Raw genomic sequence first — 72,089 nt, forward strand, 5'->3', positions numbered from 1 at the left:
CAAAATACAACCCAAACCTTCCTGTGAGGCATTACAATATACTAAATAACCCAAATCCCCTTCCGGAATAATCAAAACTGGAGTAGTGGTGAGTCTAACCTTAAGTTCCTGGAATGACTTCTCACAAGTCCCATCCCATACAAATTTGACTCCTTTCCTCGTTAGCCAGTTAAAGGTGAAGCTAGTCTAGAGAAATCCTTCACAAACCTCCGATAATACCCGGCCAACTCCAGAAAACTGCAGATCTCAAAGCATTCTTAGGTTGTGCCTAATCTTGCACTGCCTCTATCTTGGATGAATCTACGATCAACCTTTTCCCGGATACCACATGGCCTAAGAACTTAACATCTTTCAGCTAGAATTCGCACTTCCCAAACTTAGAATATAGTTTATGGGCTCTAAGCAACTTAAGCACTACACGTAAGTGTTCCTTGTGTTCCTTCTCAAAGGGTGAATAAATCAAAGTGTTGTCCACGAAGACGACCATAAAGCGGTTTAGAAACTCACGGAAGATCCGATTCATAAAATCCATGAACACGGCTGGTGCATTGATTAGCCTAAAAGGCATCACTAGAAACTCATAATGGCCATACCGCGTATGGAATGTCGTCTTCGGGATATCCTCCTCCCTTACCCTCAATTGATGGTAACCCGATCTCAAGTCTATCTTAGAAAAACAACAAGATCCCTTCAACTGATCAAACAGATCATCTATACGAGGCATTGGGTACTTGTTCTTAATAGTAACCCGGTTCAACTTTCGGTAATCGATACAAAGTCGCAAGGCTCTATCTTTCTTTTTAGCAAATAGAGTCGGTGCTCCCCAAGGAAAAGTACTAGGGTAGATAAAACCCTTATCTAACAACTCTTGGAGTTGAATCTTTAACTCACTCAACTCAATACGTGCAAACCGATATGGTGCCATAGAAATCGGTGCCGTACCAGGCACTAAATCAATAGAGAACTCAATCTCTCGGTGAGGTGGCAAACTAGTAAGATCCTCAGAAAAGACATCTGGGTATTCACAAACCATCCTTGGCAACTCAACTTGGACTTCATCACACTCACTACTCAAAAAGCTAGCAAGAAGACAACTAAGTTCATTCCGTCCACGTGGATCATATACCGGTGATAAGACTCTATCCACCCGGTCCCCAAGAAATAAAAGCAGTCACCACTCAAGGTACATACAGTAACCCTCTGACGGTAGCAATCTATAAAAGCCCGGTATTACGATAACCAGTCCATACCCAAAATAACATCAAAACTAGACATGTTAAGCAATACAAATGCAAAAGGTAATCGATGACCGGTAACCTTGATGTCACAACCTTGACATCCCTGTTTCAAGATGACCTTACCACCAATAGGTGACTCTACACAAATGGGAGATGTTAACTGTGCCAACTCCAACCCCAAAATCGATGCAAATGCAAACGAGATAAAAGAATAGGATGCACCCGTATCAATCAACACATTAGCAACCGAATTGTACCTCTCACTTAGGGTTGCAAACGAACCGAGCCGAACCGAGCTTTGCTGAGCTCGAGCTCGGCTCGATAAGAAACTAGGCTTGAGCTTGGCTCGGCTTGATAAATTTTTTTAATATTATTTAAATAAAATTATTTAAGTAAAAAATATTATTTATATTATTTAATATATAAATAATATATTTATTATATAATTTAAATAAAAGTAAACGAGCCGAGCTTATGTGAGCTCGAGCTCAGCTCGTTTACTAAATAAACCGAATCGAGCCGAGCCGAGCTGAGCCGAGCCCTTAACGAGCCGAGCCGAGGTTGTTTATGAACAGCTTGGTTCATTTGCAGCCCTACTCTCACTACAGATGGAGCCGGTACAAGATCTGGCACGGTAACAGCATACACACGCCCTGTTGGCCTCTGATCTACTTGCTCACCTCTTGGAGCATAAGCCTGTTGTACGAATTGAGCTGAAGAGGCTCCTTGATTGGCCCTCGAGGCCTGTGCTGACTGTGCTGCCTCAAACCAGACGTACCAGATGTGCCACCAAACTGTGGGCAAAATCTCTTCTGGTGCCCCGCCTGATCACATTGATAGCAAGTGGACGGTTACCATTTACCCTAACTCTGGTCCTAAGAAGGAGTCGAAGACAATACCGCTCGCTGCCATCCTCCTCTCTGCGGGTAAACTTGGACTTGTCGCCCAACTGACCACATTTAAAACAAGTCACATCCCCTTGGCCACCCCTTCCAGAACCCGAACTCGGCACTAGAAATGTGGACCTCGACTGAGCTCTCTGGGACGACTGGGGATTAGAACCCTTCTGCCTCTTACCGTCCCCTTGACTGCCCTGACTCCTCCTAGAGCCCCTCATCCTCTCTTCCTCTGCCTACATAATGGTCTCAAGATGGGCCGCCGCCTCCACAAGGCGCCCATAGTCTCTAATCATGGACCCAACAACTCTAAACATGAGCCCGATCCTCAGCCTCTTCTCAAACTCCAAACAACGGTGCTCCTCAGTCGCCACCAACTTAGGTGCAAACCTAGACAAGCTAGTAAAAGTGGCCTCAAACTCAGCCACTGGTGTGTTCAACTGCTTGAGCTGGGAAAACTGATCTCTCAACTTCTCCTTAATAGTGGGAGGCAAAAACTTGTCCTGGAAGGCGTCAACGAAGGCCTCTCAAGTCCCTCTAATGCATCCCCGTGCGTACTTCCACCACTGACTGGCGTTTCCCTTCAACTGGAAGGATGCCAAGGCCACCCTCAAACCTCCATCTTCGATGCCTAGCATCTCAAAAGTCTTCACCATCTGCTCCAACCACTCATCCGCTTTCAAAGGCTCCTTGGGATCACCCAAAAACTCATCCAGATTCGAATGTCCATAGATTCCCTCAATGCTCCGGCCATTTCGCTGGCTAAGGCGTCCATGGCCTGTTGACTAACTGGCTGGGGTATGTTGGCTTGACCAACTCCCTCCTCCTGTGCTGGAATTTCATCCGGTATAGGCATTCCGTGCCTTCTAAGCCTACCACACCTACCGCCACAACCACGTCTTGACATCCTAATGAAGGTAACAAAGAGATTAGCACATTTACAAATGTGCCGAAGCTACTCACTCGCGTCCTAATACATTGGACAATAGTTATTCACCCCACATAAGCACATAATCACGTAAACGCATACGAATATCTTTCCCAGATATTGACCGTCCCGCGGCAATGCTAGAGTTCCAATTAGAAACAACAGTGATCAGGTGCTCGTCTAACAAGACTTCCAGGAACCTGTAGAACCAACCAATATCTTAGGAACTAAATCCCATACCCATATAATCATATACGCATGTTGTCACATAAGCACACAATGCATACAACCCTCTTAACCAAGCGAGACACACCCATTGTGGTACTAACCACGTCCTACGTACCCAAAGTATTCAAACCCGGTACGCTCTGATACCAAGTTGTAACGTCCCCAAAATAATACAATAAATATAACCCAAAGCATAGATAATGACTACATAAATCCGAGCGTGGAGTCCTTTCATTTCATAACAATAATAGCACAAAAGAGTTTAACAGGAATTAATGCCCTTAAGGCTTACACTTTTCCAAGCTTTGGCTTGGTTCCAACAAAAGTGAGACTAGGTCATACAATTTTAGCCCTAGGCTATACAAAAATAAAACTAAACAAAGAAGCTCTTGCTTCCCAAAAGTCCCTCTAATGCTATTGCCTTGGTGGAGGCATGCCATCAATACTTGAAAATGTTTTTCTCAAATAGGGTGAGTCACCGCCCAGCAGGAATATTCAAACACAATATATGAGATTTAACAAAGGTATACGTACAATATGCATAAACAATGCCCGTGGTAAAACATCCACATTCTATACAGTCATAAGATACTAAATCCAAATCTTAATCCATTTCCATTTTATTTATTTCATTACATAAGCCAGCTTCATCATTTCTCAATAACCCAAATGAGACTACAACTCAATGGTCCTGTAATCACATCATCAATATATACACACTTCAAACTTCCATTTTACAGATATTTTGTCCGCGGGATCGACACCCATGTATAATTTCAATTTGCCATTTTACAGATATTTCGTCTACAGGATCGGCACCCATGTATAATTTCGGGATTTTCACCCAGGACACTCCGGCCAACTTAATTATAATGGAGTCCATCCCCTTTCTCCTCCCAAACAATGGAGTCCATCCTCTTTCTCCTCCCAAATAATCATTCATACATATGCAATGTATTTAAACACATAATCAAATAATGGAGTACATCCCCTTTCTCCTCCCAAGCAATCACACATATACAATGTATTTAAACATAGACATATTCAATGACAACCCACAAGAGATCAGTTTCAATTTACCTAATCCTCATGCAATTTCTACAACAATCATAGCTATCCTCCACCGATAGCCCAATGCAGTTATTTCTAAACAGATATACAATCTCAAGACAGATAGTTTATTCAAAATTTCCAAAGAGTGAGATAATACAAAACCAATCCCACCATTCATATCAATAACTCCCTAATCTCACATTTTCAATGTAAATTTCAATTATTTATACAAAATAATAGTTTGATCCAATTAGGGCAAATTCTCCTATTTTTCTCACACATTAACCAAGTGCCAAAATCATCAAGTTGGACACAATATAACATCATTTTCAAACCCCACAATCATTTTATACCCAAACCCTAGGTTTGTTCACATTTCCCCCAAATCCCATCATTGTTACACAATCGACAAATAACCAAGTTAAAAATCATAACAAGTGTAGAAAATCCCTACCTCAAGAAGAAGACAAACCATGCAAGGGTGAAACTCCAAAGACACTGAAATTCAAGTTTGTTCGGATCAAAATGAAGATCTTGAAGCACTCTACCTTTTTCTCAAAGGCACTAGGGTGAAGAGATCAATGGATCTAGACGAAATACAAGAGAGAAAGTGAGTTTTAGAGAGAGAATGTGTAGATCTAGGTTTTTGGAAAGTTTTAGAGAGAGAGAAGCGAAAAAGTGAGCAAAAACATCATCTTCACGGACTGTTATACATGCAGTCTACTCAAGCGTGGAAAGTGACACTCGAGCGTCAGACACAAAGTTTTGCTCGAGCGTGAGAAGTTATGCTCGAGCGTGGACTACACACTTCCAGAAGTTTTGCAGACGAAGGACCCCGCTCGAGCGTAAGACTGGACGCTCGAGCATCCAATGCACTCTTCTAGTATTTGCAGACCTGCGAAAATACTGAGCGTTGACAAATCCCGCTCGAGCGCAAGAATGGCCGCTCGAGCGGAGAAGAAAAATTTGTGAAGCCCGTTCGAGCGGAAGAGCCAAAATCTGGGCATCATAGGTTTGGAAAAACAAGCAACCAAGCTGTTCCAAACGCACAATTCAACCCGATAACCAAAATAGAGGGGAGACAAGGGAAACAAGATATGAATAACCATTCAAAACCATACGGTCCTGATTCCGAAATACGACAAGTGACGGGTCAAAACCGGAATCGCTATACCAATTCTCCAAAAACCTATCTTTCGATCCATTTCCTTGTGATTTTATTGGAAATAATTGAACCCTATTTTGGTTTTCCTCAAGGAAATGTGGGCAATGACAAGAAGTAGTAGAAACTTGTGCGACTCAATCACCGGTTTCTTTAGCAGCGGAGACCACATGCCTTGGTGCGATCCCAACACCATTGTCATAAGCATCTATCTATCTATCTATCAATCTATCTATCTTCTTTTTCATTTTAATTGCCCCTCGTTTAATTCTTGAGAAAAATGTGGCATGTAAGAAAGTGTATATTATTATATATTGCTTTGAGGTTTTTGGGTTTTGTTGACTTTATAATTTTTCTTCAAATCAACAACTGTTTTGTGACTAGTTTTGATGGACAATATTCTTGTGCATATGCTATTGCTAGTGGTGAGTGCAAATGCATGTGTTTGCAATTTTAAATATAAAATTTTGGATGGTTAGATGATTGAGGGGCAATTTGATGAATGAGAAAAACCGTTTTTTAGTAGTTTTTAGGCAATTTGATAAATGAAAAAATTGTTTGGAAGTTATTGATAGTTGAAGGGCATTCTTGGAAAAGAATAAAAATATGACAGCCTTTACACCAAATGTAATAGAATAGCTTACCTTTTACACTTTAATGGGAGTGGTACTAACTGGCAACTGCCGCTTATTATTTATGGATGAATTCTTTCTTCTCTCTATTTCTATGTGCTTTATAAATTTGTGGGGTTACTATTGGAGAAAAATTATTTAGATTTTGGGTATGTGCTGATTTGTTAACTTGTTTGTAGTTGTTGGGTTACATTTGCCACTTGATGAATCGGGGTCAGAAGATTTTTTTAGAATCAAAAAGAAAAATGGAAAGTGTTTGATTAGAACATGAAAACATGACTAGATTGGTGCAAGTTACTCTTCGAGGCAGAGGGGAAGAAAGGAGATTCTTTTAATTTTTTGAATGTTTGTATTTTGAGAATTATAAGTTGTTTTGTGCCTGTTGAATATGATATGTTGAGTAATATGAGCTTGGGGTGGATGATGGTAAATTTAAATTTGTTATCTTCTATAAAATTCACTGGGGTTGTGGTTGGAATTTCTGTCCGAAAATTAGTTTTTTCTTTATTTTCTTTTATTTCTCTTCTCAATGCAAACTTAGTGGCAATCAAGCAATGAAAATGTGTTATGTCTACAATATTTGGTTTTCCATCTTTTGAGCAACATTCTCTACAGTCCTTGGTTGAATGGTTCTGCCTATGTCAAGCCTTGTCATGATTTTCTATTTGTAGGTATTATGTTATTTCATTTGGAGGCTGACCACTATACAGGGGAATATATGCTCAATAAGTTTCTTGTTGATTGGAGTGCAACAGCATTACTGGAAGATATTGTTGATCTCATCTGTGCTTAGAGATATTTTGTTATCCTTATTGTTGATACCAAAAAAAAGAAAAAAAGAAAAAAGGATGATTGGAATAAGCACTGAAAATGAGTCTAAGTCGATGTGATTGTTTTGCCAAGTAGTTTTTTAAATCTTCAGAACCATATCAGATTCTATTGTTAGCATTAACTCTTGTTTGTGATTGAACTACGTTTTTTCCTGCTTCAGAAAAGATGTATGGATATACCAAAAATAAAACTAGGTAGAAATCCACAGCACTTTGCTATTATTAATATTTTATTTCATGACTATAAAGACATAACCCCGAAGGCATCAAATGCTGCTATGGCAGTGGCACTATCCATGTATATGAAATTTTCTCTGGTTCTTCCACACTTTTGTCTATGCTTTGAAGTCTTTCTTGTGTAGGGCTGTGAGAGAGAAGTTACAGAGGCTGCAAATGGTGTCTCAGATGAACTAAAGAGAGAGAATTATGCGGTTATCATGGGCTCTTGTTCATTCCAAACAACTAGAAGACGTGCAGCGTGGGATAGCTATGCTTGAAGGTCAGAACCAATAAATTCAGTACTAAATAATTTTTCTTTACAACAAGGAGTTCATAGTTCTCATACGATAGTGATTGCAGTCTTGTATAATTTTTCCACTCATTCTGTTTAACATCCTACTGTTGTTTACACTTTTATTTTACTCTCTTTGCCACCAATCTTCACTGTAACTATCACCTCACCCTGATCTTGTGTGTGCACGCATGTGCATTTTTGTGTCTGTTTTTGTATTTTTAACTTGATTTGTTTCTTTATTCATGAAAAAATGGAGAAAAAAAGCAACTTAACAGCCAGTACACTTACTAAAAGTTGCATGTTGTATACACATTTTTGGATGATTAGTTTAGGGGCCATCAAAGTTTACTGCATTTTGTGCTCCATTCTTGTTTATGCTTGAGAAATTCAAATTATTAGCTCAACATAGCAAACCTCAAAGTTGTGGACTTGGTGTTGATCCCTTCTGTAAAGAGTTTGTAAACGATAACTTTTGTACCTGAAGTAATTACCTTCATTCCTTTTGGAGTCATGATTAGCTTTGTTTATGCTTTGTGTTCTTTGAGGACTCATTGGTGTCGCCAGACTTGGCTCCTGCATTCATTATGGAACTTCAGAACGCATTACGGATGTAGGGCTGTGGGGCTGTGGATGTGGCTGTGGGGTCTGATGGGTTTCAATTACAACACTCAGTTGCACATTGTGCTAGTCGGCAATGGCCATGGGTCGGTCGTGGCTACTGCTCCCTCCACCTGATTCTTCTCCTTGGACTATACTCATCCTCGTTGAAGATATCTCATCATTCAAAGTAACTTTGTCGGAAGCCTGATCGGACATTGCTAGCTCGTAAGAATCAGATACACAAACTAGCAAGAGGAGGTGTAATCTGTATCTTATGATCCTTATATCTGCTTAACAATTCCAGTTTTAAGAAATTATCTTGTATTGTATTAGATCGAGATCGACACCTTTACAAGTGTTTTCTATCTGAGAATCTTCATGAAAACAAAAAATGAAGTTTAGAATTTCTTTTTTTTTTCCTGTTCATGTTGTTGAGAAAGAATTGAGTCTTTTTTTTCTTTCTGGTCTTTTTTCTTGTTCTTTTTATATACATAAAAGTCACAAGCTAGTTTCACATATATTCCAGACTTGGTTCTGAAGAGAAATCATGTCCCTTGACTTTGTATGATGTAATTAGCAAACTATAACAATCTAAGTTGTAGAGTAGACAAGCAAATCACATAGAGAATTTTCTACAACAAACAATTGATTAGCATTTAACCTTTCTTTGGATTAAGACTTAATAGGTAGTTTGTTGGTTGAAAACAAGTATATATCTTCTTTTCTGGTTTATGATTAAAAATAAGTAATATAAAAATCATTCTATATGTTTTCCAAAGTGTTTTACAGCTGAATTCGAGCTTTTAAACACCCAATGGAATAGATCTCATACTTTAAGTAGGAGTTTTTATTTGAACTTTCACATGGGATTTTTTGTCTTTATTATTTTCTTTGTTTTTCTTTTCTGTTTTTTCGAAGAACTATGTTTTTTCCTATTGGGTCATATGAATTGCAGAAGGGAATACTTTAGTATATTTTACTGCTTTGCTAAGTAATGTTCAAAATAAAGATGGATCCAACTTTGCCATTGTTGGCTTAAAATAACACACATTCTCATACTGCTGAAGCATGAGGAGAGTGATTTTTCATTCCTTCGTCATTAGATGCATTTCTCTACTTTTAGAGTATCAAACAAATCAAAACAAAACCAAACAAAACAAAACCCCACAATGCAACAATAAGTAGAAATAGAGCAGAAACAAAGTGCCCTGATTATAGAACAATGCCACATTAACAACTCACCAAACAAATAAACACACTAAGACTGTAACTTCAAATAAAAGCTAGAGTAACTTGATATTAAGGCAATGCCACAAGCACAGTCCTTCATTCCCTTCTGAAAGCATTGCCATCCCATCATGTCTTAAACTTCAAACATCAAACACCTTCAATATTAAATAAAAATGTCATGGAAACTACCAGATAAGTGTGTGCACGAGAGAGAGATAGAGAGAGAGAGAGACAGAGAGAGACAGTATAAAGCAAAGCAGCTTGAACATATTCTAACATATTTTGCTGTATTGTTGGTTTTGATTGTACATGAACAAATCTTCTTATAATATATATATTTTTCAACTTATTCTCAATCGATATTACTTTTCTAGTCACTCAATATTCTGTTCTGTAAGATATCGTTGGTAGTATAGTCATTTTATTTTATTTTTTTAAAAATTCAATTTTATAAGTATTCATCGATCATATGATATGACAGATGCACTCCTCTACTTAAGTCAATTTTCTTTTATCCCAAGGATAACATTATTTCCAACCTTGCTATCCTTATTAATAATCGGACTTAAATAATAATAGTGTTCAATATTACTTTGTAATGTCCTACTTTTCAATCTTGGCTTATATTTTATTTTATTTTGAGAAATGCTATTTATCACTACTATTTACTCATCCTTTTACTTTGCCTTCTATCAGTTTTCATACAATAAATGTCGTGTATGTGTGGACATTATGTTTTGAAAAAAAGGAGGTAGCCATTATATCACATGAGAAAGTATTTTATGTAACAAATCTACGATGTGGTATATTGCTCCATTCATTGATTGTCATCTAGTAAAAGTGGGTGTGAATATTTTGTGCTTGACTTGAGGTGCTAAGTGTTTGACTACAACAAACTTCGGTCTCACTTTTCACCACACGTCAGGCAATGAATGAAAGGTTCATTGAATGAAAGGGTAACATATCATAGCCATTACATAAAATACTTTCTCAATATATATCCACCCACAGTTACATTTCACATATTAAGTTTTAAGGAAATTGAAGAAAACATTAAGAAATATTTTTCAGGTGAGGTATGATATAACCAATAATTATCAACCAATATAAATAGAAATTCTTACAAAATGAACAGACAATTCTTACGTCATTCTTGTGGTGCTTTTTTGTATGAATTGAATTTTTTTTATTACAAAAACTGATATTTGTTAAAGAAAAAATTTAGGAATACATAAATCGATCGCATAATCATACGCAACCCTTCATTTGAGGATAACCTCACCTTCTTGTGAGTTCCACAGTTCCACATCTATGTGAGACGATTGGTCTTATGATTAATTTTTGTGTAAGAAGAAGAATTGTGTGTTGAAGGAGGAATTTGCACAATCACTGAGATAACAATCCACATGAAGAAGAAGTAGGAGACATACCTAAACAAAGAAGACATTTTTGAGGAGCATTTGAACATTTTAGTCACCTATTATGATGTGGGAAGCATATGCTCGACAAGTGAAGATTTTATATATGTATATATCTGCTACAAAAACAAGAAAGAAATCAAAATAACTTACATTTTATCCTCCACTGCTTTTACGAGTACTATTTTTCAAGAAGTGGTAGATGGATTCTTGGCAATTATCAGTATGAGGGAAGGCAGCGAAATATGTCTGAATGGCGGTCAAAAAAAGAGCAAACAGTGCAGCAAGGACATCAATGGCAGGCCAGGGGCTCCTAAAATGGTTGCGCATCACTTCAGCAACCCAAGATGCTATTCTGGTCTTCCCATTGTGGCTGTGTTATTCTTCGATACTTGTCATGACACAAAAATAACTTGTATTCCTATAATTTGGGACCAACCCAGCAGCCATTCCACTGATTACTTTCACAACTTCTTCATCGTTACTGAGAACATTGGTGATGATACCTGCATATTTCAGCTCCTTAACATCGTTAGCAGAATCAATGATTGAATCTAGAAAGAATATATAATTTGCCATCCATAAGTAATTAGCAAAGGTATTAGGGCAGTTTTCATAAGCAGCCAAGTTGTGAAGCAAAGAAATGGTTGTGTCGTCAATGCTTATTTTAGGAAGTATCAGTATCCCGCCAGTCCACGTAGACTTGAATGCTTTATATGATAAGCAATCATGATAGGAAGGCCTGAATCGGATCTCCACCATCTTAAGGTCCATGGCTGAATGACACGGGTACTGAGGATGAATATGCCAATTTTTTCTTTGTCGTTTAGTGCAGAATTTTTTGAGAAGGTCGACAGTCAATTTCGTCATTGGTGAGTAACAATTGTTGCTTTCTCCTCCTCCTCTGTTTTCAGTGCCAAGAGTACTGAAAGCTTTAGGCTCAATAAGTTGCCTGTGAATGAGTTCTAGAAGATGAGTGGGTTTGACTAATTGTGAATTTGATTTTGTTGATCGTTTTTTGTGCTTGTTGGTAATGTCAGTAATGAGATTTTCCACCGATTTTCCCAAAATGAATTATGAAGAGGACTTGGCCCTGTGTTTTGAATGAACTTGTTAATCAACTTCGAGCCTTCCTTTCCAGCAAATTCTGAGTTCATGGTCATCAGTGCCTGGAGGACTTTGAAAGGAAGCTAATTCTCGACCAAGAACAAGTCACGTTCCATAAAAGCTTTGTCGTGATTCTTCATCTTCATTTTGGCTTGCTCTTCTTCGTCGTTAATGTAGTGAATATATTGGAGGATGAAGCAACTATCGAGGAACATCATCCAAGTGAAGTCCGTGTCATCAATATTTTCGCCCTCAGTGTAACAGTTTCTTGTCTTTCTTTCCTCGATAGCCACGTCTGCAACCTTGTTATATAAGTCGGTTATTGAATATGATCCACAACTTTTGACATACTCCCTTGTGAATTGAAATATGAATTTTTTGAACGATTTGAGGTATGTGTCCTCGTGGTAGTAGGGACCAATAGAAACTCGCAGTGGCACATAGCATTTCTTGTTGGACTCGGTCCCCGTCGGCATATGCTTCATTCATTATCGCACTTAGCCACACATTGTTAGGCTGTGGCTGTGGTTGTAGTTGTGGCGGTTGTGGGTTCGGTGGGCTATGAATTACAACACTCTGTAAGAATATCCATAAAGTGGCTCATATGCCACATGCTTATTTTATTTATTTAGTTATTTATATTATATATATTTAATTAGTTTTATGGTTAATGGGTACCTAATGTCTGTTCACTATCCCATATGGTGGTTTCATAAGACCTTACAACTTCCCTGATGGTGGGAAGTTATAAGGAGTTACACTTGGATATGGGTCCAAGCCTATCTATATATATGCCTGTGACAGCCATCAAACACAGAAGTTGTTTTATGAATAGAATAGGCTTGAAACTTTCACTACAGGAAAAAGGGCCTACCGCAGCGATTCTTTTATGGCGTTTTTGTAAACGCCATTATAGATGGATGAAAGACAACGTTTTCAAAATGTTGTCTTAGAGCTCAGTTGAACGGCGTCGTATTGGGTGTATATGTTGACACCATCCATACTCCGTTTCTCACTTTCTCTGTGTCTCTTCCGTAGCTCGGTCTCTCTCCGTCTTCCAAAGCCCTCGACTGATATTCATCGAACCAGATCAAAGACACACACACACACACTTTCTCTCTCTCTCTCTCTCTCTCTCTCTCTCTCGCTCGCTCGCTTGCTCGATTGCAGATTTTGCATTGTATATTCGTCGAACTCTCGATCTCTGTTGCTCTTCATCGATCTGTTACTGGAGAGCTTTGATCAGTCTCTTCATCGAACTTGAACTCAAACTCGATCTGTTCTTCATCAGATCGCAGATCCAAAATCGATATCATTCTCGAACCAGATCGATCTCTGTTGCTCTTATATCAGGTACAATTTTCATTCTCTTAATCAGTGTTCGAGTTTGAACCAGATCGATCTCTGTTGGTCTACTTTCTCATTGTCAAATCTGCTGATTAACTCTCTAATTTTTTCATTTTCAAATTAGATCAGATCAGATCGTTGAACCAGGTCATAACTTTACGCTAACAGCTAGTTTTGAAGGTTTAAATGCTTCAAGCTATGATGCTCTTGTGATCCCGGGAGGCAGAGCTCCAGAATAGCTAGCATTGGATGAGTCAGTTATTAAATTGGTGAAGGAATTCATGGAGGTTGGAAAGCCAGTAGCATCAATCTGCCATGGACAGCAGATTTTGTCTGCTGCTGGTGCTCTCAAGGTAGATTATTAACATTTTTGTTGCTTTAATATGAAATTTTGTTTAGAATATTTCATTGATCCAACATTTATAGCAAGAAAATTCTATTTTGTGCTGAACTTATCATCCATAGTAATTACACTTTCAATTATTGCTTCATTAATTCTATTTTGTGATTTTTTTAAATTTCTTGATTAGTTTTTTTAAATTGATTATCATCCAAGCCTTGCTTATACTTGTACTCTAATTGAGTAGAAATTAGAGTAGAAGTTTAAATGAAAAGCTTCATTTGATATGAAGCACTCCAATGGATAAACTAAAATTTGAGTAAAATTCCCCATCTAAAAAATAAAAAATAAAAATAGAGCAAAACTGCCAAGAGTCAAGTTTTGAGCGGATGCTAGGAGTTGGGAGTAAAGGAGAATTTGGCAAATTTGGGTAAGAGCACCTGTCAAGTTTTGATTGGATAGAAATTTGAGTGAAGGAAATGGGTGGGGGGGGGGGATTTTAGTGGTTTACCCAAATTTAAGTTTATACAATGGCGTCTTTGAGATTTGCGGTAACAGGAGATAGTGTTCAAGGGCAGTTTGTAGATCGTGTTCTATAATTTAGTTATGATGTTTTGCATCAAAACTTTGCAATTTGAGCCTACCTTGGGTTTTTTTTGACAAAAACCTTTGCATCCATAACCATGTTAAAGCATCATATGCACACAATATATGCACACCAATTATTACCTCAAGTTTCCCCTTATATTGCTTCAAGACATTCCATAAAGCTTTAGCAAAATTTTGCATAATCTTGTTTGTTCTTTCTTTTGCCAATTCAGTGGACCCTGAATTTGACTTTGGTGTTAATTTGTAAACAGTTAACTCGGTATTTACGAGATTACTTGGAAGGCAAAAAGCGAATGGCTTTGGTATGCTGTTTATGTTACACCATTAGTTTGTATCGTTTCTTACATTACACTTTGGGAACACTAATTTTCAGAGGACACTTTATGGTTTACTTAAATTTTTTTGCACTTTTATAATGTTATGAGCTGGTCATATTGATTGGTTAGTATATTTGCAGATTTTAACTGTGAAATCAGGAGAGGAAGACTATCTTGATTCATCCTTTCTACTAAGACAGGCTTCACCTTATATGAAAATCAATTAAAAGTTTTCTTGACTACCAAATATCCTTCTACTTATAATAAGCTTTACAACTGATGGGCATCATTGCTCATATGTGTAGGTTTAATAATGTCGAACAACCGTTAAATTCGCTTTGTACTAAGAGGCATTTTCAGACTTTGCCTAGAACAGAACAACTCAAGAGAATGAAGCTTACTTGCCTTGAAGCATGTTCGGTATTCAATCTGCCCTTCTGAATGTAAATCTTTTACATATTCATTTTATTGGATAAGTGTGTAGTTCGGCTTTAGCTGGAATAGGTCGGTAGGTTTCTTTAAAGGGTGCTCTCTGGTCATTTTTGGGAGGTCTTGTAACTCTGCAACTAACAATTCCCTGGATATGTTTTATGCCTTCAATTACATTGTTATGAAATCGGAAGATCATGAAAATTCATGTCATTGTGATGACTAGACTTCTCCTTGCTTACTAGGGCATGCAACATTCTTTTGATACACGAGGAGCTGCACATTTTAGACTTAGTAGGAAGTTAATACACAGAATATAACCTGTTTGTGGTTTCATAGTTGATGCCAAGTCCTGACTTTGGCACCGGATGTTAAGCCAGCTCATTTTTTAAATGAGTTATTGTCTTAAGTGATTTTTTCTTCTTCTTCTTCTTCTTCTTCTTCTTCTTCTTCTCTTTTTTTTTTTTTTTTTTTTTTTTTTTTTTTTTTTGGCAATTTGGTCCAAGAAACATCTAAAAATATAAGGTGTCGCTTGACAATGTTGACAGTTTACCTGTTCTGTTGACAGAAAATATTGAACAAGTTTATGTTTATTTTTGGAAAAAATGTAAGCAAAAACATATTTGGTACAACATGTGTTTTAAAAACAACAGAAAGGGGTGGCCGAAAGTGGTTGGGTTGAAGATGGTGGCCGGAGGTGGTTGCTAGTTGGTGGTGGAAGGGAACTGATATATCACATTTTTAGACAGTCTGACCTTGAATGGGTGATTTTGATTGTGATCTATTGGAGGTGGTGACCGGAGGTTGTTGCTGGCTGCCAGAGGTGGTTGGCAGTGGCCAGAGGCGATTGTCTGCTGTGGGAAGTGGTGGCTGCTTGCAGGAGGTGATGGCCGAAGGTGGTTTTTTGGCAACCAACCAGCTGCTGCAGGTGGTTGCCGAAGGTAGTTTCTAACAAGAGGTGGTGGCCGTCGATGGCTGCTGGTCCTAATAAGCGGTGGGTGGTGGTCGGAGGGATGGGTGAATGAGGAAGGAATGAAACCTTTTTTTTTTTCTAAACAAGTGAAACCAACTTTTTTGTAGTTACAAAAATTAACTAACTTTTGTAAACTATTTATAAGTTTTTGAAAATGAAAATAGATACCAAATGGATTTTTATTTTTTGTTTATAGTTTTCAATTTTTTTTTTTTTTTTAGAAAATTGTAAATATAAATAGAAAATTGTAAACATAAACGTCACCAAACAAACCCTAAAAAAAGGATCAAATTTGAAAAAGGTCAACTAACCTTTTCAGATTTATCCATTTATTTATTATTTTTTACTTTTTTTTAATAGGGACTTCTAGACTATATGCATCTAAAATGTAAAAATATATTAGCTTGCAGTCGGTACCAAGGAAGGGTGGGATGGTCCATGTTGAAGATAATGCTAGTTGAAGGGAGACTGTAACTAACATGGGCTGAGACAATGAGGAAAAGACATTGTAGTTCAATTGAAATTATGATAATAGACCAGGCGGAATGGCCAGACAGGAGTCATCTTCCTGACAATTGAAATTATGATAATATAATAGGTTATGCCGGACTTTTCCATACTGTTCCCTTATGGCATTGTGCATGTGGGGTTAATATGTCAGTTATTTTCCTGACAATGGATTACACCTTGTATTGGTAACTACAGGATTGTTTATGTACATTCTTTATCATCATGTTAATTTTAGGCTTTTATTTCAGACCCATGGAGGGAAGGGTACTGGAGATGAATGTGAAGTTGATAAAGAAGGTTGTTCGAATTGCACCCTATAATTCAGCTTACACCACTTTGTTATTTTTTACTCTTTGATTTCTATCAAGAACATGGGATATATTTTGCTTCTTTTGAAACAGAAACCCTTCCACAAGAGGTCAAGGAGGTTAAATCTCAGATATGTTCAGATCATCTAGCAACAACTATTAATTGGGAAGTAAATGATGGTACATCCCTTGAGGAAGGGTCCACTGAATTGGCAAAAGAAAGAACAAACAAGATTATGCAAAATTTTGCTAAAGCTTTATGGAATGTCTTGAAGAATATAAGGGGAAACTTGAGGTAATAATTGGTGTGCATATATTGTGTGCATATGATGCTTTAATATGGTTATGGATGCAAAGGTTTTTGTTATGCATTTTAGCTTAAAGATTCTTTACGAACACTACTTGAATGAGTTGATCATTGTGCAATACTTAAATGAGTTACTTCAAAAGATATACAGATCAACTCTTCTTGATGTGGTGCAGGGGAAGTTGATTGAGATTCATTTTAGTGCAATGGGGAAAATATGTGGCGCTCAAATCCAGACTTGTAAGCATGTTTACATCAAAAAGTTGCTAAAGACTCATTTTCTTGTGATCCTGTTTCAATTGTGTTTACTAGCTTGATTGTATTTTTGAAAATGTACCAACAAGTTATCTATGAAGTAGAATGAATAAGGTGATTTTTTTCTATCACCCTTGCTTCATGTCATGGTATCCTCCAGGCAGCTTGCCTAATACATCATCGAGTACTGGTTCAACACATGACACTACTGCTGGTATGAATTATTTTATTCAATTGAATTACTCCATTAGATTTCTTTGTTAATGTTCTTTTTTCTTTTGATGTTTTACATTTCTTTGTTAATGTTATTTGTTGATTGGCTTCAGGTTCAGTCTAGTTAGTTGAGTTCTATGATGTGCATGGTCATAAACATTTTAAGTCTTTGATTGACTTGGCTATTGCATATGGATTTAGATCATCATCAATTTATATTAAAATATTCAGCATTGGGAAGGTGTTCACCTGAAATTTTGCTGTATTTATTTGCTTTCCCTTAGGTGGAATGGTGAGAGATGCTTTGTGGAGAGTGCTTTTGTCGCTGATATTTTCAATATAATTGGTGAGAAATGCAATTAACTTGGAGTTTTCAGACTACAAGAGGTTGATAAACAATAGCATTGTGCTACAAAACATCAGATTTTGAAGAAATGTTTTTGCTGCTCGTTGCTTTCGGCTTAATAGCAAGTGACGAATATAGTGCACAGTGCACAACAGAATTGGGAGACGCAAAATCTGAAAATTGCTGCTCTTACTAAAGATATGATTTGCTTGCTCCCTAAGTTCGGAGCGATTTAGGAAACACAGACGATAGTTTTTTTTCATTTTTCTGTAAATCACAACTGTTTTGTTTTTCAATTTACTTTGTCATTAGGTAGAAATGAACTACATGTTTTGGATAATAGAGTCAATGATACTGTGTTGTTATGGGGCATGACTTGAATTGCAGAGATCCAGATATACTTTATTGTTGGGTATAATCACTGATGTTGAATAAGGGGTGAACAGCCCATAGAGATCAAGAGATTGATGAATTGCTGGTTTTAAAATGTAGGACATTACTTGATTTGCAGGTTTTAAAATGCTACACACTTGGAAAAAATGACAGAAAATAAAATGTGAACATATTCATTCTAGGTATACTTGCAACTGCATTAATTTAGAATCCCCCCCCGAAAAAAAAAAAAAAAAAAAAGTGGCGTTTTTTGAAAAAACGCCACAAAATGACGACATTGTCACCACAAATTAAAAAATTTTAAAAATAAAAAAACAGTGGCGTTTTTTGAAAAAACGCCACTAAATGACGTCATTGTGACGTCACACGTTAATTTGGGACGGAGGGTGAGACGGTCGTCAAAGATTTTGCGGCGTTTTAAGAAACGCCGTCTAATATTTTTAACGACGTTTTTTAAACGTTGGGTAGCTATTGTGGCAGCCCTATCAGCGGCGAAAATTTTACACGTTACTATAAGATATTACGGCGTTTTTCAGGCTTTTCGCGGCGTTTTTAAAACGAATTTCCTGTAGTGTTTGTTCCTTTCACTTTTCCCATATAGTTTTGTAAAAGTGTTCAGTGAGTGGGTTTTGTTTATACATTCAATATTTGATCATTTAAGGATAAAGACTAAAAGGCTTGAACATTATGGCAGGAGGTATTCTTCTTTCTGAATTAAAATTATTTTAATTCTCACAATTGGTATCAAAGCCTCCTTATGTTTGTTGTTCAGGATTACTGTAATTTACGGAGGCCATATCTTGTTAGATCATATTTTATTTTGTTTTCGTTTATGCCATCCATATAATATAATGGCCTAATCACCAGCACACTACTGTGGCATAAGGAATCAGAGACCCAAAATTATTTTCAATTATTTTTCTCAGTTTTGAGAATTCATGGAACTTGTTTATTTTAATTTTACTATTCAAAATTGATTCTGCAAGTGTGTAATGGTTTGGGGCATCTAGATTGGTTAATATCTATACGGGTATAAAGCATATCTTGCTGCGTAATTAAAAAAAAAAAAAAAAAAAAAAAAAAAAAAGGAGGAGGAAGGAAGGATTGAATCACCAAATTGTTTCTAGTTTTTTTTTTTTTTTTTCATCATCTCTAATAATAGATTTCTAGTGGGATCAGCTTTATTAAAATCTAAATTTTATTCTTTAAAAAAAAAACTATTTTTCTTTCCATTGATTTAGTGAATTTATATGTATAATAAATGTGGAAAGTAGCAGATGATCAACTTTTATTGGGTTTTACTTGTGGAGATCACATTGATTTATAATTGCTTCCTTTATTTTTGGACTTTTGTGATTATGGTTTTAATGTTGATCAAATACTATGCATTCTGATAACTTTATATGCATTAGACAATTAGTCCTGTATATGTGGTTATGAGTAGATCAATATTTAGCCTTAACCTTTGAAACCTACGCCAGTTTAATTTATGGTTAAATATAATAGTAGGAATGACATGTTATGAAAGACATTTTATTGTAGTTGCATGTGAAAGTAATGAGCAAATGTAATTGAATTTCATACAGTGAATTATAACATGTTCTTTTATAATTTTTATAATTTTTGAGATTCATTGGCATGTTATCTAAAATAATGTAAATTATATTACATGCATTAAGGTAATTATTTATGCATTGAAAATTCATGTGAAATAAGAGCATGTATACACTATGTGTTGGGCTTATGGAATTTATTTTGATCCAATTTTTAAGCAAAATCTAGTATAAGGTTGAATTACATGTGTTTGATCTTGGGATTTTTCATGTGATATTACTATGATTGTATGTATTATACATTATGTGCATTGAAAGATTATGTATTTGTTGTGACTATAAGGATTTGCTCACATTAATAAATTATGCCATATTTAAAAATCTTATTCTGTTTTAAGAGTAGCCATAGCATCTTAAAACATAAAGATGTGATCCTCAGTATTTGATCACATAAAGTTAAAAATTAATTTGGCATTTTTACATTGCAATTTTGTTTTATAAATAATTTCTTAGTCCCACAGGAAAGTAATTATTTATGAAATTTAATTGGAATAAGATAATGGATTGCGTATTAAAGGGATTGAACACTCTTAACCCACATGTATGAGTTTTCTTTTCCTTAAATATTTCAGAACCCATTAGTCTTATTATAAAGTAATAGCAAATCTAATACAGTTTACTGACCTCTACCCATAGGAAGGTTTAGATTTGTTACTGAATTTGACATTGGTTGATTCAGACTATAGTTATTGTTTCAAAACATTAGTAATGTTCTTGGTAATCGCAGTGATTTCTACCTCTGTACTATCTATTGAGTCTTCTTGTATTCCATTCTTAAACGGTGATAATTTTTCGGACTGGAAGGACAAAATCCTTCTAACATTAGGGTGCATGGACCTCGATCTAGCACTCCGTGTGGATGAACCTCCTGAACCCACGGACGAGAGTTCCGTTGCAGAAAAGAGTGCTTATGATAAGTGGGAGCAATCCAATTGCTTAAGCCTAATGCTCATAAAGGCACATATCAGCCAGAGCATTAGGGGCTCAATCCCACCATCGGATAAGGTCAAGAACTACATGAGGGCTATTGAAGAGCAATTTGTTAGTTCTGACAAAGCATTGGCAAGCAACTTAATGAACAAACTATCAGGAATGAAGCATAATAATTCTAGGAGTGTGCGTGAGCACATTATGGAAATGAGAGACATTGCAGCTCATCTTAAGTCCTCAGAGATTGAGAAGAAAGGTAATCTCATATCTCTTGTGTGTTATGAATCTAATTTTGTTAATACTCATCAATATGATTGGTGGATTGATTCGGGTTCTACAATTCACATTGCTAATACCATGCAAGGCTTCCTCAACCTAAGGAAACCGATGGGAAGTGAACAAGGCATCTATTCGGGCAATGGCATGCATTCGTACATCTAAGCTATTTGAACTTTCAGACTTGTTTTAAAAAATGGCTTTGTTTTGGATCTTGAAAACGCATTTTACATTCCATCTTTTTCAAAAAACTTAATTTCTGTTTCTAGACTAGTACCATTTGGATTTGAATTTCAGTTTGTTGGTGCAAATTTTAGTTTGTTTAAAGACTCTATTTCTGTAAGATTTGGTACTTTAATTAATGGTTTGTACAAATTAAATCTAGATCCTGTTTTTGAACAAAATTTTTTAACCTTGCATGGTGATATTGGCATTAAGTGTAATATTGTTGATGAGTTCTCCTCTATTCTTTGGCATAGGAGATTGGGACATATCTCCATTGAGAGAATAAAGAGGTTGGTTAATGATGAAGTCCTTTCGACTCTTGATTTTACCAACTTTGGTATTTGTGTGGACTGTATAAAAGGAAAGCAGACCAACAAGACCAGTAAAGGTGCCAAAAGGAGTGAGGGAATTCTTAGAATCATACACACTGATATTTGCGGACCATTGTAGACACCCCATTTTTGACCATTCTCAAGACTTGGACGTCATCGTTTGAACACTCGATGATCATCCATGCTCGTGTTTGTTTTGAGTTCCCGAAGGTCTCGGCTGCGCGCCTTGCCTTAGGATCTCTCAACTTGTTTGTTTTGTGCTTGGTTGTGGACCAAGGACTTGTGGTTTTTGCTTCTGAGGGAAGAGGGTGGCTTGTTGGTCATCCCTACAACCCATCGGCTAAGGCCTTGTGCCATCGGCCTTGTTTTTTTGCCATCGGCCATAAGTGGTGGCCGATCGGCACTCTTTTTGGTCAATCGGCATATTTCTTGGCCGAGACCTTTCCACCTACTTTTGCAGATATTTTTGTGCCAGCTGTGACAGTTGGTGAGCACAATTCTCATCCTCCATACACGTGTATGGAGGGATTGAATCAAGAATCAAGCTTGTTCAACAAGCTTGAGAATTGAATTTCTATAAGAAGGGAGGCCCTTCTCATTTTCCAAAGGTTCTGAGATTTTGATATAAAAAACATATATATCTGTCTCTCTATATATATATTTCCTTTCTCTCTCTCTCTCTCTCTCTCTCTCTCTCTCCATATTTACCCTAGTTTGTGCTCAAAAGTGCATTTTCTTCATACTTTTGCACTAAAGCACCTACTAGAACACCATCCTTTTGTTGCTGAGGTCCTTAGGAGCTGCTGTTAGTGTTTTTGGGCTGATTTTGATCCAAGAAAAGTTGCTGGAGTTGTGTTCTTGAAGGTGTTCTTTAAGGGTGAGAAACTAACCTTTTAATCCCTTGTTTTGGCTTAAGCTTTTACACCTATTTGCATGCTAATTTAAGCTTAACTTTCTATTGTAAAAAGTTCTGATTTTTCATGCTTGTGATGTTTGTTTAAGGTCACTTTTGTGTTGGGGGTAGTCTAACCCCTCTTAGGCCTTGTTTGGCCTTGTTTTGTGCTTTCCTTTTTGAGCTATTAGGATCATCTTGTTTTGGCCTTCTCACCACTGAAATCTATTTTCAGTGGTGGAAATGGTGTTTTGAGGTCCCAAATAGGAGAGGGTCCCCTCTCATTGTGTCTTGCATGCTTGTATTAATGGCTCATAAAAGTAACATGTTTGTTAAGCTTGTTTTGGCTCCATCTTAGCATGTATTAGGCCTTATTTCAGCATGTTACAACTTTGTCTAAGGTTGGTTTGATAGCCTCTTACATGCACCATGCACTTGTAGTGCAATCCTCTCTATTGCCTTAACATGCATCTTGTGTTTGGACCATCATTCTTGCATATTTTGGCTCAACTCCAAGAAGCGTTTAGCCTTGTTTTACCATGATTAAGCTCTAATTTGTGTTGTCTTGATCATGTATGCCATGCTTTGTATAGTCATAGTGCATTATAGCTTGTTAGCTTTGAATTTCCAAGTCACTAGCATGCGTTGCTTGGGCTACTTTCATGATTTGGCATCATTTGTTGTATAATTTCAGAGCATGTTCCATTACCATGCCCTCAAATTTGTCATTCTTTCAATGCTTTGAAGAGTTGGTATTTTATGCCTTAAGAGTGGGTCATTGTGCATGCCTCTATGCTTAGGCCTTTGAGCTGCCATCTCGGTGGGTTTTTGGGCTTATTTTGACATGCCATAACTCTATTTTTTATTGGTTAAGTCATGCCATGTTTGGTCTTGGGAGTTGTAGTGTAATCCTCTTGGTTGGCCTTATATGCATCATGCCTTATGCCCTTCATGTTGGCTTGTTTTAGCTTTGGCCCATGCATGTTTTAGACTCATTTTGGCATGATCTAGGACTGTTTTGGTTGTCCTTGGCCCTTTGGGGTTTGATTCATGTGGCTTTGGTACAAGTTCCTATGCTAGTTTCAAGCTTTGAGCTTTCTTACATGCTATACTTGTCTTGTTTGGTTGATTTGGCATCATTCCATACTTAATTTCAGAACGTATAGTGTTGTTACACTTCCACTTTTGTCACCCTTTGAGTGCCTCTAAGGGTTGTGTTCTTGTTGCCTAGCTTGTGGACCAATATGTGTGCTTGCATGTTTCGCCTTTTGTTGCCTTAGTCTTGGCATTTTGGCCACTGATTTGGGCATGATTGAGGTCTGTCTATTTTGGTTTAAGTCCATCTTGCATGTTGTTGCATGCTTGTTCTATTTTGTCGTTGTTGCATGCTTGTCGCATTGCATGTTGTCGCATGCTTGTTGCATTGCATGATTTTTGCATGTTGTTGCATGCTTGGTACATTGCATGTTTACATGTTTAGGTTGCATTGCATTTTGCATGCTTGTTACATTGCATTTGACATGCTTATGTTGCATTGCATAGCATCTCCTTGTTGCATGCATTGCATTGTCTTTGGTTTTGGGTGTTAAGCTAAGCACGAGGAACGAGGGACGTTTCATACTTAAAGTGATGAAACGTGCTTCAATTCTCGGTCTCCGACCCTCTTGATCATGCATGATAGAGGTTAAGGAATTTATGTGTTTTTGTGCATTTTATCCATATTGATTTGTGCAACTCGGCCTCTTTGGCCATCATGCATCGAAATGCGTGATTGATGGCTCGAGAGCCGAACACTACACACCTTTGAGCCTTAGACATGATAAGGGGTGTAGTTGCACAATATTTTTCTTGCAAATACATTGCCATGCCTCTATTTGTGCTCTATTGCAGCAAAAGGAGCAGTTTGCAGGAAGAGATAGCCGATCGGTTATGAAGTATGCCGATCGGCTAACAATGTTTGGCTGATGGTCTCCAAATTGGTCGATGACCATTATCCACTGGCCGATGGCCACCCCTCTTGGTCGATGACCTCTCAGAGTGTCCATGAGATGGTTCAGAAGCATCACAGAAGTTGGCATAATTTTCAGAGGTGCAGAAGTGTGCAAATAGAGGCAACATGAGGCATGGCAATGGATTTCCGAGTGAAGCCAACCGAGCATGCATCTCTTTTTCGCCCGCGAGGCCATTTCATTGCTGTTGATTAGTTCGTGTAACTTAACCATTTGATTTGTTTTGTAATATTCCAATTAGCTTAGTATAGCTATTTGTTTCGATTCAATTTTGTAATAGTTAATTAGCTTGTTAGTTAATTAGTTTCGGTTTGTAACTAAGTAGCGTAGCTTAGTGTAGCGTATTCATTCGAACCCTCCGTCGAGAGGGCCAACTTTTGTAATAAGTGTGCATGAGTGTCTGAATGTCTTCTAACCCCACGTCTTTCTCCCTTTTACTTAACCGCTTACGATGGTTAGTTCTAGGTCATATTTCAATTAGCATCCTTATGCTCGCATGTTTGCATCATTCATTTGTCTTGCATGCACCGGGCTCGACACATCATACAAACTGCATTGTATTTCAATTCCGATTTGAATACATGTTATCAAGTTACATTTCATATGACATCTTAGAATAGCCGAGCCTATTTCTAAGTTGCATTTTGCATGTGTTGCATTAGCCATCTTAACATGAACTAGGATCATGCATGATTTCTAACTAGTTCTCTGTTTTGGCTCGGAGTACACTGTAAGTGTTTATGCTTTAGCATCTTGCATGAGTGTGAGTGTTGCCATGATAGCATGCTTGCCATGAGGCTAACTGCTTAAGTGTTTAACTGTCTGAATGCCTATGAGTGAAGGTTGGATTACTTGAATTGGAACAATTCATTGAAATGCGAGTTTTAAGCCCACTTGAGAGTAGCAAAATCATATTTTCTAAGCCCACTTGAGGGTGGCAATTCACGTCTTAGACTACTTGCGAGTAGCACCTTCAAACCATTTTCAAACAAACAAACATGAGATGTTTTGTTCAAACATAGGCGATCTAGTCTATACTTGTATGTTGTGCGCATCACATAGTAAATTCTAGGTTAATAACCGGAATAAGAACACATGTGTTTTAAAAAACAAGATATCATGCTTAGTACAGGCCGATCTTTGATCGGCCGAGCGGCGGTGCTCATTGGATGACCTTCCCTTTCGGACCCAAGTTCCCGAGCCGAGACAACTTTGGTGATGACGGACACGTGGCCTTAGGCACGAGTCAGGGTTTCCTAAATTTCTTTCAAAATAAAATATTTAGGTGGCGACTCTGTATCTGGCAAAGCAGTCCATGTTTGGCACTTCTTTATAAAAATTAGTTTTCCAAAACGATTTGCCGGATTGGACTCTTTGGTGATTTATCAATCTTGCACTGCACTTTGCAAGATTAGATTCAGAACCGTGACATTGAGTCCGAACTGAAGTAGCTAATGAACAAAACGGATTTCGTGCCATATTCGCGCGCGGGGCCGGGATGTTCGGGCACGTCTACAACCATTTACTCCACCTTGTTTGAATGGTTAGAGATATTTTATCTCATTTATTGATGACTTCAAGTGATACATGTATCTCTACCTCTTGTTTGATAAGGCCGAGGCACTTGATGCCTTTAAAGATTATAAAGCAGAGGTAGAGAAACAAACAGAAAAGAAAATTAAAATTGTGAGGTCAGACAGGGGTGGAGAATATTATGGGAGGTACACAGAATTAGGACAATTACCAGGTCCATTTGCTAAGTTCCTTAAGGAAGAAGGCATTATTGCACAATATTCAGTGCCTGGCACACCACAACAAAATGGTGTTGCTGAAAGAAGGAACCGAACACTTATGGACATGGTAAGGAGCATGCTTAGTTATTCTAATGTGTCTATAAATTTATGGAGTGAAGCTTTGAAAACCGCTGTGTATATCTTAAACAGGGTTCCATCCAAGGTTGTTCCCAAAACACCGTTTGAGTTATGGAAATGATGGAAGCCAAGTTTAAGACACTTACACGTTTGCGGTTGTCCAGTTGAAGTGAGGGTGTATAACCCACATTTAAAGAAATTGGACCCCAGAACAGTTAGTGGTTTTTTCTTAGGCTATGCGGAAAACTCCAAGGGTTATAGATTTTATTGTCCTTCAAATTCACTTAGAATTGTTGAAGCTAGAAATGCTAAGTTTATTGAGGAAGTTGACCCTAGTGGGAGTTACCCTCGAAAGATAGAGTGAAAGGAATCACGGGATCTAGATACAACACTTGTGAATATAGGTGAATTGGTTGTCTTTCAGGATAATCAACCTGATATCCTTGAAAATCAACAAATTCAAGAACTTCCACCATAAAAGGAACAAGTCAACATAGAGTTTGTAGCTCAAGTCCCAATTGAGACTACAGAATTAAGAAGATCCTCATGAGCTAGAAAGTCAACAATTTCTGGTGATTATTTTGTATACTCAATGGAGTCTGATTTTGACATCTGACCTAAAGATGATCCTATTTCATTTTCCAATGCCATGAATAAGCATGATTCTAAATTATGGTATGATGCCATGAAGGAAGAGTTGGAATCTATGGCTAAGAATCAAGTTTGGAAAATTGTCGAGTTACGTAAAGGAGTTAAAGCGGTTGGCTGTAAATGCGTCTATAAGACCAAGAAAGACTCAAATGGCAATGTCGAACGATATAAAGCCAGACCCGTAGCTAAAGGTTTCACTCAAAGAGAAGGCATCGATTATCATAACACATTTTCTTCGGTTTCAAAAAAGGATTCAATTTAGAATTATCATGGCATTAGTGGCTCATTTTGATTTAGAGCTACATCAAATGGATGTGAAAACGACATTTCTGAATAGGGATCTTGTGGAAGAAGTATACATGAAGCAACCTGAAGGTTTTTGTTCTAATAAAGATAGTCACTTAGTTTGCAAGCTCAAGAAATCCATATATGGACTAAAACAAGCTTTCCGACAGTGGTATTTAAAGTTCCACAATGTTATTACTTCATATGATTTTACGGAGAATGTTGCGGACAACGGCATATACCTTAAGGTTAGTGGGGGCAAATACATTTTTCTAGTTCTACATGTGGATGACATTTTACTTGCATCTAATGATTTGGGATTGTTGCATGATACTAAACAATTTCTTTCCCAAAATTTTGAAATGAAGGATATGGGTGAAGCTTCTTATGTTATTGGCATAGAGATTCATAGAGATAGATCCAAAAGCACATTAGGACTGTCTCATAAAGCCTACATTGAAAGAGTTTTGGAGAAATTCAAGATGAGTGATTGCACTTCTAATGCAGCGCCCATTTTAAAGGGTGACAAATTCAGTTTAAATCAATGTTCGAAAAATGATTTGGAAAATGAACAAATGGTTAGCATTTCCTATGCGTCTGCCGTAGGCAGTTTAATGCATGCTCTGGTTTGTACATGACCTAACATTGCATTTGCAGTTGGGATGCTTGGAAGATACCAAAGTAATCCAGGAATGGAACATTGGAAAGCTGCAAAGAAAATCATGAGGTACTTAAAGGGAACCACGGACTACATGCTTACTTACAAGTATGTTGACTGTCTTGAGGTGGTTGGATATTCAGACTCGAATTTTGCGGGTTGTCAAGATTCCAGAAAATCCACTTTAGGATATGTTTATCTGCTAGCAGGCGGTGCTGTTTCATTGAAGAGTGCCAAAGAGACGATAATTGCATCGTCAACAATGGAAGCAGAGTTTGTAGCATGCTTTGAAGCAACCTCATAGGCTATTTGGTTAAAGAATTTTATCACAGGGCTTCGAATTGTGGATTCAATTTCTAGGCCATTAAAGGTTTACTGTGATAATTCGACTGCGGTTTTCTTCTCTAACAACAACAAAAGTGGTAGCCGAAGCAAGCATATTGACATAAAGTATCTTGTTGTTCAAGACCGTGTTAAGAAGCAAGAAGTCAGTATTGAACATATTAGTACCGATATGAAGGTTGCAGATCCCATGATCAAAAGTCTTTCTGTAAAGGTGTTTTCAAAACACGTTGAGGGCATGAGATTGATTGGTTAGCTCAATAATTTTTCTAGTTGTTGTTTTATTTTGTTTTGTCATGACATTTTGATTATTATTAGTGAAAAGTATCATTTTGTGCACCTAAAGTATTTGTGATGCTATGCAGTCCATTGGGACTATTGATCCATAGGGATCATTGGACCCCAGAATAACTTAATAGAAGTTATTCATAAAGAATGACACCACATAAAGTTGAGAGTGTGATACAATGTAGTACATGAAAGGAAATACTTAATTGATAGAGTACAACCGACATGATTCGTGTATTATAGCTCTAAGGTTTGGGTATTTTTATTTAATGGCCATAATCAGTTTGTTAGTTACCCGACAGTCAACAACATGCATTATATGTGCCAAGTGGGAGAATGTAAGAATATCCATAAAGTGGCTCATATGCCACATGTTTATTTTATTTATTTAGTTATTTATATTATATATATTTAATTAATTTAATGGTTAATGGGTAACTAATGTCTGTTCACTATCCCATATGGTGGTTTCATGGGACCTTAAAACTTCCCTGATGGTGGGAAGTTATAGGGAGTTACATTTGGATATGAGTCCAAGCCTATCTATATAAATGCCTGTGATAGCCATCAAATACAGAGGTTGTTTTATGAATAGAATATGTTTGAAACTTTGTTCCTTCTACTTTTCTCATATGGTTCTGTAAAAGTGTTCAGTGAGTGGGTTTTGTTTATACATTCAAGATTTGATTATTCAAGGATAAAGATTCAAAGGCTTGAATATCATGGCAGGAGGTATTCTTTTTTCTGAGTTAAAATTATTTTAATTCTCACACACTCAGCTCACTGTCACAAGATGGAGCCAACATTGTCAGCAGGTAGGTAGGAGGATATACACAATCTAGCAAGAGATAATATAACTTTTAGCTTATGATTCTTTATCTGCTTAAGATTTGCAGTTTTGAAATTTAAAGGAGACCTTAAAAGTACTTTAATTAGCAATTATTTTGTATTGTATTAGATCAAAAAACACTTTACAAGTGTTATTATCTGTTTAAGAATCTTCATGAAAACAAAAATGAAGTTGACCATTTCTTTGTTCTGTTTCTAGTCTTTTTTTCTTTTTATGTATGTAAAAGTCACAAGCTTGTTTCACATATATTCCAAATTTGGTGTTCATGTTACTCTTTAAAAGAAATCCTGTCCCTCGGTTTTATGTAAATCTAGCAACATGTTTTTCACATACATACCAAAAGATAGGTTTTGAAAACAGATATTTGGTTCCTGTTTTATCAACCTCTTCTATCTACACCAATATGTACCAACGAGTTTTTGTTCTAAAACAAAAACTCAGTTGATTGACCCAATACATATCTGCCAGTACCCAATATGAATTGTTTCATAGCTGATTCACTGTTGACATGGCCGACTGACAGCCAATACAACCAATTCCGCTGCAACAAAGTTCTTGTTTAAGGTTGATGATTTCCAAAAATTCATAACCACAACACCAGATTCTGGATATGCATCCTAATGCTATTATTCCGAGATAAATATTGACACCTCTCCCAATATTATTTTAAACGATGATTTAAATTCGAATGACCAATTCAAATTCATGTAAAAATTTTGTCATAGAATTTTTTAGAAAGTGCTTGATACTGGTGAATATAGTTACCTTACTATATATCACAGTAACGTTAATGTTAGGTGCCAAAAAATTCAGACACCATTATGAGTGATCAAAAATACCCTCTAGGAAAAATTTGTGAAATTGAGTAAAATAAAAAATAAAATATTTGTGGAGTGATAAAAAAATACCCTCAAGGAAAAATTTGTTAGGGTGTGTTTTTTCATTTTCATTTTTATTTTATCAACAAAATCAAAGTTTTATTAATAAACATTATAAGTGAACATATCATTGATACATCAACTCAATCTCCAGAAAAACACCAAGAATACACCATACTCCTAATCTCCTATCAAGACAAACTCCCGGTTAGCAAGATACCAACTGCACAGGAGCATCAGAGTATCAATCAAAACAAAACCAAACAAAACCATACACTACAATGCAACAATAAGTAGAAACAGAGCAGAAACAAAGTACCCTTATTATAGAACAATGCCACATTAATAGTCACCAAACAAATAAACACACCAAGACAGTGACTTCAAATGAAAAGCTATAGTAGAAATGCCACTCTGAGCAGGGTAAAACAGAGCACCCTGATATTAAGGCAATGCCACAACCACAGTCATTTATTCCCTTCTGAAAGCTTTGCCATCCCATCATGTCTTAAACTTCAAACATCAAACACCTTCAATATTAAATAAAAATGTCATTGAAACAACAGTTAAGTGTGTGCATGAGAGAGAGGGAGAGAGCATGAAAAGCAAAGCAGCTTGAATATATTCTAACATATTTTACTGTATTGTTGGTTTTGATGGTAATGAACAAATCTTCTTTTAATATTTTTTTTTCCAACTTGTACTCAATTGGTAGTACTCTTATTACCACACATTCATCTAAGTATCCACATCTCTATTTCATTCATTTATGAACATGTTATTTTTTTAGTCACTCAATATTTTGTCCTGTAAAATATCATTGGTATTATAGTTGTCGTATAAATTTTTCTTTTCAATTTTGTAGGTATTCATAGATCATATATGACATGACATATGCACTCCCCTACTTAAGTCAATTTTCTTTGATTCTAAGTATGACATTATTTCCAACCTTACTATTCTTATTAATTTGTAATGTCCTACTTTTCAATTTTTACTTATCTATTATTTTATTTTGAGGAATGCTATTTATCACTAGCATTTACTTCACCCTTTTTACTTTGCCTTCTATCAGTGTTCATATAATAAATGTCATGTGTATGTGTGGTCATTATGTTTTAAAAAAGGAGGAACCCATCATGTTACATGAGAAAGTATTTTATCTAACGAAATTGTCATGGGCTTGAGATAACGTGGTATATTGTTTCATTCATTGATTGTATATAGTAAAAGTGGGAGTGAATGAGTTGCTTTGTACTTGACCTGAGGTGCTGAGTGTTCAACTACAACAAACTTCGGACTCACTTTTTACCACATGTCAAACAATGAAAATAATGGACACATGGCATAGCCGCAATATAAAATACTTTCTCAATATATATCCACCCATAGTTCCATTTCACAAATGAAGTTTTAAAGAAACTGAAGAAAACATTAATATATATTTTCCAGGTGACGATATATGTTTTTAGGAATGACAACAAATAATTATCAAGTAGTGATGATATATAAATAGAAAATTCTTACATCATTCTTATTGTACATTTTTATATGAATTGAATTTTTCATTACTAAAACCAATATTTGTTGAAGAAAAAATCTAGGAATACAAAAATTGATCACAGAATCATGTGCAACCCTCTCACATGAGGTGAATCTCACCTTTATTTGAGTTCTGCATCTATGTATCTGGTCTTATGATTAGTTTTTGTGTAAGGAGAAGAATTGTATGTTGAAGGAGAAACTGGCACACAAGTAGGAGACATACCTAAAGTAAGAAGACATTTCCGAGGAGCACTCGAACATTTCAGTTACCTATCATGATTTGGGAAATATATGCTTAATAAGTCAAGAAATTATTTATTTATTTATTATTATGTAGAATGAAATATCTGCTACAATCAAGAAAGAAATCAAGAGAACTTACATTTTATCCTCCATTGCTTTGAAGCGTATAGATTCTTGGCACTTAAGTATGAGTGAAGGTAGCGAAATATGTCTGAACGGCGGTCAAAAAAAGAGCAAACAATGCAGCAAGGACAGCAATGGCAGTCCAGGGGCTCCTAGAATGGTCACACATCACTTCAACAATCCAAGATGCTATCCAGATCTTTCCCTTGTGGCTGCGGTATTCTTTGATACTCGACATGACGCGAAAATAACTTGTATCTGGGACTAACCCAGCAGCCATTCTACTGATTGCTTTCACAACTTCTTCATCGTTCCTGAGAAAATTGGTGATGATACCTGCATATTTCAGCTCCTTAACATTGTTAGTAGAATCAATGACCGAATCTAGAAAGCATATATAATTTGTCACCCATAAGTATATAGCAAAGGTATCAGGGCAGTGTTCATAAGCAACCAAGTTGTGAAGCAAAGAAATGGTTGCATCGTCAATATTTATTTTAGGAAGTATCAATATCCTGCCAGTCCACGTAGACTTGAATGCTATGTTTGATAAGCGATAGGAAGGCCTGAATCGGATCCCCACCATCTTAAGGTCCATGACTGAAGGGCATGGGTAATGATGATGAGAGTACCAATCACTGGAAATGTGACACCCTATGGAAGAAGTTGTTGAATCAATATATTGCCTGCCAAAGAGTTCAAGAAGATGAATTGGGGGGGGGGTTTATGTTGTCTTCAGAATTCCTTTGTTGCATTATCTCGCGACGAGTTTGTGTCCGCAACATTCTTCTAAAAGAAGTTTTCAATTTTTTCCATTAGCCCACCTCTTTCACCAGGCTCGCCCCTAATGCACTTGATGAAAGCCGTGATCATTTTTTCACCCGTGTTTTTTAAATTCCAAGCGCATTAGCACTTCGAGCACTACGAAAGGGAGTTGATTCTCCAACAAGAACAAGTCTCGCCACACCAAAGGAGCATGGTGAATTATCTCCAAAACCGCGGGAATTGCATATACAATGCTGTAAATGCACTGAAGGGCAAATGACTCATCGGTGAAATCTGTCAAGCCCTCGACATAGCATTTCCTGGCTTCACCAGCCACATTGACCACCTCCTTATATAATTCAGGGACCGTTGCGTTACTATGGTCTTTGAAATACTGTCGTGCCAGTGGAATTTGATCCTTTCACCAGCTTTGAGCTCTGGTTTCCCATGGTGGTAGGGACCGATTGAAACCACCCGGGGATCATAGCACTTCTTGTTGGATTCAACCTCGCGAAGCATAGGTTGAACCTTCTGTATTTTGGGCTTCAGTGAGTTGATGCTTCTAGATGGAGACTCGCCTCTAGCATCTATTATGAAGTTTAGCCACTTATTGCTGCTAAGTGAGGAAATATCTCTCTCAGCACCCTCTTTGATCTCAATACTCATTGTTTTATCCTCATCGGCAACAATTTCTTTCTGACTTTTACACGCCATTGTTGGTATAAGCTAAGCAACTTAATATGCCCTATATATACTGCATACACTAACTATGAGGATAATTAGTAATGAAGGTCTGTGGATTAAGTGGTAGCTTGTTGGTTGAAAACAAGTATCTTGCTTTCTGTTTTTTTTGGTTGATAAATATCTTGCTTTCTGGTTTATCAAACTAGGTATTAGATGCATTTTCTGGTTTTGAAGCAAGGACACTCCAGTTCATGTGTGCTCCAGATAACTAAAGCCCATTTAAACCTATACAATATTATAAAGCATTCTTCAATAATCTCCCACTGCTGAATCTTGTGGAAAGTTTTTTTTTTTTTTTCTCTTTATTGAATGCATTTTCAAAGTAGGTAATCCAATTCAAATGTGCTTCGAATAAAGCAAATTTAATACTATAATAAAAATCATATGGCACCTTCATGTTTCTCATAAAGTGTTCCACAGGTTCATAACTGGTGAATTTGAGTTTTTAAACAGTATTGTAGAGTAGGTAAAGGACTAAATCCAATAAAGAAGAGTTTAAACATGGTAGTGCTTCATTACATACCCTCTCTATTTTAATTTTGTTTTCGCCAAAAAAAATATTTTTGAATTTGTTTTCCCATTCCGCCATAAAAGTTGTGAGAGGTCAAGGGTTCTTTACTAAAAAATATGCCCAATTTAATCCCTATTAGAAAGAGAAAAGGTACAGTCCTAACCTTGTCAAATTCAGTTTTCCCATTCCTAGGAACAAAAATATATAATAGGAACAACATAGAATACTCTCTAGAAAGAGAATGGTGGTTTAGAAGCATTGAGATGACACAAGCACTCATTTGGTGGTCCAGAAGCCAGATCATAAAAATAATGGCGCAAATTCTTCAATTACATTTTCCAGTCTTATACACTCTTGATAACAAATGTTGGTACTTACCACCCATAAAATTTTATTTTCTAAATTGGCCAAAAACAAAAGGAATAGTTATAAATACATATAAATTCCCAAAATTTACACTATTTGTTAAAATTATAGATACATGTACAAATAGATATATCATATACGTATTTATTCTATTGAACACTGTCACAACTTTTCTTTGTTTCACAAGAATGCCCTTTATTAATCATATATAATAACTATTCAATTACTTAAAATTAATGATTTTTCTCATTTATCAAATTGCCTCACTCACCAAATCATCCAAAAATCTAGGTATAAAATTACAAACACGGTGTTTACATACACCGCTAATATACATACATATCCATTACTCTAAGAAACCCTTGATTAGGAGGAATTAAAATAGTAGAGAGAGAGAGAGAGAGAGAGAGAGAGAGAGAGAGACTTGGAATATCATTACGAATTGCGATATACAACTATATATGCCCCAAAATTGAAAGTACCTCGTGGTTGTGATTGAGCCCTGAAAGAGGAACAAGACGTCCGACCCATACTCTCCGCCATTTTGCTTGCTGCGATGAACCCTAAATTAAAAGTATTGCTCTGAATCAGAATCATTCGCCATGGATGGCCTACCTCTGCGTCTGTTTGACAAGGGAGTTAGGCCCTATAGCAAATACACATGTGATAAAACATCATTGTGATACAATTGTGGTCGTTTTTTTTTTTTTTTTTTTTGGGTCTCAAACAATTTTCTTATTGTACATTTAGACTTTTTTTTAGCACTTATGAAATATGATAGATCCGGTTAAATTTTTTTTTTTTTAAATCTCAATTGTCAATTAAATAAACTAAAATAAAGAATAAAAAAAATTAGGCTCAAATTGTCAAAAAGTAAGTTTTGCTAAAATAAATAGTAATAAATGTTATTTTTCTAATAAAAATCATGATTTGTAAAATATCCTTTATTATTTAAAAAAATGAGGGTCATAGGTGATAATTTATTGGTGATCTATAATTATTTTCAGATCAAATGCGAATACCATTCTAAATTTCCTTCTTACCTTTTTTTTTTGGTTTTGTATTTATATACAGATAATTTTATTTTGTAGAAATTTAATTTTATTATATTAAAATATTGTATTGTAATTTTTAAATTACAAATAATTTTCAAAAAATCATATTTAAATTATTTTATGTCATTATAAAATATAATTTTTCTAATATTAACTTATTCGATAATCCCTTTCTAAAAGGAGTATTTGCTTTTGTTTGTTAACAATAAAATTTTAGTTAATCTTATATATTATTAAAAAAATAAATTAGCAAATCATTTTATATATTTATATATACAATTTTGTTTCGACTGCTTAGGTTATTTGGTGTCTCTGTTTAAGTCCATTCAAATTTATTGCAATTTTTAAATTTTACAGAAGTTCTCACTGAATTAAAAATTATGTTGCACAATCTTAAAAAATTTACATGCTTAACTCAAGTTGCTTGGGTTTAACTTGCGTAAATTTACAACTTTAGCAAGGGAGTTGAAAGTTACATTATTGAAATTGTGATAAATTAAAAATTGATACATAAATTGTGATAAAATTGTAAAACTTAAATTGTAAGTTTCAATATATATATATATATATATATATATATTTTACATTCATAATTTACATACAAAATCTAAGTATTTATATTTTTTTCATATAAATATATTTTATTAATTTTTTCACATCCTATGCATAGCACGGGTTTTTACTAGTTTGTTTTAAAAATAAAGTACATTTTAACTCTTTATAATCTTATTTTATGTACGATTTATTTTCTTAAAATTTGAAAATGAACATTAGCTCCCTTATGTTTGTCATATATTTTACACTTATTGTTAAATTAGACGGAATATTTAACAATGCACCTCCGTCTACAAACCACCAAAAGGTGATGTGATCATTTCCAAATATTAGAGATAAACTGCATATAGTCCAAACCATATCAAGATAACCATTTTGGGAACATGGGTTAAAAGCAAAAAATCAGTTTTTAACCCATTTTAGGTCATATTACCTCTCACATGAAATAGTAAAAAAAATTTAAAAAAGCTAAAAAATTAATTTTTAACCATCTTTTCAAACACAAAATGAAATTTATCCTAAAAAAAATATGGGTAAATTATAAGGCCCATTTAGTTGTAGGTTTTTTGACTAGCCCCCTGTAAGAAGGTCGAACAAATTTTTTTTTTTTTGACCTTTTTGATTTATTTTTGTTATTTCATCTCTTAATTTTTATACTTTTTTCGTAATAAATAAAAAAATTGATTTTTTTAACAATTTCGAAATACTCCTTAAATAGTCAAAGACTCAAATCACAAGTCACATCTCTATTTTTATTTTTTCAAACTTTGTTTTTGTAAAAAATTAAAAAAATTAATTAAAATAGTCACTTTTCAAACACTTTCTACATATCTCTTAGGACCTGTTTGTTTTCAGAGGTAGAATAGAAAGAATTGTTAGTGATAGGATTGATAGTGAGGAGATTAAGTAAAATTATGTTTATTTTGATGATAGTTGTTAGTGTAGGAATTGTTATATTATTTTTATATAAAAGAAATATCAAATAAAACAAATAAAATTATGATTTTTACTTAACGAAAATACAAAAATATTAAACATTAATGTTTTTTTTAAAAAATGCCCAACATGTTAAAAAAGAAAAAAAAGAAGAGTTAAGCCAGAGGACTAATTTTCTTATACCAAGTTTTTGGTCTCCATCTCAATCCCAACATCTGAGGCCCATCCTAATCTGGAGGGCTTATGAATCCCCTCTCCATCTCCCAAAACAAACACTATATATTAGTGGGTTCCACTTCCATCTCAATCTTATTCCTTTCTCATCTCTCAAAACAAATGGACCCTTAAGTTTATGAATGTTTTTTTTGTAATTTTGAAAAAGCCTAAATTATAAATAAAATCTTAAAATTTACTTAAAATATAGATTGTTCTCTATAATTCTAAAAATTACATTTTGCCTTTTAAAATTTCTAATGGCATAATAAATAATTTATTTTGTTAAAAAATTATCAAATTAATTAACTGTTTCAATGATATCAGAAATCATTACAAGAAAATGGGCTTTATAACACGGAAGCATTTGTGACGGCATCACTTACAGTCGCAAAAATGATTTTTTTGCGACGGCACCACTTGCTATCGCCAATAAAGGGGTTTTTAGCGACGGCACCCCTTCTTGTCACAAAAAGTAACTTTTTTGTGACGGTAACAATTGCCGTCGCAAATAATGCGCATTTTTTTGCAACGGTAACCTATGTTGTTACAAATAGAGCTATTTTTTGCGATAGCATGAACTGTAGTTGCAAATAAGAGAGTTTTTGCGACGATAATAGGTGCCATCGCAAAAAAAAAAAATAAAAATAAAGAGACTGTTTTGATGTGATGGCATTAGAAGTATTAGCGACGGCAAATGCCGTTGCAAAAAAGCTAAAATTTTTGTAGTGTTTCACCAATTTTTTCATCTTCCTATCTCTCTCTATCTCCCTTCTCTTTCTCTTTCTCTCTCTCACTCATCACTCTTCATTTTTCTGTCTGTGTCTTTCTTTCTTTCTCTGTCCCTCTCTTTCTCTCTCTCTCTCTTCCATACTGTGCTCGCATTGCTCACTCTCTTCATCCCCTCTTCTCGATTTACCGATCTCCCTCTCGATTTATCGATCTCTCTTTTTTTCTCTCTCTCTCTCTCTCTCTCTTGTTGCAATCGCTCATCTCTCATTTCTCTTAATCATTTGTTGAAAGAGAAAAAAGTCAAAAAATGAAATGGGCCTCTCTCTCTGTCTCTCGCTCATCTCTCTTCTCTCTCTCTTTATCTATCATCTCTCTCTCTCTCTCTCTCTCTCACTTATCACTCTTCTCTCTGTCTTTCTCATCTCTCTCTGCTCTCTATCTCTCTTGCACATCTTTCTCCTCTCTCTCTCTCTCTCTTTCTATATCTCTTGTTCATCTCTTTTTATTGTCTTTCTCTCTCTCTGTCTATCTCTTGCTCATCTTGTTTCTCTTTTTTTCTGTCTCTGTCTTTCTCTCTCACACTCATCACTCTTCTCTTTGGCTCTCTTATCTCTTTTCGCTCTCTATCTCTCTTGTTCATCTCTCTCTCTCTCTCTCTCTCTCTCTTGTTTATCTCTTTTTGCTATCTCTCTCTCTTTCTCGCTTTCTTTGTCTATCTCTTGCTCATCTTGTTTCTCTCTTTTTTTTCTTTCTCTCTATGTCTCTATCTCTCTCTGTGTCTCTCTCTCTCACTCATCTCTCTTCTATCTCAATCGTTCATTTCTCTCATTCACACTCATCTCTTTCTCTGAGCCCATTGTTGTTGAAAGCGGAAAAAGTCAAAAAATAAAATGGGTCTCTCTCTCTCTCTATATATATATGTTTCTTCCTCATCTCTCTTTCAGTTTATATTTACAAAAATTTACAAAACTGTCTTAAAAACTTGTTTGGCAATTTTTTTGGTTTATAAATGGTTGTCTCAATTTATAAATTTGAGGAAAAATTGTAAACTCAAAAACTAAATTTGCGTTGGTTTTTAAACAGAAATTTTAAAATTTGACTAACAATTTTTTTTAATTAATTTTTTTTTCAATTATTTTTTTTCAATTAATTTTTTTAAATATTTTTTTTTTTCAATTAACTTTTTTCAAATAAATTTTTTTCAAATAACTTTTTTTCAAATAAATTTTTTTCAATTAATTTTTTTTTCAATTAATTTTTTTTAATTATAATGTGTATGATCTAATTGTCATAAATATAAATATTTTAGGCCTGGACAAACATGTTTTTTAGTTTATGTTTTTAAATTTTTTTAAATATTTTATTCAAACCAAACGCGTCTGTAATTTATATTTTTCTAAAAATAAACAAAAATCAATTTATAAAAAATTTGTAAACATAAACTAAAAACGTAAACGTTTCCCAATGCTACCTTAAATTTTCATTTGAGACAGTTATACTTGACGTCACAAAAAAAAAAAAAAACCCAAAATATGATTCCCGCTCGTTTTTCCCCCCTCAACCAAAAATCCCCAAATCTCAAATCCCTAATTTTTGAACCAAAAATCCCCATCTCTCTCTCTCTCTCTCTCTCTCTCTCTCTCTCTCTCTCTCTCTCGTGACTGTGAGCAGGGCAGACGATGGCGTCGAGCGACGGCAAGCAGCGGTAGACAATGGCGTCGAGCGACGACAAGTAGCGAGCAGCGAGAGACTTATATTCATCATTAATTTGGTTCGTTAGTTATATCTGCTTCTTGTACATGTACGGGTGAGGTCGTTAGAATCCGATTTCTTTGTGAGTTCGATTCATCGTCTCTGTCTCTGTCTCTCTCTCTCTATATTCTCTTTCTCTACATGTATAAATTAATCGTATATAATTTTTGATTTGTCTGATTATTTTCTCTATAAATCCTTTTCTAATTTCTGATTATTTTCTTAACTGATCTGTAGTTTAAATTACACAAGTCCAGATCTCTTCTCTCTCATTCACCAGGTAACTAATTCGTACTTCCAGAGAAAAAATGAGATAGCAATTTCATATTTGATCGAACATTGGTTTGGAGGAAATCGAAACCCTTTGAATTGTCTGAAATTGTTGTGTTTTGTTGCTTTGTTTATGCATTGATTCACTGAACTGCATCATTCTCTCCTGTGGTTGAAGAAAACTCATTAAGAAATTTTTAATTCTAATTTTTTTGTCTTTTCAAATTCATAAACATAAAGGGAAATTTATAAGGGATAATTTTAATTCTAATTTTTTTTGTCTTTTCAAATTCATAAACTCATTAAGAAATTTTTAATTCTAATGACTAAGGGATAATTTTCTTTGTAAAATGATTTTAGCATCTCTTCTTTTGCTTTTCTCGTTTCATATTTGCAAAACAGTTCATCCCTAAGGAGGTTTAATTAATGACTATGGTTTTAAGACTGTTATTTTAAAATGTTTGATTTAAGGTTTCTGACTTTCTAGTTCCTGCATTACTAATTCTGAGTTAGATTGATATCAAGGCACACACTGTTCATCTGGAAATTACCATACAAAATATGAGCCTGATTGCTAGATAGTACAGGTAACTGCTTCTAAAGCTGGTGGGATTACACAAGGAATTGGGGCGTATAGGGTGTTGGTACCTATTGATGGAAAGTCACAACAATGTGTTTTTCTTGATACTCCTGGACATGAGGTAAACTCTTTGGACATTTTGTCGTTCTAACTTTGGGTTTCTTTGCCAGAAATGTGTAGCTCTTTTCATGTGTCTCCATTATATTGGATGATCTTTGGGTTTCCTAATTCTTTTTTGAGGATCTGATTACCTTTTCGGTTTTTTTCCTCATTTATGAACAACAGTTTGCTCACCTTGTCTTTCTTATAGATAATATCGATTATCTTACTTTGGGTTTCTTTGCCAGAAATGCTCACTTTAGGTTTCTTTGCCAGAAATGCTCCCAAATTTGATCTTATCTTATATTAGTGAAGAACCTTGGTTTGTGGTTATCTGTATGATACATATGCTTGTGCTAAGGAGGATAAGTCACAAAATTTTTGGGAATTCGTATTACTAATAAAGTAATAAATAATATTCTTGTAATTACCTGTTATTCATGACAAATGTTATAAAAAGTGACTTTCTGTTGCAAAATAGTGTGAGCAATATTTTGATTTTCTGTCTTGTCAATTCTTCCTTGATTTGTTTCAGTATCATAGATGTTTTATCTACAATTTCTTAGGTTGATTCATGAAAAATTGTGTATTAATTCTTGGAATTTTAATGATAATCAGTTTGTTTTTATTGCTTCTTAGCATTTGCTTTCCATGTATCTAACTTTCTGTGCTGTTTGTAATTGAAGTTGCAAGATTTGAAGGCTAATCCTTATAGAAGTGCAAAGGGCACAGTAATTGAGGCAGGTCTTCATAAATCTACAGGACTAGTAGCTACATTCATTGTGCAAAATGGCACCCTTAAAAGAGGAGATGTAGTTGTTTGTGATGAAGCCTTTGGAAAGGTTTGCAAATAAGAGCTAGCTTTAGGAAACTTTTTTTAAGCTAGAAGTCATTGTTTAATGTACTAAAAATAAAATAAAATGGTAGAGTTGGTTTCATTTTGGCACCCATCTTTGAAAAACTTGACCTTTCATTCCATTTTCAAGTTCGAGCTAAACATGAAAATTTGAATTTGCCATCTTAGAATGCAATCAATAAATCTAGTTCAAGCTATATATGGTTGGCTGTGTGAATTATGTTTCACAATTTTGCATCTACAAGACAATAATGCCTTTGAACCCTTTCAGAACCACATTTGTGCAATTTTTCCCTTTTATTCATGTTAGGCTATTACAAATCATAACTATGACCGTAGTATCTTGAGGGATAATCTCGACATGCTATAATCTAAAGTAATATATGGGTAAGAAGATTGGGTAACTGAGCAAACATGGTTATGAATTTAATTACAATTTGATCAAGCTGAAAACTTCTATCATATATTTGGTGTTAGAAAGGCTGAGTTTTGCATAGTCTACCAGATGATTGGATGCATTTATGTATCATCTAATAAAAAGTTATAAGCTATGCCCTGATGTCACTGATGGTTGGATTCATTTTTGCGTTATTTATTTAGTTTGATTAAATTGTTCTATTACTTGTCTAAATGCATTGTACTTAGTTTGATTAAGTTGTATTATTAGAATTGTAAGCCATACTACAAACTCATGTACTTTGACAAAATAACTCTCATATTTTATCAAAATGATGTTGATAGTTATGTAACAAGATGGCATGCTGTGATTAGTAATTGGTTAAATAAACAAGAAGTCGTAGTAGCAGAGACATTTGCTCCAAGAGTATCTTTAATAACCAGCTTAGTGGCCATTTGAACCCATTCTTTGTTGAAGTTGCTTTCTCAATTACCACAAAGTTGTCAAAAGAATAAATCTTTTATTTTCTTTTTTGGTTTTTCATGTTATATTATTCTTGGTTTGAGCTTTGAAGCATTACTTATACTTATCTGTTGTGTAATTTATAGGTCATTGGATTGAATAATGTTCCAATTACTGGTGATGAATTCGAGGTTGTTAGCTCCCTTGATGTTGCACGTGAAAAGCCAGAGACGCGTGCAGTGTCATTGCGATATGAACGTTTATCCGCCAAGGCTGGTGATGGGAAGGTTACACTTTCTTCATTAGCTTCTGCAGTTTCATCAGGAGTGCAGTCTGGATTAGACTTGCACCAGTTGAATATCATTATGAAGGTTGATCTTCAAGTATACTTTTTTCCCTTTCTCTCTCTCTCTCTCTAACATTTTTTTTCCTTGCTAGGATAGAAAGATAATGATCTACAAATTAGTAAACATAACTTTTGGAAAATGACATAAACTACATTTTCTGACCAACATATACAAATTTGTGCGATTTAATTATACACGACCGCCTTGGTACAAGAGACTTGTGGGAGAAGACGAGAATCGAATTGGGTTCCTGATTTGGGAGTTAGAGCTGGATTTCGGTCTAGGCAAACTAGTTTCTCAAGAAACTTAGAATTTGACGTGTTGATACCCCAAAGTCACCAAACGGCGTCGGATTAGCACGAAACTTGGCACACATAACCGCCTAGGCACGAGAGACTTGTGGGAGAAGACGAGACTCAAATCGCGTTCTCGGTTTGGGAGTTAGAGCAGGATTTCACTCTAGACAAACTAGTTGAAACTTATAATTCGAGGTGTTGATGTCCTAAAATCAACAAACGGCGTCAGAGTAGCACGAAACTTGGCACACACGATCGCCTAGGAACGAGAGACTTGTGGGAGAAGACGGGACTCGAATCGGGCTCCCATTTTGGGAGTTAGGGCCAGATTTCACTCTAGACAAAGTAGTTTCTTAAGAAACTTAGAATTTGAGGAGTTCACGCCCCAAAATCATCAAACGGCGTCGAATTAGCACGAAACTTGGCACACACGACCGCCTAGGCACGAGAGAGTTGTTGGAGAAGACGGGACTCGAATTGGGTTCCCGGTTTGGGAGTTAGAGCTCGATTTCACTCTAGACAAACTAGTTTGTTAAGAAACTTAGAATTCAAGGTGTTAACGCCCCAAAATCACCAAACGGCATTGGAGTAGCATGAAACTTGGCACACACGACCGTCTAGGCATGAGAGACTTGTGGGAGAAGATGGGACTCGAATCAGATTCCCGGTTTGGGAGTTAGATCCAGATTTCACTCTACACAAATTAGTTTCTTAAGAAACTTAGAATTCGAGGTGTTGAAGCCCCAAAATCACCAAATGGGGTCGGAGTAGCACGAAACTTGGCACACATGACTGCCTAGGCACGAGAGACTTGTGGGAGAAGATGGGACTCGAATCGGGTTCCCGATTTGGGAGTTAGAGCCGGATTTCATGCTAGGCAAACTAGTTCCTTAAGAAACTTAGAATTCGAGGTGTTGACGCCCCAAAATCACCAAACGACGTTGGATTAGCACGAAACTTGGCACACACGACCGCCTAGGCACGAGAGACTTGTGGGAGAGGACGAAACTCGAATTGCGTTCTCGGTTTGGGAGTTAGAGTCGGATTTTGGTCTAGGCAAAATTATTTACTTAATTATCTTTATAATTGCATAGTAGTTCAATTTTTATATTTTTTTGTAATTAACATATTAACACATAATTATATTGTCACTAATTATTTTTACTTTTTGTTTTCAGATATTTCCCGAGTAGGAGTTTGCTTATTGTGGAATGTATGCCTGTGAAAAAGGTGACTAACTTTTGTTTTTGTCATCCACGGAGAATGATGAGGAAAAATTTTAATTTTGGTTTATGTTATTTTGAATTACGAACAACTTTATGTATTTAAACATTATATATGTATTATGGAACGTTATGTAGTGGGGTAATTTTGTTGATGTGTAGTTATGGATGCAAGAATGTTTTTATTATGGAGAAATTGTTATTTCTATAAAGAAAATTTTATATTATTATGCGATTATTGGTTTCGTTTTCAATTGTTTTTCATTTAATACAGGTAATTTTAATATTTTTAATAATTATATTACAGTTTTTTTTTTTGCGCAAAAAAACAGGCATGCTTTATAGAAACAACTGTAATATAATTATTAAAAAATTTTAAAATTAATTATTTGGCCTTGCTTTGGTGGTTTGTTTGGCCTTGCTTTGTGCCATCTTTTAAGGCCTTTGAGACCTTCTCTTTTTTGGTCTTCTCACCACTAAAACTCAGAGGAATTTCAGCGGTAAAAAAGTGATTTTGAGGTCCTAAATGGGTGGGGGTGGTCCCCCCTACTCTTCTCTTGTTTGCATGTGTTGATGGCCCTCCAAAAGAGCATGTGTTTCTACTTCTTAGTGGCTTTGTTTAGGCTCATTTTTGTGACTTTTTAGACCTGCCTTAACTCTATTTTTGGCTGTCTTGGTCACCTCTTGCATGCTTATTGCGCTTGTAGTGTAATCCTCCTTATAGCCTTAACATGAATCATGCTTTGTGCCTACCATCCCAGCATGTTTTAGCTCCATTCCAGCAGGCTTTTACTCATATTTTGACATGCCTTAGCTCTGTTTTGGGTGGTCTTGATCATTTGGAGCTTGCTTTGTATAGCCATAGTGCAATCTTGCTCACTAGTTTTGAGTTTCAAAGTATCTAGCATGCGTTACTTGAGTTGTTTGCATGCTTAGGCCTCATTTCTACCATGATTTCAGTGTATGAAGTGTGGCCATACTCTCTCATGCTTCACTCTTTCAATGCTTTTGGAGAGTTATGCTTTATGCCTTGATCATGGCCTATCTTGTATGCATGCATGCCTAAGCTTTAGGGCTACCATCTCAGCATGTTTTTGGTATTATTTTACCATGTTATAACTCTGATTTTTGTTGGTGAAGTCACCTCATGCTTGGTTTTGGTATGTGTAGTGTAATCCCACTCATTGGCCTTGCATGCGTCATGCTTTATGCCTCCCATTCTAACATGTGTTAGCTCTACTCCATGTATGTTTTGGCATTGTTTTGACCTACCATAGGACTATTTTGAGTCATCTTGGCCCTTCGGGGCTTGCTTGATATAGCTATGGTGCAAGTACCTTAGCTAGATTTGAGTTTTAAGCACCGTAGTATGCTATGTTTGAGTTATTTGGATGATTTGGCATCATTTAACACTTGATTTCAGAGCATATAGCATTGCCATATTCTCATGCATATCACTCTTTGATTGTGTTTGAGAGTTGTGTTTAATGCCTAACTTGCGAGCCAATGCATGAGCATGTTGTTGTAGCTTTTGGTGCTTCATTTCCAGCAAAATTTTGCCATTGTTTTGGCATGCATGGGGCCTGTTTGGTGTTGGTTTAGTCCATCGAGCATTGCTTTGCAAGATTCTAGTGTTGTGTCTTTCACTAGCTTTTAATGCTTAAGTATTCTAGCTGGTTGTGCATGAGTGTTTGCATGTTAGAGTCATGCATTTCGTGCCAAGAGTAGCATGTTGTTTGCATGTCATGTTGCTTGCTTTGCATTGTGTTCAATCGGATGTTATGTTGAACACAAGGTGGATTAGTTCATTTCATACTTGGAGTGATGAAGTGAGCCAATCACCCTTAGTCCCCATTGCTTTTGATTTCTCATGATAAGGAGATGGTCTAAGTGTCTTGTTTGTCATGCATTTATTGAATTTGTACATGTTGGATCTTTGGCCATCATGCATTGAGATGCTCGATTGATGGTCTTGGATCCAATGATGCTTCTCCATTGATGTTTTGAGGTGATATAGAGTGGTATAGTACGTACATACCCTTGGGAGACCATCCATTTTTCTTTAGTTTGTGCTCTATTGTAGAATGGTGTTGTAGCACACCAGTGGTCTGTAGTGCCTTGTAGATGGCCGACACTGCTTCACTCTTGGTCGGTAGTGCACACCCTTGGCTGGCAGGTGGCCGACAGCAAGCTTTCATGGCCAGCAGGCCACTGGTGGACTCCTCAGGGTGGTTTTGGTAAGGTGGAATAGAAACTTCATAAAAACACCCTGCAAACAAAGCCTTTCAAGAGCAATCCGGAAGGCGTTTCGAGGTGACAACCGAGAGCATGCATCCTTCATTGATCAAGGCAGAGCTGAGGCAGCCTAACTTAGATATTTTGTATACTTAGTTGGTTTTGTAAATTAATTTGTTAATTAGTTAAAGTGTTGTAATAATTAGCTTAGTGTTTGCTGGCTATTCAATTTGGTTGTGTAATAATTAGTCTAATTAGATTATTAGATTAGTTAAGTATCTTAGCTTAGAATAGCTTAGCTTTCATTCGGACCCTCCGTCGAGAGGGCACAATGTTGTAATAAGTGTGCGTGAGTGTGTGAATGTCTTCCAACCCCACGTCTTTCTCCCTTTTATTTACCAGCTTTTGATGGTTAGTTTTAGGGCATGTTTCAATTAGCATACTTATGCTTTGCATGCATGCACCATTCATTCGTATCGCATGCATCGGGCTCGGCGCATCATTCAAATTGCATTGTGTTTTAATTCCTATTTGAATACATGTATGAAGTGTAGCATTCATATGCCATCTTAGATAGCCGAGCCTATTTTAGTTGCATTTTTGCATGCGTTATATTAGGTATCTTGTATAGTTAGGATCATGCATGATTTCTAATTAGCTTCTTTTTTGGCTCGGAGTATACTATAAGTGTTTATGCTTTAGCATCCTTGCATGTGTGTAAGTGACTGCCACGATAGCATGCTTGCCATGAGGCTAATTGCTTAATTGATTAACTGCATGAATGCCTGTGGATGAAGGCTTCATTGCTTGAATTGGAACAATTCATCAAAATGTGTGTTTTAAGCCCACTCTGCGGAGTGGCAAAATCATGTTGTTTTCTAAGCCCACTCAAGGGTGGCAAATCCGCGTCTTAGCTTACTTGCGAGTAGCACTTTTAAACCATTTTCAAGAAAACAAGCATGAGATGTTTTGTTCCAAGTTTAGTGATTTAGTCTATACTTGTGTGTTGTGCGTATCACATAGTAAAGATAGCTAATAAATCAGAATAAGAATGCATGTGTCTATAAAACAACATATCATGAGAGTAGAGGCCGATCCTTTGATCGGGCGAGCAGGGGTGCTCATTTCATGACCTTCCCCCCTCGTACCCAAGTTCCCGAGCCGAGGCAACTTTGACGATGACGAACATGTGGCCTTTGGCACGAGGCAAGGTTTCCTAAATTTCCCAAAACAAAATATTTAGGTGGCGACTCTGTAATCTGGCAATGCAGTCCAGTTTGGCATTTTTGATTTAAAATCTAATTTTCCAAAATGATTTGCCGAATTGGACTCTTTGGTGATTTATCGGTCTTGCATTGCACTTTGTGAGATTAGATTCAGAACCGTCTGAACTGTAGTAGCAAAGAACCCAATTCGCACCCTCGCGCGCGGAGCGAGTTCGGGCAGTCTACAGTTTCTGGCGACTCCGCTGGGGATTTAGAGAACTTGACTCAAACATCATGATATGTTGTTTTGTTTACACTTATGTGTTTTTTTGCATTGTATTTGTATTGGTGCGCCTAAGTCACAGTGTTTGCCATTTGCTATTCTTGAATGGTTTGCCGGAGGCTTGCTTTGAAAAGCGTGCCATAAGGTTGACCGGTTACGGGATTTGCCATGATGGGAACACAAACCTCGGTTTTACCGAGGCACCCTTTTTGACCATTCGACCTAGTCACATATCAGAAGCCATAGAGACCGTTCCAAACTAGGACGGGTTGCTTACTCGAATGTAGATTGTTTGAAACCGCATGTGTGCGTAGTGAAACCCTAGCTCCTGACAAAGTTAGGACAGGGAAACCCTACCCCACCATAGGGGTGTTTTGTCTCTTTTTACCTAGTATGTGCTGTGCAGTGAAACTGTACAGGGATGTGCATATCAGTTGCCAACTTGGTATCTGTTTTGGGACAAAATTCAGTAAAGAGCACAGTCATTCAGCTACGCTCATATCTATTTTGGTGAAATCAGGCTGAGGTGCTGTCTATTTTCTCTTTTGCTAGGTAGTCCTGGAACCATAGCTTCAGAAGGCTCCGATATCCCCCGGGTACATTGGACTTATGTTGATAGACTTTGTCAGGTCAGAGATTCAGTTCAAGGGCAACCAGTGTTTCCTTCGCCAGTGGTAAGGCAAAGAAGTGCCAAACAGGACTCATTGGTTCAACTGATCCGACAGTCACCGGTCACATCACCTTTGTTCAAACCCAGCAGGTCGTGATGGCACAGGGTTTGGAAGAAGTTGTGGCCACGATAGCAGCATTAAACCAGGGAATCGCTAAGCAGGGTAAGACCAATGCTGAAATGCAACGCCCATCTAGGGCATCTACTACACATCTAACCCTGGGCCCCCAGCCGAATTTTGACCCGCTTCCGCAGGCTGAAGATTTGCATGGTCGGGCTCCCCAAGGAGGGTTGGCTCAAGCTCAGGTTTTCAGACCCTTGGTGCAGCCTAATGAGATGCTTCATCCCCTTGGTGCTAATGATCTCGATCCGACCGCAGTGAAAATTGCTAACCTTGAGAAGCAATTCAAAAAGGCACAGGGCCTTAACTCCATTCCCGACATTGAGGATGGGTACACTGAGGCTGTCGTTCGGCTCCCAGGCAGATTCAAAATGCTACATATTGACCATTTCGACGGGTCTGGAGATCCTATGGTACATATCCGGCTCTTCTTGGATGTCCTGAAACCGATGGGTCTGACTAAGCCGCAGAAACTCTCTTTGTATGGAAGAACCCTGTTGAGTGTAGCAGTCACTTGGTATGCCAAGTTGGAGGATAAAGTGAAGCAAAACTGGGAAGACTTGGCTGAGGCCTTTGTCGATTAGTACTCTTACAATACCCAACTTGAAATGACCATTCAAGACCTTGAAACAACCCACCAGAACCCCACAAAGCCTTTTGTGGAATTTGTTGCGAGGTGGAGAGCAAAGGCAGCACAGATGACAAATCACCCTTCTGAGAGGGATCAAGTGCGGATAGTGGTGCAAAACCTTGAGCTTGATATGTTGCAAAAGTTGATAGCCGTTCCACTATCCATTTTTAAAAGTTTGCATGAACTGGGGGTTCAGATCGAGAATGCATTCAACACAGGGGTTATTCCCAGAATAAGTGAACTGACAAGGAGGGTTTTTGCAGGGAGTACCAATGCTGGTAGTAGCACTATTCCCGAACCCACTGAAATCAATACAGTCACCACAGCCGACCCTTTTGCCAAACCAAGCCTACAAACAGCTGACCTAACTCGGACTCAGGGTAGAACTTTCACCCCTCTCTATATCAGCCTAACTAGCGCACTAAAAGTCTTGATGGAAAGCGGGTATCTCAAACCCCTCGATCCTCAACCTCTGCCTGACCCACTCCCTACCAAACATAACCCCACTAAATACTGTGTGTATCATCAACAGTGCGGTCATGGCACCGATCGTTGCTACCGCCTTCGTCATGAGGTCCAGAATCTCATCGACAACCGGACAATAGCTCCACCTCCAGACCCCAATGACCAAGTAGCTCATCCACACCTCAATCTAATTTATACAATGCCATCCGGCTACAACCCCAGCATATATATCACCCCAGCCCATCTACCTAAGCCTGAGGTGTTTATTCCAGAAAGCACGAAATTGTGCATGATGGATACACTCAAACCCCAATCATCTCAAACCCATGAACCCACTACTTCTGAGCTAATGAGAATGATCAAAGATCTTTAAAGAACTATAGTAGATCTGGCCTTCGGGATATTGGCTCCGTCATCGCCTACAACACATGCCAGAAATTTCACGCCAAAAGGCTCCCCAACCTTGGGACGAGCTGCATTGGAAGAAGGCCAATCGCCTGGCAAAGTGGAGGCAAATGGCAAGAACAAGGTAGGGGCAGGTATTGGTCCCCATGAACACCTTTTGTGGGCTGTTGAGGCTTTGAAAGCCGAAGGCCTGAACAAATAGCAAGTGCTTGCAGTTGTTGCAAAGATTGTGGATGACACTTTTGTCGCTCAGAATGAGAGCAGTTTGAATCAAGGGGCAAGCCGGGAGAAAGGCCGTCGTACTAGAAACGTTCATTTCAGCTGGTACATCCAACACAACTCCATAAACCTTAAAGTACCCACCCCGAGGCCAGAGGTTCTTCGCCCTGCTTTATATGTCCTTATCCAAAGTTATGGGTGTGTTGATCGAAAAAGGCTATCTCAAACCTCTTGAGCCTCGGCCTCTCCCGAATAACCTCCCTCTCTTACATGACTCGGCCAAGTACTGTGCCTTCCATCAACAAGCTGGCCATGACACTAACATCTGTTTTCATCTTTGCCACGAAATACAAGATCTGATTGATAACAAGGTCATTGTTGCGCCAGGTCCTGCAAAGTCTGTCGGCACTAGATCAGTGAACTTGGAGGATAATGTGACCATGTGATCGGAGGATGAACCACCTGCAGATGGCGCTCATTTTGCTCCAGATATGGGGATGGCACACACTGTTTTGAGTATTTACAAATGCTATTTACTTTATTTTCTGACTTGGGTATTGGGTCAGTCTTGTTATGTTGCGTCAGTCTTTTTGTACTGAGTCAGTCGGGTCTGTCATGTTATATTGAGTCAGTCCTGTTGCGTTAGAATCGGGTGATTTTGGGGGTGTTTTCTCGGACATCACTTGCTTGTTTTGTGTTTGTCTTTTACACTATTTCTTTTGAGTCTGCTTCTGCCTTGGAGCTTGTTATGCTAGAAGATCTGAATAAAACAGTAGTGATTTTCACCTTTTTGCGTCTATTTCTGCCTTGGAGCTAGTTGTGCTAGAAGTTCTGAATGAGATGGCAGTATTTGACCAAAACTATGTCTTTTTTGTGCCTTGAAATCATTGCATTGACCTAAGTTTTTCAAAACTTTTCAAACGCTGCGATGAAAACGAAGAGGAAGGAATTCCTCGGGATTTGTAAAAATTTGATCAATTGAGAGAAAAAGAGGCATGCTAAGCCCTTAATGAATGAGATCATGTTTGTGAATATGAGTACTGAGAAGGATCTTGGCTTGATCCAGATTGGTTCTATATTGTCTTCGACGTGAACGATTAGTCACTTTCTTAAAAGATTTAAAAAAATGTTTTGCGTGGTTCTGTGAAGACCTGTGTGGAATCGCTCTTGAGATTGTACAGCATTGGATCGCTCTCAGCCTCGAGACTCGACCCCTTTTGCTTTCAAACGTTGAACTTTGATTTAGAATGTTCAATGGTCAACCACAATGTGAGGCTTGCATGGCCAGATTTGAAGCAGTCCTCGAACTAGGGGCAAAAATGTCGGATGTGCTCGAAGAGTCAAAGAATGGGTCATTCTGCAAACCAATGAAGAATGGCAAGAATGCCAAATTCGAGTAACTGAAAGAAAAAAAGGTTATTGCTGAAGGACAATCAAGTTCCTATCCGCAATACTAGGAGCAAATTCAGCCCCCATTGGATGAACTTCTACATCATCAGCGAACAACAACCATTCTCCTGGATTTAGATGGCTTTGAGAACTCAAAACCATTCAACATGGACCAAGTTAAACTTTTACCCTTGAGAGGCTCGCTGAGCCAAAAACTCAGAAGGGTGACCCAGGCAAAAGTTAGAGCAAATGAAAAAGAAAAGAAAAGAAGAAATGAAAAGAAAAAAAAGAAGAAAAGAAAAGAAAAGAAAAGATGAAAGGAAAGAAAATGAAAAAATGAAGGAAAGAAATGAAAAGAAAAGAAAAACATAGTTCACAAGGTTGAAAACCCTGAAGGGTGACCTTGGCAAAAGTTAGAGCACAAAAGTAGAGGTTAATACCCGAGTGTACCTTAACCCGGAACTACGCCAGGCTTGATTCCCATATTTGGGATACGTAGGAAACTTCATTTTGAAGTCCAACCATAAACACTTCCAAATCGACTGTGTCCATATAATGGTTCTGATCATCTTTGTCTTCTTTGTATCCGAGAGTTCAGTGGTGATTGTCACTATGAGGACTGGTTACAGTATGCTGCGGCGCTATTTAGACAAGGGGCAATTTTCCGTTGCTGTGAGTTGCCATTCAACAAGGGGTAACTTTTCGTTGCTAGATTTGGTGTCGTGCAGTGCCATTCAGACAAGGGGCAATTTTCTATTGTTTTGGATCTGAGGTTGTGCATCTCAAGAGTAGATTCTGTGTTGGTCGAGCAGTGGCCATTTGTAAAAACAAGTTTTGAGAATTTTTAATGAAGTTGACTAATTTTCTCGAAAATTATTCTATTTTTCCAAAACTGGACCTTTTCTTGGGCTCGAAAAAGGAAAATTTTCAGTGCTTATAGCTTGACTTGCATGATTTCAAATCAGAAAATCGAACAAGCATGTGAATCTAACTCTCATATTGATCAAAATTTGTTTTAGCAGAAGTTCAAAAAACAAAAATGGTCAAAATGGTGAACTAGGGGCACAGTTGAGTCAGACTTCCTATCTTTTCCCCGTTGTCAACATACTTGCTAGAAAAGGGCACCATACTCGCTAGAAAGGGCACCTTGTTCGCCAGGAAAGGGCACAATTGAAGCTAACAGCAAAAGGGAAGAAAGCTCTCACATTATCCAAGTAGTGAGGTATTAAGCCAAGTGCGAAGCATGAACTGGAATGAAGCAGAATATTCCACTCCCTCATCTAGACAGGTCTGATCACATTCAAGCTAAGCCAGGGGCATCGTCAACCGATGTTAGTTGCAGATCTACTGCACATCCAGTTGCATCACAATCCCTCTATGGAAAAGTTCACTGTTGTGAGCAAAAGAAAGAGAATCTGGTAGAATACCAGGGGTAGGAGCCCACGACTTCTTGTTTATCCATCAACCACCCATGGGAGGGATAAAAAAGAAGAGAGATTGAAGAATAGAGAGATGTGCGCTGAGGGAAAAAGTGAGAAAAGGGCTTTTAAGAGAAAAAGAGATTGAGTGCCAGAGTGATGTGAAAATCACAAATAAGAAAGGGTGGGGAACAATACCCGAAGAAATAGGCTCCTCGTGAACTGAGAGGTCTCCCACTGTTGGAACACATCTGAGTGTTGTGTGTGTGTTTTTGTTTGTCTCGATTCTTGTTTTGAGTATCAATAGATGTGTTTAGGTTGTTTTACCTTTGTTTTTCCTTTGTTGAGTCGTTTTGGCTTTGGTCAGTCGTAGGCTCAATACTTAGTTAAGAACTCATTTATCAATTTCAAAAAAATTGTTTTGTGCTCAGAATGCTGTGCCATTCTCCATATTTGCGCAAAACAGGATTTGTTCTTTTAGAAAACTGCAGGGTTCAACCCAGGTCATGTGAGAATAGTAGAATAAGAACCTATCTGAAGCTATATAGGTTCCGGACAGCAAAGCAAAAGAAAAGAGGGAAAATTTGGAGCATCTTAGTGTGTTTCAACTTCAGCAAATTCCGAGACTGCATTTCAGGTGCACTTTATCAGGCCTCACCTTTCGTTGGAGTATGAGTGTACCTCGACCCCAAGATTAAGCCTGCTTCAAGTTAGAATGGTAGTTCAAGTAGCACTCGTGGTCTTCACGTGCAGATGTTACCTCTCGCCAGTATGAACAGGGTGTCCCCTTTTGAGAGAGCATGTTGCAAAGTCCTCTAAGGGGTAAATCGGAGGCACCAAAGTACATATTTGATGTCCCTTCTATTGCGTAGAATGTGCATTTTCATATACACTCCTGTTGTATGCGTGCCGCGCATCGTTTATGATTCTTGCATAGAATATGCTTTCAATGTTGCATAGAATATGCCTGTTTCATGCATAGAATATGCTTTCAATGTTGCATAGAATATGTTTATCTTTCGCATAGAAAATGCACCTCACTTGCATAGAACTTGCATTTCGTCGCACTTTTTTGTGCACCTCACTTGCATAGAACATGCATTTCGTCGCACTTTTTTGTGCACCTCACTTGCATAGAAAATGCATTTTATCGCACTTTCTTGTGCATTTTAACTCACTCGCACTTTCTTGTGCATTATATCTGTAGACGCGCCCGCGTGGGGCCCTCGCCACAGTTCGGACTCGATTTGTTGTCACGGTTCTTAATCTGAACCAAAGAGTCCAAATCCGGCAAATCGTTTTAAGAAACAGATTTTTTGAAAAGAAGTACCAAACATGGACTGCTTTGCTAGATACAGAATCGCCACCTAAATATTTTAAAATGGGAGAATTTTGGAAACCCTGACTCGGTGCCAAAGGCCACGTGTCCGTCATTGCCAAAGTTGCCTCGGCTCGGGAGCTTGGGTACGATTGGGGAAGGTCAGCTATGAGCACCCCCTCTCGGCCGGTCTGAAGACCGGCCTCTACTAACCGTGATATCCAGTTTTGAAAACGTTATGTGTTCTTATTCCAGTTATTAGCCTAGAATTACTATGTTATGCGCGCAGCAAACAAGTATAAACTAGATTGCCTAATTTGGAAACAAGCATTGCATATCCGTTTGTCTTGAAAAACACTTTAGAATTTGCTACTCGCAAGTAGGCTAAAATACGGATTTCAACGAGTTTTTCCAACTCAGACAATCCAACCTTCACCCACAGGCATTCAAACAGTTTATCACATAAGCATCTAGCCACATGGTAAACATGCTGTCATGATAGCATTCACAGACATGCGAGGATGCTAAAACATAAAAATACTTACATCGTACTCCGTGCCAAAACAAAGAACTCGTTAGCAATCAATGCATGATCGAAGTCCATGTTTAAATGTCTAATGCAACGCATACGGGATGTCACTAGAGTAGGCTCGGCTATTCTATGAATGACATGTGAAAATGCAATCAATTAATGCACGTATTCAATTTGGAATTGAAATACAAATGCAGTTAGCATGATGTACCGAGCCCGGTGCATGCAAGACAAATGCATGAATGCACGCATGCATAGCATAAGGTATGCTAATTTAAACGTGCCCTAATACTATCCATCAAAGCAGGTAAATAAAAGGGAAGAAAGAAGTGGGGATTGGAAGACATACACACCACTCACACACGCTTATTACAGATTTGCCCTCGCCCGGAGGGACCAAATAAATAATACAAATTAATTAACTACGCAAGCTAATTAAATATTACTAATTGCCTAATCAGTTAACAAACTAATTTAAACTAGGAAAAGCAGTAAACCGCCTCAGGAGGAGAGCCAGATGCAGCGCATGCTCGGGTCCTGCTCGGAAGTGCACGGCCATGCATAGTCTGCCTTTGTTTTCCCTTCTTTGCCTCTCTGAAGACTGCCAAAGTCTCAAGGATGCTTCTCTGGATATTGTGAATCACCACCGGCTGAGTAAAATTACCACCGGCAGTGAATTGTGGTCACCGGCACAAAATGAATCCATCGGCTTGTGCTTTACTGCCGGTCAACAATGTATACTGCCGGTCGGCAAAGAATGCCTGCAGAACCTGTAACTCACAGTAGCAGAGGACAGAACTTGCATGGCAATACAATTCAGGCAATGTATGCACCAATCATGTCCCCTATCATGTTTGTGACTCAAAAGGGCATGTGTCTCGATTCTCGGACCACCAATCACGCATTTCCATGCATGATGGCCCAAAGAATCAAGTGTGCAACTTTCATGTCAAATGAAATGCAAACCAAACAAACGGACCAAGACCCAATTCCTATCATCAAGTCAAGGAACAAGGCATGCATGCAAGATGTAATGCAACCTAGGCATGCAAGCTAAGGATGCAACATGGCATGGCAAGACACTTATGCAAGCATACAAGCAAGCATGAGGCAATGCAAACTGATGAAAAGGTGGACTTAGACATGATTTAGGCAACTCTAAATAGGCCTAAAACAGTGGCCGAAGTGACCAAAATAAAGGACTAAATACACATACACACATGCACATGTTAAAGGGCCAACACTTAGGCACAAATGAGGCAACTCTCAAGCACATTTGAATAAAGCAACCATGGACATATGGCATGCAAGGTAAGCATTGGAACTCATGTTAAGATGGTGTCAAACCAAGCAAACAAAATAGACCAAGCATGCAATGAATGGCCCAAATGCTTGAAGCAAGTCAAAGGGACTTGAACCATGACTAAGTCAACCAAGCCTTACAAGGCTAAGAGGACTTAAAATAGGTTCAAGACAGACCTAGATCATGCAAAGGGGACCCTCTAAACGGCATCTAAGTGGCTCAAATTCAAAGCATGCACAAATGCCAAAACATGGAGTATGCAAGACAAGCTTTCAAAGCATTAAAGAGACATCCAAGGCAAGCATATAGGCATGCAATGGGGACTGAAATGACATAGTGGATAGTTTCAAATCACTAAATCAATGCAAAAATGCTATGCTATACATTCACACACTTAAGGCCAACAAGCCGGAATGCAAAGGGACTATACTAAGCATGCCAAATCTGACCCAAACAACCTAGGACAGACCTTAAACATGGCAAAATATGCACAAAAGCTTCACAAGACTAAGCCTAAAACATGCTAGAGCAAAGGCTAACAACCTAAGGCATATTAAGGCAATAACAAGGCATTACATGGTAGGTATGCTAAGTATGCATGGTGTACCAAAACCAACACACAACAAGGTTATATCATGGTATAATGAGCATGGAAAACAGCCAAGACATGATCAATACACACTCTAACATGATGCTCCCTCAAGAGGCCAAAAAGGGTCCCTTTCAAGGACAACAAGGAGAGGGGGTGGCCCTCCCCTTTTGGAGACTTCAAGGCACCATCTCCGCCACTGAAATCCCTCAAGATTTCAGTGGTGGAGAGGCCCAAACACCAAAGTCTCGAAACTCACTCAAAATGGCTCAAAATGGGGCCTTTTAAAGCCTAAGAGGGGTCAAACACTCTCAAACCACAAAACACTCTTAATAAACAATCAAGAGGGCTAAAAAAAAGAAATTTTTTGTCTTATACAATATGCACGAAAACAGCTCTAAGATAGGTAGAAAAGCAATGCAAAAATAGGGAATAAAAGGGAAGTTTCTCACCCTTGTAGATCACCTTCACAAATGATGCTCCAATAGCCCTCCTTGGCTTGAATCCAGCTCCAAAACACCAAAACCAGCCCCTTAGAACCTCAGTAGCCAAAGGAAGGTGAAACACTAGGTGTTTGTGTGCAATAGTAAGAACAAGTGCACCTAGAACACTCAAGAGAGGGAAAGAGAGATAGAATATGTATCAAACCCTAACCCTAAAACCAGAGCTCTCCTCTGTGTTTTTTTATCTCTAAAATGTCTAACCCTAAGCAAGGGAGAGAAGGGCTCCTCTTATAGAGCTTCTTGTCTTGTAAAGCTTACAAGACAAGCTTCTAAAGAGGGAGATCCCTCCATACACGTGTATGGAGGGGAGCCAAATGCAAGACAACTGTGATAAAATATCTGCAAAAGCAGATGCACAGTAGTCGGCCGGCCAAAGATGCCATTTTGGCCAAAAGGAGTGCCGACCGGCAATATACATTGCCGGTGGCAGGAAAAACCAGCCGGTGGCATCTGGCCATGGCCGGTGGTGTGTGGGGATGCCTCACAAGGCATTCCCTGCCCCTCCAAGGCAAAATGCAAGTGTTTGGTGCAAAACCAGACACTAAATGGTCGAATTCGGAGATCCGGAGGCAAGGCACGTAGCCGAGACCTCCGGGAACTCCAAACGAACACAAACATGGATATTCACCGAGTGTTCAAACGGTGACGTCCAAGTCTTGAGGACGGTCAAAAATGGGGTGTCTACAGTTGCCCTTCTTTGACAGAACTCGAAAGTCATAACAATGACGGGAGTGAATGTCAAAGCCAAGAGACGACCCATTTTTGACAAGGCCGAAGACTCAGACAAACATGCAAGACAAACAAGATATGCGCCCGAAGGCAGGGGCAAAATGCAAGACAATGCACAGAGCCGGACATAACTCATGATCATGCAAAGAAAGCTGTAATGAAGCATAACATGCGACAGTTTTAAGCTAGGATACACCAAACTACACTACAATGCAGAAAGGATGTAATAGAATTATGCAATTTTCGATACTTCTCACTCGGAGGATACAATACCTGTGCGGCTCGTCTGGTTGCACCAGCCTTAAATGAACCGTACATACAATATCGTGCCTGCAAAGAAAACAAACTTAACAGGTACAATATTGTTAGCAACATGCATAACAATACAAAATGGATGCAAGACGACGCAGGTCGCAAGGAATGTAAGACGATGCAAATGAGGCACGCATGCTAATGCAAATGAGGCACACGTGCCGATGCAAATGAGGCACACGTACCAATGGGAAAGAGGCACACGTGCCGATGAGAATGAGGCACACGTGCCGATGCAAATGAGGCACACGTGCCGATGAAAATGAGGCACACGTGCCGATGAAAATGAGGCACACGTGCCGATGAGAATGAGGCACACGTGCCAATGAGAATGAGGCACACGTGCCAATGAAAATGAGGCACACGTGCCAATGCAATGAGGCACACGTGCCGATGAAAATGAGGCACACGTGTCGATGAAAATGAGGCACACGTGCCAATGCAATGAGGCACACGTGTCGATGCAAATGAGGCACATGTGCTGCCGATGAAAATGAGGCACATGTGCCGATGAAAATGAGGCACACGTGTCGATGCAAATGAGGCACACGTGCTGCCGATGAAAATGAGGCACACGTGCCAATGAAAATGAGGCAAAATGAGGCACACGTGCCGATGCAAATGAGGCACACGTGCCGATGAAAATGAGACACACGTGCCGATGAAAATGAGGCACACGTACCGATGAAAATGAGGCACACGTGCCGATGCAAATGAGGCACACGTGCCAATGAAAATGAGGCACACGTGCCCATGCAATGAGGCACACGTGCCGATGAAAATGAGGCACACGTGCCAATGCAATGAGGCATACGTGCCAATGAAAATGAGGCACACGTGCCAGTGAGAATGAGGCACACGTGCCAATGCAATGAGGCACACGTGCCAATGAAAATGAGGCACACGTGCCAATGCAATGAGGCACACGTGTCGATGAAAATGAGGCACACGTGCCGATGAAAATGAGGCACACGTGCCCATGCAAATGAGGCACACGTGCCGATGAAAATGAGGCACACGTGCCGATGCAAAATGATACAAATGAGACACGCATGCCCCATAGGATGCAAAATAATACAAATGAGACACGCATGCCTCATAAGATGCAAAATGATACAAATGAGACACGCATGCCTCATAAGATGCAAAATGATACAAATGAGACACGCATGCCTCATAAGATGCAAAATGATGCCAAGTGTGACACGCATGCCACACGGAATGTAAAATGGTACCAACGGACTTAAATGCGTAGCAACGCACGTGTTTCGGAATGCATGACAATGCGAACGATGCGCGAGGCGGCGTATGTATTGAAATACATGACAATGCTTGTAATAAAAATGCAATGACAATGCATGAGAGATGTGCATAACAATGCAAGGGGCGCGTGTTACAACGCATGTAGTATGTGCATAACAATGCAACTGTGAGGCGCATGATAGCGCGATGTAATGCACCGAAATAGTGCGATGAACGCGTGCAACGCACTCGGGGTACCTTTTGGATCTTGTAAAAGGCAAAAAGGATACCAAAGGATACAACATTGTGAGTTGGAGTGCTACGTACAGAAGACGCGGTCCGAGGTCAAAACGGAGGCCGGTTGAGCGTTGGAGATACACTTTCTTGCACTTTCTTGAGCTATGAAGACCAAAAACTACTCATATGGCCTAAACAAGGTTGTGGGAACACCACCGGCCGGGAGGGGAAGCCACCGGCTGTCCACCGGCTGCAAAATAATTTCATTGGCACAATATTATGCCGGCCAGCACAAAATGTTGCCGACCGGCAAAAAGTTCCTGAGTCGGGGCAGATTCGACATTTCACCATGGGTGTTTTAAAATAGGGTTTCTAAACCCTATTTCTCACTTCCTCTTCCGCCGAAATTCCACACCCTTTCTCTCTAGAGTGTTTTCCTCTCCTCTTTTCTCCGTTTCTTCGCGTTCTACGCCCGTTTCGTCGTCGGATTCACGATTTTCTTCGCGTTTCGGACATTTTCAACCGAACAAATCTTTGTTTCGGTACCTCTTTTGCCGTTCCCACCTTTTCGGGGTTTGTTCCCCTCACTTTCCTCTTGATTTCCGTACCCTTTTCCCATCCCGACCTTTTCGGCTATTTTCGACCTTCTCGGGGGTTGACTTTTTGGTTGACTTTTCATATTCTAGCCCGGTTTTCCTTCCTCCGGCTATTTTCTCATCATTCTTGACATGGCGGACGACATTCCACGCGGCGGGACTCCCCCGGATCACGAGATGGATCCCGGGGTCGAGCTCCTACCTTTGAGCAAGCGCCCGTTCGACCCGGCGACCTACCGGCCGGCAATTCATGTTCTGCCCCATGACAGACTTCGCCAGTTTCGGAGCTTCGAGAGACACGTGCCACCCGAGCTATTACTGCGTGAGCCTACCTCCCACCTGTCCTTCGGCGCTTCCGAGGTAACTCTCTTTTCTTTGCTTTACTTTCTGTAATGTAGGACACAAAATTGTCGTAGCTAGTTATGCTCTTTAATTACTTAAATATGATATGCTGTATACCGTAGTTGATCGTAAACATACGTACAACTGATATCTGCTTGAAACTGACACATGCACACACACTGCACTAGCCCTGAATCACTCAAACACACTGTATTTCACTACATACACAATGGTACCCAGCATTTGCTTGAGTCTGATATGCACACATGCTATACCGTACTGAACCACCCGAACACGCTGACGCATCACTGTATTCCACTGTAAGCACACCGGCACCCGGTATTTGCTTGAACCTGTCAAACTTGCACACATGCTACATCCGCTCTGAACCACCCGAATACGCTGACGCATCACACGCTGTAGTTCACTGTAAGCACACCGGCACCCAGTATTTGCTTGAATCTGTCAAACTTGCACACATGCTACATACCTATATGCTTCTTAGAACTGCATTTTGAGTATTGCCTTGCGATTGTTGTTTTTGATTACAGGGAGATTCCCATACCATCTGCGGGTATGGGAATACCGGCGCTCGGGACTGGTACGCCGAGCTTCCCGATGCGGTCCGTCACATCGTGGACCAGGCGGGCTTCGGCGCTTTCTGCAGGGGGCTATCCAGACTCACGACCTGCAGGCCCTTGCTCGCCACTCTAGTGGAGAGGTGGTGGGACACCACCGACTCGTTCCATTTGTCTGCGATGGGAGACATGACGATGACTCCCTATGATTTCTCGATGCTCACAGGCATCGGGGTAGGGGGTGATCCGATCCCCTTTGATACTGACATGGACGAGTGGACTGCCGCTCAGATCTATCTGCTTGGTGAGGTGCCACCTCTTGCTCGTCCAGGCTTTGTCCGGTATTCCTGGTTCGAAGTGCAGTTCAGGGTCCAGCCCACCCTTGTTGATGCAGCCCCGATGACTCCGGAGGCCGTGGAGAGATACGCGCGCGGCTTTCTCATGTTCCTTCTAGGGACGACTATTTTCGCCGACCGGGCGAACACCGTGCCTCTCTGCCTGCTCGGCGCACTGGTGGACGTCAGAGACATCTTGCATTACGATTGGGGTGGCGCCACTCTGGCCACTCTATACGGATATATGAGCTCAGCTTCCCGCGGCAGCGGACAGTTGCTCGGGGGCTATTGGCGTGTTTGGGAGGTACATTTCTTTTTCTGCCTTTCATTTCTGTCCTATATTTTCTGTACTCTGTACACTGCACACACTGTAGTCTGCTTTATACTTGCTGTATACTGTACACACGGCACACACATACTCTGCTTTGCACTGACTGTACACTGCTCACACTGCACACTCTGCACAATACACTGCACAATACATGGCTCTGTTATTTCTGCTTTTACTCTATATTCTGCTTTATCTGATAAATGCACTGGTATTTACCTTGCAGTTGTGGGTTTATGCCTACTTTCCTAGGCTCGCTCCCGTGCCGGAGACGGAGACTCCTCTGGTCGTCCCTTTTTCGCGTCGCTTTGACGGGAGATGCACCTGGAGGCCGCGAGAGACATTTAGCTTCTGTCGCCGTTACTTCGACACCATCACCCCTGCCGAGGTATGTTTTACTTGCAGTTCATTTAAGCTTCGCCTTTCCACTGCATATTTCAATAGCGATAGATAACAAACTGCATGTCACTTTCAGATCACGTGGCAGCCTTGGGCTCCGTTGCCGGTGACGATGCGGGACCGATTTGCCGGTGCTGAGGAGACCTCGCATTTTCGGATCTTACTGGAGGGCCCGGTTTGTCGGGCTTGGTACCTGGGTGAGCGTTTCCTACGCCAGACTCTAGGGCTACCAGAGCAGATAGTCCCGGCTCACCCTCCTGAGGATATGAGGGAGACCGAGAGGCTCATTACCGAGCAGATGGCCGATTATACTATCGGCTGGGAGGCGACCCGCTTCAGAGGCATCGGCAACTACAGAGAGTACGTACAGATGTACATTATGCGATCTCTGAGCGGCGGCTGTCGAGCGGAGGGAGCCAGGCCCGTGGCGCCAGCAGCTGGGGCAGGAGCGGGAGCTGGAGCAGGAGCTTCGAGGAGGGCTCGAGTCCGTGGCAGGGGCGGAGTTCAGGGAGGACGGGGGACCGGTTGGCCTATTCTGCCCACTTCATTGACTTTTCGAGGGCAGGGTGGGGCGACCTACCAGATCCCCTTCGTCCCTCCGCCGGCTGATCACGAGTTTGTCGGTGTCCCCGACTTGCCTCCGGTATGTATTACTGCATTTTTGTACAGTTATTTCAATTCAGTTTATTTGATATTCCACAGAATATTGATGCATCTGATACTTTTGCAGGCTTCTTCTGAGTACACCCGGCAGTCATTGGAGATGAATGCCTCCATGATGGGGATGCTACAGCGGACCTTTGATCTCCTGGCCCTCTTCATCATTCCGGTATGTTCTTCTGATCACGGCCTCAAATCACTCACAAGCTGATTCACGTAATCTGATGCAGGCACGACACCTGATACACTGATCTCATAGCGTGTGATACACTGCATACACTGCATTCTACACTGTACTTTGCACTGATAAACTGCTTACGGCATTCACACATTGTACTCATACACTGCATTCTGCACTGATAAACTGCTCACGGCATTCACACATTGTACTCATACACTGCATTCTGCACTGATAAACTATTCACAGCATACTGATGCATTTATCTTTTATGTACTTTTTTAGCCTCCCTTCCAGATTCCCATGGTAGGAGGTGCTCCTGCTGGACCTTCCGTCCCCGCCCGAGGGAGAGATGAGGAGGGCAGAGCATTCCCCCGCACCAAGGCGGGGCGCACTCATATCGGGAGTAGTTCGCGAGCTCCAATCCCTGATGATGATGATGACGAGGAGTCAGAGGCGGAGGCAGAGTCGGAGGCGGAGTCATCGGAGGAGGAGACCGGAGGCAGCGCTAGCTCGGGCTTTGATGGCGATGCTGATGATGCTCCTGGACCTTCGTCCAGGAAGAGGACTAGGACAGACCGATAGCCCTCGGAGTCGCTTGACATGGATACAGATTTTTGTTATTTTTCTTCTTTCTTGTACTTTTCTCTTTTGTTGGTAGTTAGGATACTTTGTATTGCCGCAGGCAGATTTTTGTTTCCAAAACTTGTGTATTTGAAAAAGATAGCTAATGAAATGAAACAGGCTTTTTATCTGAAAAAGTGTTTACATTCGTATATCTTTACATTTCATACTTTGAATCGCATCACACCATATTACATCTCAATGTAAATGAAATTGATTGGTTGTCTGAAAATTGAACACTTGCACTGTAATAATCAGATAACTAAACAGCCAACAGCAAAATAACCCAAGCAACCCACTGCCTGATTCTGGACACACAACCCTTACTCTACTGGGGATTAATCTGCATACAGCCTGTAACACAGCATTTGGTTCATTTTGCACATAGCAAATCCTGAACAAACAACCCAATTTGACAAGACGGACTACAGAGGTGAAACCAGCTGGAGTTGAAGTACGCTCAGATGCCCCAATTTTTTGTTCTTTTGCTTCGCACAGATGTAGGGAATGGCACAGCACTCTGAGCATAAACGATTTTTGAAATTAAATAAGGGTTTTCAACCGGGGTATCGAGCCTACAACTGAACACAGCGGGGAGGACTCAAACAAAAGGGTACATGACCTAAACAAAATGAGACACGCTCGGAAGAGACCTAAAACAAAGGTTGAGGTAAACAAAACAAAAGACACGACATACAGACGCGTTAACGAAGACCGGGGACCTCAGATCACGAGGAGCCAGTTTCTCTGGGTATTGTTTCCCACCATTTTCTCATTTGTGATTCTCACATCACTCTGGCACTCAAGCTCGGTTTTTCTCTCAAAACCCTCTGGCTCGCTTTTTCTCTCAACTTACACCTCTCTATTCTTTATTCTCTCATTTTTCGTCCCTCCCCAAGGTGATTAATGAATGAATAGGAAGTTGCGGGTTCATGCCCGATGCCGTTAGCTCACAGCTATTTCTTCTGGTGGGTAGAGTGCCCTCCTGGCAAGTACATTGACGACGGGGAAAGACAGAACACCTGACTCAACTGTGCCCCTAGTTCATCATTTTGACCATTTTTTGTTTTTGCTTTCCACTAAAAACAGTTTTGATCAAGATGAGAGTCGGATTAACGTACTCGTTCGATTTTTGATTTGAAAACCATGCAAATCAGGCTGTAAGCACTGAAAATTTTCCTTGTTGGGTCCAAGAAAATGGTCCAGTTTTGGAAAATGGATTAGTTTTCGAGAAAATAGTCAACTTCTGTAAAAATTTTCAAAAACTATTTTACAAACGGTCAATGCTCAACGAGCATGGAACTTACTCTTTGAGATGCGCGACCTCGGATCGGAGGCAATGGAAAATTGCCCCTGGCTTGAAGAACGCCGCATGGCAACGGAAAGTTGCCCCTGGTTTGAATGGCGGCTCATGACAACTCGTGGCAATGGAAAGTTGCCCCTTGTTTGGATGATGCCGCAGCAGTCTGCAAACAGTCTTCATTGGTGGTGGTCGAACTCTTGGACATAGAGATGACGAAGACGGTTATAACAGATATATGGACACAATCACCTTGGAAGGTGTTGGCGACTAGACTTTGGGATGAAATCGGAACCATTGCATGGACTGAGATGCTATGAAAGCGTTGGGGGCTGGACTTCATGATGAAGTTGCCTACGTATCCCAAACATGGGAATCAAGCCTTACGTAGTTCCGGTTAAGGTACACTCGGGTATTTAACCTTCACTTTTCAGGCTCTAACTTTTGCCAAGGCGCCCGATGCGGGTTTTCGACCTTGCGAGCTTCATTTCATTTTCTTTTGTTCATTTCTTTTTCTTTTCTTTTTCGCATTTTTTCTTTTCTTTTCTTTTCTTTTCTTTTTTTGTATTTTTTGCTTTTTTTTTTGTATTTTTCTCTTGCTCTAACTTTTGCCTGGGTCACCCTTCCGGGTTTTCGGCCCAGCGAGCCTCTCAAAGGGTAAAAGTGTAACAAGTCCATGCCGAATGGTTTTTGAAGTTGAAGCCTCTCTGTGTCTAGGAGAACGGCTGTTGCAATGATTTGTAGGAGACTCCGTCATGGCTGCTCCAGGAGCTTCTTCAGGTGAGATCTACTCTTTTGATTCGACTTCGGCGCCTCTTGTTCGAGGGCTGTTTCTAATCTGGCCATACAGACCTTACATGACGCTTGACCGTTGAACGTTCTGGATGAGTTCGTGGTTCGAAACGGACAAGTTGAATCTTGAGGCTGAGAGCGATCCTAGGCTGCACGATCTCAAGAGCGGTTCCACACAAGTCTTCACAGGGCCGTGTAAAACGTTTGTTTTTGAAAGTTTTTAAGGAAGCGACGAATCGCTCGCGCCGAAGATAGTGTGGAACCAATCTGGATCAAGCCAGGTGTAGACGCGCCCGCGGGCCTCATGCTACTACAGTTCGGACTCTCGATTTGTGTCACGGTTCTTAATCTTGAACCAAAGAGTCCAAATCTGGCAAATCGTTTTGAGAAACAGATTTTTGAAAAAGTAGTGCCAAACATGGACTGCTTTGCCAGACACAGAGTCGCCACCTAAATATTTTAAAACAGGAGAATTTAGGAAACCCTGACTCGGTGCCGAAGGCCACGTGTCCGTCATCACCGGAGTTGTCTCGGCTCGGGAGCTTGGGTACGATCGGGGAAGGTCAGCTATGAGCACCCCCTTTTGCCCGGTCCGAAGACCGGCCTCTACTAACCATGATATCCGATTTTGAAAACGTTATGTGTTCTTATTCCAATTATTAGCCCAGAATTACTACGTTATGCGCACAGCAAACAAGTATAGACTAGATTGCCTAATTTAGGAATAAACATTGCATATCCGTTTGTTTTGAAAACACTTTGGAATTTGCTACTCGCAAGTAGGCTAAAACACGGATTTCAATGAGTTTTTCCAACTCAAACAATCCAACCTTCACCCACAGGCATTCAAGCAATTTAGCACATAAGCATTTAGCCGCATGGTAAGCATACTGTCATGCTAACATTCACACGCATGCGAGATGCTAAAGCATAAATACTTACATCGTACTCCGTGCCAAAACAACAAACTAGTTAGCAAACATGCGTGTCCTAGTTCATGTTAGATTGCCTAATGCAACACATACAGGATGCGATTAGATAGGCTCGGCTAACCTAAACATGGCATGTGAAATGCGATCAACTATCACATATTCAAATTTGAATTGAAGTACAAATGCAGTTAGCGTGATGTACCGAGCCTAATGCATGCAATACAAATGCATGGATGCACGCATGCATAGCATGAGGTATGCTAAATTAAATGAACCCTAATACTAACCAACAAAGCAGGTAAGTAAAAGGGAAAAAAGAAGTGGGGATTGGAAGACATACACACCACTCACGCACACTTATTACAGATTTGCCCTCGCTCGGAGGGACCAAATAAATAATACAAATTAATTAACTACGCAAGCTAATTAAATATTACAAATTGCCTAATCAACTAAGCAAATTAACTTAAGCTAAGAAAACAGGAAATCGCCTCGGGAAATGCACCGCCATGCGTAGGCTGCCTCTGTTTTCCTTCCTTCACTCCTCTGGAGGCTGCCAAAACCTCAGGACTGCTTCCTTGGATGCTGGGAGACATCACCGGCTACATGGAATTGCCACCGGCAGTGGCATGTGGCCACCGGCACAAAATAAAGCTGTCGGCAGAGAAATTATTACCGGTCGGCACTTTACACTGCCGGTCGGTAGAGTGTTCCTGCAGAATCTACAAATGACAGCAACAGAGGGCAAGGCAAAGCATGGCAGCACAATTCAAGGCATATACGCACCAATCATGCCCCTTATCATGGTAATGACTCAAAGGGGCATGTGCCTCGATTCTCGGACCACCAATCACGCATTTCCATGCATGATGGCCCGAAGAACCAAGTATGCAACTTTCATGTCAAATGAAATGCAAACCATACAAACAAACTAAGGCCCAATTCCTATCACCAAGTCAAGGAACAAGGCATGCATGCAAGATGCAATGCAACCTAGGCATACAAGCCAAGGATGCAATATGGCATGGCAAGGGACTTATGCAAGCATACAAGCAAACATGAGGCAATGCCCACTAATGTCAAGATGGTCTTAAACATGATTTAGGTAGCTCTAATAAGGCCCAAAACAGTAGCCAAAATGACCAAAACAAGGGGCCAAAACACATGCACACATACATATGATTAAGGGCCAACACTTAGGCGCAAATTGGACAACCCTCAAGCACACTTGAAAGAGGCATTCATGGACAAATTAGCATGCATTATAAGCCTTGAAAACATGTAGGAAATGATGCCAAATTAACCTACTCATGTAAGCTATACATACAACGAGGCCCAAGGACCTAAAGCATGATCATATGACTCATGAAGCAAATGACCAAATTGGGTCAAAACAGTCCCAAATCATGCAAAAACAAGCCTCAAGAATCACTTAGATGGCATCCAAGTAACCTAATCCTAGAGGTATACATCATGGCACAAATATGAAGCATGGGGCATCAACTCTTGAAGCAACAAAAGGGCCACAAAATGCAAACATTTAGGCATGCTAAAAGGTTTGAAATGACATGGTGGATGGTCCCAAATCACCAAATCAATGCAAAGATGTCATTCTACACATGCACACGCTTAAGGCCAACAAGCCGGAATGCAAAGGGGCTATACTAAGCATGCCAAATCCGACCCAAACAACTATGGACAGACCTAAAACATGGCAAAATATGCACAAAATCTTCACAAGACTAAGCCTAAAACATGCTTGAACAAAGGCTAACAACCTAAGGCATATTAAGGCAATAACATGGCATTACATGGTAGGTATGCTAAGCATGTATGGAGTACCAAAACCAATTAAAAAATCATGTTATATTATGGAAATATAAGCATGAAAAACAGTCTATACATGCTCAACACACACTCAAACATGGTGCTCTCTCAAGAGGCCAAAAATGGTCCATTACAAGGACAACAAGGGAAAGGGGTGGCCCTCCCCTTTTGGAGACTTCAAGGCACCATCTCCGCCACTGAAATCCCTCAAGATTTCAGTGGTGGAGAGGCCCAAACACCAAAGTCTCGAAACTCACTCAAAATAGCACAAAATGGGGCCTTTCAAGGCCTAGGAGGGGTTAAACACCTCCAAACCACAAAACACTCTTAATAAACAATCAAGAGGGCCTAAAAACAGAACTTTTTTGTGTTATACAATAAGCACGAAAACAGCTCTAAGATAGGTAGAAAATCAATGCAAAAATGGGGAATATAAAGTCAAAATTGTTACCCTTGAAGACTTTCTTCACAAATGATGGGCCAGCTGGTTCTTCAAGCTCAAAACCACTCAAGAACACCAAGAAAAACCTCTTAGAACCTCAGTAGCTAAAGGAAGGTGAAACACTATGTGTTTGTGTGCAATAGTAAGACACAAACACACTTTAACACACACAAGAGGGAAAAAGAGAGAGATAATGTGTATCAAACCCTAACCCTAGAACTCAAACCCTAACAATGGCTGTCTAAGCTCTCTCAAGTGTCTCAAGTGTCTCACCCTAGCAACAAGAGAGAAGACCCTCTCTTATAGAAACTTTTTTGTCTTGTAAAGCTTACAAGACAAGCTTCATAAGAGGGAGATCCCTCCATACATGGAGGGGAGCAAAAGCAAGACAGCTGTCTTAAAATATCTGCAAAAGCAGATGCACAGTAGTCGGCCGGCCAAAAATGCCATTTTGACCAAAAAGAGTGCCGACCGGCACTAAATAGTGCCGACCGGCACTAAAAGATGCCGTCCGGCAAACTATATTGCCGGTGGCAGCAAAAACCAGCCGGTGGCCTCTAGCCACTGCCGGTGGTGGGTGGGGATGGTCTACAAGCCCTACCCTGCCTCTCAAAGGCAAAACACAAGTGTTTGGTGTCAAACCAAGCACAAAACAGTCGAGTTCGGAGATCCTGAGGCAAGGCGCGTAGCCGAGACCTTCGGGAACTCCAAACGAACACAAACATGGATGATCACCGAGTGTTCAAACGGTGACGTCCAAGTCTTGAGGACGGTCAAAAATGGGGTGTCTACACCAGGGTCCTTCCCAGTACTCACGCCGACAAGCATGGTTTCATTCATTAAAAGGCTTAGCATGCTTCTCTTTCTCTTAAGATGATCAAAATTTCGCAAAACTTGAAGAATTCCTTCCTCTTTGTTTTTATCACCGCAATGTTCAAAAGGGGTTTTTGAAAAACTTAGGTTAATGCAATGAGCTTGGCGCGCAGGAGAGCAGGCGAGATGTACTGTCAGCCCATTCAAATCCTCTGGCACTTATACTGAAAGCAAGCACGAAAATGAGATAGCCACCACTGTTTCATTCAGATCTGTTGGTATAACTGGCCCCTCGGCAGAAACAGACTCAAAAACAAAAACAGGTAATTACAAGACAAAACGGTGTTCGGAACAACAACCCCAAAATCACCTGGTATTCTATACAAAGGGGACTGACTCGCTATAACAAGACAGACCCTTAAGCAAAAAAACTGACTCAAGACAAAGAGACAGACTCAAAACAAAAGACTGACTTGATACCCAAGCCAGAATTTACAAAACTCGGGTTCACCGATGCTCAAAAATGCGTGCCAGACGCCACATCCAAAATATACCGAATGCCGCCCGCAGGTGGTTCACTTTACATACTTGCAGTATCTGTGTCCTCAAAATCCAGTAACTGGGTGGTAACGGACTTGGCTGAGGTGGGCAGGAGGATAACCTCGTTGTCAATCAAATCTTGCACCTCATGACAGAGGCGGAAGCAATTGTCAGTAGCATGGCCTATCTGCTGGTGGTACGCGCAGTACTGAGCAGTATCATGCGTAGCGGGGAGATTCTTCGGGAGAGGATGAGGCTCCAAGGGTTTCAGGTGCCCCTTCTCGGCAAGGATCTGAAGTGCCTTGGACAGAGGCATGTAGAGAGCATGAAAGGTCCTGCGCCCCCGGGGTAGGTACTTTGGAGTCTGAGCGTTCTTACTAGACGCACAAGCGAAAGGGTCGGCAGGCACCACCTTGGCTTTCTGATCTTTCCCGGGTGCAGGGCTGGGAATAGGAGGGACTGTTCTGGCATGACGAGGCCTATCCCGATTTTCTGACTGACTTGAACTACCCTCAGGTGGAGTGAGGAAAGCATCCTCCACAGTTTTTGTCACAACTGCGGATATCTGTTGCTTGTTCATCCCCCCGGCTTTCAAAGCCTCGACTACCCACAGCAGTTGTTCAATAGGATCGGCATCTGCCTTTACTTTGTCTTTTCCTCTAGCCTCAGCCTGATCGAGGGCCTGGGTTGGTGTTGATATGTCATTACCATAGCTGGAGGCCATCTCCGGTTGGCTAAGTTCAATCACAATTCGCCCCAACAGCGGGGGCTCCTGGGGTACAAAACTCCCGGCATACGGTGCGGCTGGAGGTGAAGCTGACATTCCGTAGGCGAGATCCGCCACGGACCTCTGGAGATCACCTATCATCCCCATTAGTTCAAATGTAGTAGGCTCGCGAGCTTGGTATAGCTGGGGGGCCCAAACCGGGTGCGCAACAGGCGACCTGGGTGGATGTAACATATCAATGCTGGCCTCACTTTGCAGGGTGATCCCTTGATCTAATGCAGCTGTCATAACCACGAACTCTTCTGAATTCTGCGTCGTCATAAGTCCGCTGTACTGAACGGTGACTGACGGGTCAGATATCTGTCTTGCCTCAGCAAGGGGGAACACTGGCTGTTCTGTATCAACTCTCTGAACCTCCTGAATTGAAAGGGAAAACAAGCAGCATTTCAGCCCAAACAGATCAAATACGGGTGCAGCTGAACAACTGTACTCCACTACTGATCACTGTTCCCCAGAA

General features: G+C 39.2%; 1 protein-coding gene, 2 long non-coding RNA genes and 1 pseudogene across 4 annotated transcripts; 2 read left to right on the forward strand and 2 right to left on the reverse strand.

Moving 5' to 3' along the window:
- Positions 1-12,761: 12,761 nt before the first annotated feature.
- On the forward strand, positions 12,762-14,687 carry LOC145800976 (uncharacterized). 2 transcript variants are annotated; one of them, XR_014341703.1, is made up of 4 exons: positions 12,762-13,189; positions 13,308-13,536; positions 14,384-14,434; positions 14,590-14,687. It is a non-coding gene; the product is annotated as an uncharacterized LOC145800976 (long non-coding RNA). The 2 variants fall into 2 exon arrangements; XR_014341702.1 differs by having other exon boundaries at positions 13,313-13,536.
- A 13-nt stretch (positions 14,688-14,700) lies between these two features.
- Positions 14,701-18,208, forward strand: LOC145800977 (kinesin-like protein KIN-6). The gene is made up of 6 exons (XM_082890905.1): positions 14,701-14,869; positions 16,610-16,658; positions 16,763-16,964; positions 17,153-17,216; positions 17,392-17,445; positions 17,729-18,208. The coding sequence occupies exons 1-4, from the start codon at positions 14,729-14,731 to the stop codon at positions 17,160-17,162; spliced, it is 402 nt and encodes a 133-aa protein (XP_082747031.1). The 5' UTR covers positions 14,701-14,728; the 3' UTR covers positions 17,163-17,216; positions 17,392-17,445; positions 17,729-18,208.
- A 12,325-nt stretch (positions 18,209-30,533) lies between these two features.
- LOC145801563 (uncharacterized) lies at positions 30,534-35,231 on the reverse strand. The gene is made up of 4 exons (XR_014343176.1): positions 35,063-35,231; positions 32,211-32,530; positions 32,052-32,098; positions 30,534-30,813 (listed from the first exon to the last, which is right to left on the reverse strand). It is a non-coding gene; the product is annotated as an uncharacterized LOC145801563 (long non-coding RNA).
- LOC145801562 (UPF0481 protein At3g47200-like) lies at positions 32,938-33,806 on the reverse strand (annotated as a pseudogene).
- Positions 35,232-72,089: the final 36,858 nt, after the last annotated feature.

The sequence above is a fragment of the Camellia sinensis genome, chromosome 10 (genome assembly GCF_055761805.1).
Source record: "Camellia sinensis isolate YWXY chromosome 10, ASM5576180v1, whole genome shotgun sequence".
Lineage (NCBI taxonomy): Eukaryota > Viridiplantae > Streptophyta > Magnoliopsida > Ericales > Theaceae > Camellia > Camellia sinensis.

Excerpts from the sequence above, each read along its gene's own strand:
- LOC145800977 (XM_082890905.1), top strand. The coding sequence starts at position 14,729 with ATGGGCATCATTGCTCATATGTGTAGGTTTAATAATGTCGAACAACCG. Across the intron at positions 14,870-16,609 it reads CTTGCCTTGAAGCATGTTCG|ACCCATGGAGGGAAGGGTAC; the intron begins GTATTCAATCTG and ends CTTTTATTTCAG. Across the intron at positions 16,659-16,762 it reads ATGTGAAGTTGATAAAGAAG|AAACCCTTCCACAAGAGGTC; the intron begins GTTGTTCGAATT and ends CTTTTGAAACAG.